This window comes from Mesoplodon densirostris, chromosome 13 (genome assembly GCF_025265405.1).
Source record: "Mesoplodon densirostris isolate mMesDen1 chromosome 13, mMesDen1 primary haplotype, whole genome shotgun sequence".
Lineage (NCBI taxonomy): Eukaryota > Metazoa > Chordata > Mammalia > Artiodactyla > Ziphiidae > Mesoplodon > Mesoplodon densirostris.
The window spans coordinates 2,137,402-2,209,490 of record NC_082673.1 but is presented as its reverse complement, the minus strand read 5'-3'; positions in this window follow the sequence as shown (position 1 = coordinate 2,209,490).

Sequence of the window (72,089 nt, the reverse complement as noted above, 5' to 3'; positions counted from 1 at the left end):
GGAAAAGAGGTGCGTGTGCTAAGTGCATGCACATGTGTGTATTGGACTGTGGATGGAACAGGAGCACAAAGCTCAGACAGTGAGGCTTGGCCCACCGAGGCTGGGAAGCCGACCCGGGCTGGCTCATCCTGCCGAGGCCCCTGGAGGCTTGAGCCAGCTGTGGGTCAGGCCCTGTGCAAACGCCACCTGAATGGAGCCTCGTAAGAGTTACTTTCTACTTGTGAAGGTGAGGAAATGGGCTCTCTCTCAAGGGTAGAGCAATTGCCCAGTGTAACACCACATTTATGTTTATGGTAAAACTGAACCCTTCCTTTGGACTCTAAATCCCTGGTCTGTCCAGACAGCACTGCAGAGCGCCCTGGACCCCTGCTTCTTCTGTGGTATGAAGGGAAGATGAGTCTGGAAGTCTGGCTCAAAATGACCCAAATCCGTCCCCTCGAGGTAGGGACCGAGCGGGCATTTGACCTCAGCTCCCCCCCACACTCCCAGGCTCCCTCATAGACGTGAGTGGAAGAAATAAGCCCCCAGATGGTGGCAGCCCACGCGATTCCAGAACCGTGAGACAGAAAACAGCAGTGGAGGAATCCCAGCAGCAGAAAGGCCAGGCCCAAAGCAACCTGGCAAGGCCGCAAGAAGAGAGAGGGAGGAAACACAAAACCCTTTTGCTCCACTGAGACTGGAAGGGAAGGAACCTGGGTTCTTACCTTACCATCTGAGGATGCAAATATGCTTTCAAAGGACCAGGTAAACCCCTTGTCTCTGGCTCTAAAGACCTGGCGATTCCTCCCAGTTCCCTGGTCTCATTCCTCCCTGATGTGAAAATACATAGAAAGACAAGGCTTGGGAGCTCACCTAGGATGATGTCTACTCGAGGATGTATCCAGTTGGCTTTTGGGGAGAGAAATGAGAGAAACCTCTTTTTTTCTTTTACATCAGAGCACTTAACTCCATTATTACAGAAAAAAACTGGCTACAGATCTAATCCATATGGTAGGTGAGAATGTTTCTTGAGAAGTGAAAGTAAATATTTCCTAACTTTATATCAGATATTTCCATGGCTCACGAGGCCAGGGCTTTTCACAGGCTCATGGGGAAATGCAGGCATGATTTATTTCCCCACAATCCTATTTAAAAGTATGTATGTATATACGAATATTTGCGTTTCCATATCTTATCCATGTAATTGAATTGAAAGCTCTTTGAAGGGCCCATAACGTCAGGCTTCTGTGTAATGAATGAAGGAAGGAATTCATATTTGCTCTAGAAAGATTCAGGAGATACAAAGATGAACAATGTGTGTTCTCGCTCTCAAGGATCCCACAGTTTAGGTTTTTTTTTTTTTTTCAATTTTGTACATAGTATGTGCCCTGTACACAGCAGGTGTGCAGAATAATTAAACACAATTTGACTTGGTAATGCAGTTGTTGTTAAACTAAAAAAAAAAAAAGATGGTTAGAATTAACTCAGTGGAAAAAGCTGCCAGGCAGATACAGATAAAATAAAAGAAGGGTTAAAAATATCAACCAAAAAATCTACTTGAAAAGACATTATTGTATGTGAAGAAATTCTGGCATATCAATATAAATAAAAGCGTACCACAATATAACACTGAAATACTAAAAAGGAAACTCGTATGAACATAAGAAAACATGGTCATTGCACACTTTGACTTTTGTCTGAATTTGAAAAACAATTAGAAAATAAGCCTAAAGTAAAAATGAATATCTAATGGAAGTCAATTTCTAGCTGATATAATATGTACACAGTATGCTCAGTTCTTTATAAATCAAGGATACTTTAAGTTGTCAGGTGTGGCACACTGGAAGTACGATTCAGAGTGCAGAGCCGGGATCCTAGAGGGCAAGTCCAAGACCCCACAGGGCAGAGGCAGGAGGTCAGAGGGAGGAACCAAGGTCCCAGAAGAGAAACACAGGATCGCAGGGAGCAGTCAAGAGCCCCTTGGTTCATCCCAGGCCCTGTACCTGAACCTAATCAAGGCACCAATGAGGCACATCCCGCTGGCTTTTGGAATCGCTCTGGGCAGTGAAAACTGTGGGTCCCGGCGTCCCCTGCCCCGGAACGGGAAGGTCTGCCACGCTCTTCACCCGCACCCCCCCACACACTGGGTAATGGTCATGGAGGAGGCAAAGGTGACGGCTCTCTCTGGTGCAGAAAGTGTAGTTTGCTGGGGCTGCCGTGACAAAATTCCAGGCTGGGCGATTGACCATCAGAGATCGACTTTCTCACCGTTCTGGAGGCTGGAAGTCTGAGAGCACGGCATCGGCAGGTTTGGTTTCTCCTGAGGTCTCTCTGCTTGGCTCGCAGGCGGCCGCCTTCTCCCCGTCTTCACGTGGTCTTCCCTCTGCGTGTGTCTGTGTGTCCAAGTTTCCTCTCCTTGTAAGGACACCAGTCGGACTTTGTAAGGGCTCACCCTAATGGCCTCATTCAAACTTAATCACCTCTTTAAAGCCCATCTTCAAAACAGTCATATTCGGAGGTCCTGGGAGTTGAATTTTGAGCCGATGTCATTCAGCTCAAAACAACATCCTTCTGAACCAGACAAGGAATCAAACATGAGGAGCCTTCTATAGACCTAGATGTGAGCTGGGTGATTCAATCTTGACCTGGAGCAATAATAGGATGAAACTTTGGAGAGTTTGGGGGAGAGGCGAGTGGATTTTGTCTGTAGGAAGCATGTTGTGAATTGTGCTAGCCAGAGGGCAGAATGTGATAAACGATATCATCCAAAAATTGGCCCCGGCAACAGTTCTGTTCCCACATGCTCCTCTAGAGCCCCGCCACCAACATCCAGGGGTGTTGTTCAGACACATAAGATGTTAATAGTCCTTGAGGAGAGGACATATAATAGGAATAGGAATCCATTTCCACTCCCTTTGAAACCAGGTGTGCGTGTGGGGACAGCTCAGATAGAAGGGACACAGGGACGCTGTGTGTTTCCTTGGTGACGCCTGACAGGCAGGTGGCGTCATCCTGGTTCTCTCTCTCTCTCTCTGATCACTTGCCCTTGGAGCCCAGTCACCACGTTGTAAGGGTGCTCAGGCCACAAGCTGGTGTGTCAGACTGAGGAGTGAATGAGTGAACCTTCAGAGGGGGGCGGGGTCAGCCTTCAACTTGCCTACCTCACTGACCTCTGCTCGAATGGAAGATCTTTGAGCAAAATCAACCTTGCTGTGTTGCCTTAAGCCACTAAGCTATGTGGAATTTTTAAACACTGAGTTTTTTTGTGTGTTTTCAAAAATGGCCATATATCAAAATTCATAGGAAAATATCAGAGTATAGCACAATCAACCAACAGACTTAGAGTAAAGCAGTAAGCCCCAAAGCTAAACCTTCTCAGACAGAAGGTGAACTGCCTTTGCCATTGTCGTTTATGTGATGTCTTGTGGAAGGTTGTCACTGGAGACCAGGCCATTCTGTCAGAAAGAAGACAAGCCAGCTGCTCAACTGTTATCACTTCCTCAGGGCTTGAACGCCAGCCACCCCGATCTCTCCACTCTACTGATTGATGCCTTATTCCTGACTTTGCTAGCCTGAGAAGCATGGACATTCATCACTACTGTGAGGGTGTTAAGGCCCAGGGCTTCAACTCTATTAAGCCTACAACATAACCTGATAAAATATGTGCATCTTATATATACTGAGTAATCACTATTTTTTATTTCAAAAATCCATAGGATCATTGCTTTGTTTTTCATTATCTGATAAACTCACTATATTAACTGGATATGGTGATCACATAAGAGTCATAAATATAATTTAACCAATGATTAAAGTAATGTTTATAAATCTACAGATAAAACATAGTGAAATAAAATATTTCCTAAATCTGATATACTTTGCTATTTGTTTCCTATTTACACTTATTCATTAAAAAAAATCCAATGCAGCATTAGTATCCTGCTTAAAACAATTTTCTTGGATTTACCTTCTTTGGATTTTGCAATCCTTTGAAATTTTGTTTTTATGGTTAAAGTAAATCAATCGTGAATTGCTTTCAATCATTCTAATATTCATGTCACTGGTTATTCTTTTGGAAATATCTCAATTCACTATTCTATCCTTAAGATGTAGTTTCATAAACTTTTTGGCATAGAACTCTTGGTTCTGACACAAAGTTTTCCGTGTAGCAGCTGTTGGCTCATAAACAACTTTCTAGTTAATGCCATGTAGCCTCGTTACTCAGTGCTGATGGCATCCTTGTCTATCTTTCCCATCTCCTAGTGTAGGATTGAAAAATCTTCACTCACTGGGAGGTTAAGCTCCTGCACGTTTAACTGAGTGCGATCCCTCTGACTGGCATAAAGCCATCAGAAATTACTCCGGATTCAACCGCAAGATAGGAAAGTTTCAGTGACAAAATTCTGTGTGATTTGTGTGTTTCTTGGCTTTTCTGGTTTTGATCTCAATTTTGTTTCCTGGAAATAAAATCCCAGGCAGTTTTGCCTGAAGAGGGACTTGGGCTTAATCCAGAACCATCGTGCTGATGGATCGGTCAGAGGCTCCGGGCAGACCACTCGGCGTCTCTGGAACCCGCTGGCTTCAGCTCTGAAGGACGGATTAGACCAGAGGACATGCCGGTCCTTTTCCAGCACGGAACTACTAGGGCTCCCCAGCTCCCAGCCACCCAGCCCGTGAGCCTGTTTGGATGTGCAGGCAGGACTCCAGTCTCAGTTTCCACGATTCCTTCCATGGTGAGAGTTCGACCTCTTTACCTTTGTTCCCATGTCTCATGTGGGGTAACAAGGTCTGCTCTGCCTGTTTCTAGTTACAAATGATTGCAATGAAATGACAGGATATGGTATATTGGAAAATATTTTGTTCACACACATAAGATGTTAATAGTCCTTGAGGAGAGGAAGTATAATATAAAGGGCTCAATTATAAATATGAAAAGAGAAAATAGAGATTAAAGTAGCATATTTTATGGCAAAGTGGAAGTCTTAAACATAGTCTAGCAAGAATGTACAGATGGAGTATTAGAGCATCAGATAAAAGATTGATTCTTTTCCTTTTACAGGTTAAGCAAATATGAAAAGATGATTTTGCCTAGACCCCCTCATATAACTATGTCTGTAAGACAACATGTATACACGTGAATAAAAATTATGTCCTCTCTTCCATTGATATGTTTCTACGTGTTACAAATTGTCATGGAGTCACAAATTAACATATACTATATCTTGAAGACAGAGAAAGTCTGGGTCTTAGTAAATAGAATGGGCTCATCACCACATGAGGTACTATTCATGCACTGTCTTGTAACAGAACAACTAAAAAATGAGAATATAAATGTATCATTAAATGACAACTGAGTCAATTTTGTTTATAAGTATTGAGTTAATCCATATAAAATTGCTGATACTGAAAAATCTGGGGCTGAGAAAAATGGCAATTTTGTGTGTTTCAACCTTATAAAATGGCACTCTAATTAATAGTTTTTAGCTTTATTTAAAAAAACACACATACACAAAAATACAGAGAAGAATATGTAAACTATCCAGCTATAGATTGTTAAGTGCTTAAAACCAGTGTTTTCTAAATTCTAATGATGTGGACAAGGCCAAAATACAGATCCATTACATACGCAATGAGAATTCTATTGTGTTTCTACATAAGACATACACAGACTGAATAGTTTTGCCCGAATTTAAGACAATGGGAAATTATGTGACTAGTTTTAATTCTCATAGGCACTTCTCAAATATTTTGAATGAGCCCACAGGGAAAAAAAATACAACACACAGGATCGATGCTAACATCTCTAAACACATCTTGAAAGAAGTGCAGAGCACGAGTTTCAGAAGGTAAATGAATTAGGACATTGAAGGATGTCCTGGGAGGTATGGTCAGAGTGCAGTGTGTCCACAGCTGGACGACACATCAGCTGAATGTGAATCTCATCTTGCCCCTGTGGGTTGCACCATTTTCCCTAGTTTTTAATGACTTATATGGAGAAATAGAAAGAAATAAGGATAGAGAAATATAGTGCAAAATACCTGTTTTATATTTTATGTTTAATTTCTATGGAAATTTGTTTTCCCCACTTGTATGGAAAGTCTGTGAGAGCTCAGAGTTCATTTCCAGTTTTGTAAGAGCAGATCAGTAGTGAGAAGATGGGGAAAAACATTTGTTTTTGCATCAATAACAAGCAACATAAGCCTTCTCTTGCTATAATTGATTACTACCAGGTTTAGGTCTATCTAGCCAAAACAAGTAAGATAAGTTTACATAAACATCACCATGAGTGAGCATTTGTTTTTTCAAAGTTATTTTTAACTCATCTGGATTGACGTTCTTCTCTAGTAACATGTGTTTCCTTGGTTTCTCTTTCAACTTGTATGGCTTCAGTTTTGTTTGGGGAACATAGATAACAGATTTCAGGCAACCTAGAAGGTGACGAGATGGAGCCAATCGACGTACTGAAAGGTTTGGAGCCAAAACACCTCTTTCTAAATATATTTCTGGTTTGTCTACCTTAGCAAAACAGTTCTTTCTACCTATTGATTTACACGTTAAGAACTATTTTTTTGCAATGCACAGAGTAAATTAGTTTCTGGTCAACTATGAAAATGTCTTGTCTTTACAATATAGTATAGAAACAAGCAGGACAATTATTGTTCACGTAAAGCATACTGATGTTTTCTTCTATTGAACGTGTGTGTGTGAGATCAACAAGATAAATACTGCGTGTTTTCACAGTTGTCTTTAGATGTTTAGTTTATCTTCCAGTAGGTGGCAGTCTGTGATGTTAAAAGGGTACATGGTATTATTCTGGAAGCTTTTAAATTACTTCATGTAGAACTGAAATGAGCAGAAGAAAAAAAAATGCCTTTTATAGCAGCCTATTTATTCTGTGAACAAAAACGAGTTATGTATTTATTGTCGTTCTGCATGTAATCGCTACTGTACAAATAGTGATTATGCCATTTTGTGGTCCAGACTCTAAGGGTAGTTTGGATGAAGGGAAGTTGAAAATCACAGTATTTGGGAGAGTACGTTTCATCTGAGAATACAGAAATGGTATTCATGCAAAACTTATTTTTTGGAAAATGGTCAATTATTTTACTATTTTCTAGCATAGCTAAGAATGAATGAAAAGGTAACTTTATTCATATTTAGCCTATTATAATTGTACAACGACAATTATCTTGTTATATATCGAGGGTTATTCAGACTCTCAATATCAATTGCCATTATGAGGCAAAAATGACAATTGTCACCTCCAAACTGGTACCCCTAATGCTTGAGCCCAACCCTACTGACATTCATTTTCCTGTAATACAGTAAATCCCATTCATGTGGGGACAGAATTAAATGATTAAGCTGCTCTACTATCGTGTTTTCTCTCCAATTGTGTGCTTTCTTCCTTCCCTCCAGTCACAGTTTATTCTCTGCTGTGAATCTTGTTCTTTGTGTCACTCCTCACCTAAATTCATTTTCTGCATCTATCAGCTTTCACTATTTCACTATTCACTCTTCAAAAGGAACAACTGTTCCTTATGCTAGGTGACTTCAGGAGAACTCAGAAAATCTGGCTAAGTGAACAATGCCTTTTTCCATTCTCTTGCCCCATATTGTCTATGGCCATAGTGCTTCCTGGGGACTACCTGTTGCCCGCTCATGGCAATTCCTTTTTACCCGTATAGAACGAAGATTCCCTGGTTTTCCCCTACATAAAACAGACATGTCTTCTTCACTTCTTCTCTACCCCATTGCCCATTTTATTTTACAGCAAATATCACCACCTGTTTTACTACTAGCTTATGTGTTTGTCATCAATCTGTCCTCACTTGTGTGTAAGTTCCCAGCCACAGTGCTTTTCCCTTGTTCTCTGTCCAACCTCAGCCTCTGCAGTGAAGCCTTCCACATGGGATGTGTCCAACCAATGTTGGTTTAATGTCTGAGCTCTTCCCTGGATACATGTGGGTGGTTTAGGAAGAGAGGAGATGGAGAGTGACCGTGAGAGACAATCAAATCTGATCCTACAACACAGGGGTCTACTAAGAAAGCAGGACTATAATACACAGGGGAAATATCCCACAAGCAACAGATATGTTCTTGAACATTTTTGTTTAATAGTGAGAACACCTCTGATACATTGAAACATTAGGGATTGTGAATTCTTAAAATCATATTTTCCAGTATTATGGTTCACTATTAAATTTGTAAATATGGATTTTCCTATATCTGTTTGATGTGTGTGTGTGTGTGTAGTTATTACCACTGGCCAAATTGTTCCATATAACACTTAATTAATTAATAATAGGCACTATTTACCTATATTTTTTAGCGCCTGCTGTGGTCAAGCAAGTTAGAGACAGCAGTGCCTAAACAAGATCTAAAAGGCTTTTTACCAGAGTTCTCAGAGCCTCGATGTATTTTATTCCCCAAGAGGCAACTATATATGCAGCTTTTTCAAACTTATTAGTACCCTTTAAAAATGATATTCTACTCCTACTGGAAACTTTACCTTGGATATCTAATAGCATTTCCAATTCAACCTATCAAAAAATTAACAACTGATCTTACCCCAAAACAGGTTACGCTCACGGCCTTACTCATCTCCGGGTATAAAACTCCATCCTTCCTGATTCTCGGGGCTAAAGCCGTGGCTTTGTCCGTGACTCTTCTCTCTCACTCATACTTCACCTCCAATCCATGGAACAATACTACTGACTCTACTTTGAAAACACATCCATAAGCTAACCTCCTCTTCCCACCACCTTCTCTGCTCTCCCCTGATGAGGAGTCATCACCATGTTCACCAGGGTGACTGTAAAAGCCCCTACTGGTCTTCAAGACTGGACTTCACCACCCTGGACCAACTCCTCCAGCCAGAGGAAGTTGCAAAAATGTTTTGGTCTGACCGGGCAACCCTCAGCTCAAGCCCAGCGAGGGTTCCCCTCACGCCATGGCCAGCCAGCACCCTCGTAGCAGACGCCGAGTCCCTAGATGACCCCCAGCATTACGGGACGCCCTCCCCACATCACCTCTGCCTTCCTCTCTCCTCAGTGCTCCATCTTGTTCCCTCCCTCCACCCATGCTGCTTCCTCCCGGAGTGGTTCAGACACCCCAGCAATGAACTCACTCGAGGGCCTTGGTGTGGCTCTTCCCAGAACAGAAAATGTTCTTCATCCACATTGGTAACCCTCACTTTCTACACGTATTTGTTTAAATGTGGGCACCAGGAGACCTACACTGACCTTTTTGTTTGAAAGTGTAACCCGCGTGTCCCCATTCGGCACTTCCCATCCTTCCAGCCCTCATGATGCTGATCAACATTCAATCTTCTCTGTAACAGTTAACATGATCTAATGTACTACATTTCCTTTTATTATTACAGATATAATTTGTTTTCTGTCTTTCCTGAGTATGAACCCAAGAGAGTCGAATTATTTTTCTGTTTTAGTCATTGATGTCTCTCAGCACTTAGAACAGTGCCTGGCATAGAGTATGTACCATGTAAGTGCTTGGATGAAGCAATGACCAGGCAGGTGTTTTTTGCAGAGCTTCTATCAGAACTTGTGTTCTTCAGAAACCATTTGAACCATGTCGAATTAAGTGTTTGCATGAGGCTCTTACTGTGAAACTATATAATTATATTCTGAAAGTGGCTTTTATTTCCCTCAAAGCCCTTATAACATACCATGACTCCCTAAGAATTATTCCTTAAAAATATGCTAAACTATTCTAAACTTCAGCATGCTAATCATCTTCCATGTTGATGCAAATTCTATGTCATTCCAAGATAAATTTGAGATGCTTTATCAGTTTTTATTACGGAAAATCTGAATAAACATTTTAATTTTTAAAATATGTAGAATTACAAGTTGTATAGTCTAAATGATATGTAGTCTCTATAATCACTTCACCAGTCAAGCCTCAAGGCTCTTGCCTTGGTGTCTGAGGCAGGCACCTGCAGTCCACAGAGTAGGCAGTGGGAGGGGCAGATGGAAAGATGGACAGGAAGCAGGAACAAGTGGCACCTGCACATGAGCTGGACTCACAGGAAGCACTGAAACATGTGCCAGTTCTTATCGTATGTGAGCTTGATGGGACGAGGGCCTTGTAGAAGCGGGGGCTCTTTGTTATGGAGCTAAGTACACCCAAGCTGAAGGTGGGTCCGGGGAAGATGGAGTTACAGCTCATCCATCACATGCAGGAGCCGCACAACAGCCGTTGCCTCACCCCTATCCATCAACCTCCCACAGGAGGGCTCCTGTGGCCGCCCCTACCCCCCAGGCAGAAACATGAAGGAAGGAGTGTTCTGGGCAGTGCAACGCGGCCTTGCCTCACCCACGGAACGTTTGAGAGAGACACTGCGATGAGCAACTCACTGACAAATGGAAAACATTATAACCAAGTACGCACATCATCTACCTTAACTGAAACCAAGCTGCTCACACAGAGAATCCTAGATACAGAACGTTCAGGGTCCAAATGTTTAGGAAGTAAACTCTTGTACGAATATACTCCCTGATAAAGCGTGGTTGAATCATCCTGATGAAAGAAAATTGAATTATACCTTAAATTTTTTAGCCTGAAATTTAATTCTTGGAAAGTAATCTGTGTAGGTAAAAAATAAACCCTTGTAACTATAATCAAGTAACAAAAACAGCTCAAAAATTTAGAGCTGATTAAAATGATGTCACTGCTATTCATTATCAAAAAGTCTCTCAGACTTTGAGATTTTAAGTGGATGTCGAAAGAAGATATTTGTTAGTGATTTTAAAAAGAAGTGGAAAAAAAGCCACTGTGAATTTCATAAAAGCACAAAAACTTTCTGAGCTCTGGGTAAACATGAGAAATATAGTACATTAAAATGGAAAGTTATACTGTTTGTAGTTCTTCGGTAAATGTCACTATCATTTTTCTTCCAGTTTGTTGGCATAATAATGGATCTTCAGAAAGGATTAGGGATGGAGTATCAAAAGCTGACATATTTTTAATAATACTTTCCATTTCTCACATGCCTGTGTAATCTCTTCCCCTAGTCGTGTTTGCCAGGGATGATGTGACTTCAGTTCATCACCCAAACCCAGCGCTCACTATTGATGGGAATTTGGTACATAGTGTCTCATGTTTCCCCACAGAAAAAATAAGCAGGTTCATCTGTTTTTCTGACTCTGAGTGTTTCTAAGTGTCAATAACAGAGGCAGCAAGAGCATATTTAGAGTAAATTTCACCGTATTCCAAGTACGCCCAAAGGCACTGCAAAACAGCCAAGCAGTGATTGTCTCATAACTCACAGGGCAGGGCTGCGATTTCCCTGTCTTTATAGAATGTCTCCTCACCAGACACCAGGGCATAACGGCTCTGCCTTTCTACATCTCCCTTCTCTTTGACTCGCAGAATCAACATGCACTAAGCCTAGTGATTCTAGCTCATGTATGTGTGCATTCAAGATTGAGTTAAGATGCACACTGACCTGTTATTATGCCCCAAACGCTGCGCAAAGTACTAAGCGTGAAGCCCAGAACACAGGACGTGATTCCTTCCCTCACTGAGCTTATAGGATGGAGGACTCTTGAATCCATCTCAACTCACTTCTTTCACAGACCATGCAAATCCCAGTTCCTCGGGCTTTAACAGCCTAGTTACAGGACCGCTCTGCACCCCAACCTTAATAGGCTTTTGATGTTTAATTCACAAGGTAACTGTTACTTATTAAAGTAACTTTCCTTTTTATATTTCTTGATCCTTCTTAATATTTTTAGTCTAGGATAGGACTGAGAGCTTTGACAATATATGTTCTCATCAGATTGCGTGTATTATATCTGTGTGGCCCCATTGAGACACCTACTGACCCCAACAAGCTACAGGGCAAATGTAAAATTCCTAACTTGGCATTCCAGCCCTTCTAAAGTCTGGCTTTGATTTTTTTTCTGACAATGTTTTCACACAGAACTCTTGATTTGGAAGAAATGGACTGATTGGGCTTTGCCATCTTGTTTCTGTCACCCTGAACTTAACCCTATTACTAATTTATGTTTACAAAAATCTTCCTGTCTTTAAAGATGACCCCAAAATGCCCATGTTCCATGGGCTTTTACAAAAAGCACTGTCATCAGCCTCTTCTGCTTACAGAGTAAACGTGTGTGTCTTTTACATAACTTACACTTTCTGCCCTATACCAAAATCATTTGTGTGCATCTCATTTCTTAACTTAGGAATCCTTGAAGGTGACAACTATATACGTATGGTTATTTTTCTTTTCTTTTTCCTGCTTCAAATTATGTTTATGTGAGCTATTATACATGGTAAAATACTGAAAGTTTGCACATACTTAGTATACAGATTCACAGCACAGGGCTACGCACATAAATGTAACTACTCTACTGTACGATCACCATGGAGCATACTCAAACGTAATTTTTTCTGTACATAATTTTTTTTTGTTTTTAAAAAAACTTTATTTCGAGTAAATTTTAGATTGACATGCAGTTGTAAGAATTAGCACAGAGAGATCCAGTGTACCCTTTATACAGTTTCCCCCAATGGTAGCACCTTGGAAAACTAGTGCAATATCCCAACAAGAATTATGCCATCGGTACAATCCACCAATTTAATTCAAATTTTCTCAGCTCTATTTGCACCAATGTGTTTCTGTTGGATTTCATTGCATTATTATCATTATTAATGTTATTTCATGTGTAGGTCCACGTATCCACAACCACAGAGAAGAGAGGGAAGAGTTCCAGGGCCCGAGGAGCCTCCCAATTCCCTTCCACATTCATCCAATTTCCCTCCCACCCCCAGCTCCGCCTCCCTGGTAACAACTGGAGGCCACTGATGTTCTCAGTTTCTGTAATTTTGTCACTTCAAAAATGGTATATAAAAAGAATCATATAGTATGTAACCTTTTGAAATGGACTTTATTCACTCAGCATAATTCCCTTGGGATTCTCCTGTGTTTCAGTATTTCTTTTCTTCTCACTGCTAACTTACTCTATGGCATGTAAGTACCTTTGTTTGTTTAACCCTTCATCCACTAAAGGACATCTAGGTAGCGTCCAATCTGACTATTACAAATAAAGAAAGCTGCTATGAACAATTATTAAGTTTTTTATGTGACTATAACTCTCCATTTCTCTGGGATAAATGCCATTTGGGGGTTGTATGAGTTGTACATTTAGTTTTATGAGAAACTGACAAATTGTTTTCCCAAATGACTGTACCATTTCCATTTCCATCATCGACATATACGTGATCTGCTTTTCTGCATCTTCACTGGCATTTGATGTTGTCACTAATTTTTAGTTTTAACCATTCTGATAGGTGTGTAGTAAAATGTCACTGTGGTTTTAAATTGCATTCCCCACTGACTGATGACAGTGGACGTCTCTGCAGTGCTTACTTTCATCTGTATATCCTCTCTAGTGAAGCGTCTCTTCAGACCTCTTACCCATTTTAGATGTGGATTTTTTTGTATATAACAGTTAAGTTTAATAAGAGTTTTAATGTATTCCAGATGTTACATTATCCTTTGCAAATATTTGTCCCCAGCCTGCAGTTTGTCATTTCATCCTCTTAGGTATTTTGCACACTGAATGTTTTGAAGTTTTATGAATTCTTCCTTTTATGGATCATGCTTTTGTTGTTTGGAATAAGAATTCTTGGCCCAGTTCTAGATCTCAAAGACACTCTCTTTTTATTTTTCTTTTAAGTGTTATAGCTTTCCATTTTATGTTTAAATCTGTGATTGATTTTGAGTTAATTTTTGTATAAGGTGTGAGGTATAGCCCGTTTTTCCTTATCTGTATCTAATTGCTGAAATATTAGTTGATGAAAAGTTTATTCTACCTCCAAAAAATTGTTTTCACACGTTTTTCAAAATTAGTTGGGCATATATATGTATCTATTCCTGGGTTTTCTACTGCACTGTGTTCCACTGGTGTGTGTACCTCTCCCTCTGTCTGGATTATTGTGGCTACATAGTAAGGCTTGATTTGGGGTAGAGTGATTCTTCCCACGTTATTCTCCCTTTTAGTTCAAGATTATTTTTGGCTACTCTAGCCCACCAGTATGTATATTCTAAATGATCTCATCTTTTCAATAAAAAATTGCTGGGATTTTGATAGGCATCACATTAAATCTCTAGGTCCCTCTGGGTGAAAACTGACCTCGTTACTCAGAATACCATGACTCATAGAATCCATGGCTTCTTGAACACAGTACGTCTCTCCATGTATTTAAGTCCTCCTTGATTTCATTCAGTAACATTTTGTGATTTTCAGCATACGGATCCTATACATGTTTTGTTATTTTTACCAATGTATTTCATTTTGCGGGGAGGTTTTAAATGGTATTGTGTTTTTAATTTTTGTTTCATGTTTATTGTTAGTATAACAAAATGCATATGACTTTTTCATGTTGGTCTTATATCCAGTAACCTTGCTAAAGTGACATATTGTTTCTAGGAGTTTTCTGCAGATTTATTGTGATTTTCTACATAGTCAGTTATGTCATTGGAAAATCGGCGTAGTTTTATTTCTTCATTTCCAATATGTATGGCATTTACATCCTCATACTGTGTTGACTAAGAGTGATGAAAATGGACGTTCTTGCCTTGTTCATGATGTTAGGGGAAGCATTCATTCTATCACTGTAACTACGATTTATGTTACAGTGTTGCTGTATCTTTCTGTAGATGTTCTCTATCAGTTAAGTTTCCATTTATTCCTAAATTATTGACAGTATTTTCATAAGTGAGTGTTGGACTTTATCAAGTACGTTTTCGACACCAGTCTAATTCTATTATGGTCTTATAGCAGACATTGTACGATTTCTAGTCTTAAATGTTAAGGTAGGTTTTGGCTGAGGAGAGAGGCTAGGAAAGAGGCATGGAAAAGATTTTTCTTCACAACCTCAGAAGGAACCAGTCAACTCTACTAACACCTTGACTTTGGACTTCTAGTCTTCACAATTGTGGAGACTATAAATGTCTGTTTCTTAAGCCACCCAGTCTGTGGTACCATGTTAGGACAGCTCTAGGCAATACACATGATGACAGTGAAGGTTAGAAAGTGCTACAATATCCTTCAGAAGTTAGTTCAAAACAATAGAAAGGTGACATATTTATAAAATGAATTAGAGAGAGAGAAGCTTTTAGACGTAAGGAAATCAGCTGAGTGGTAAGAATAATAATCACAGCTAAAGGTAACAAATGCCTATGCTCCATTCTAAAAATAAAAGTCTGACATTGAAATTATAAATGACCCTGATGAGAAAGAAAACTACAGGTTTCTAAAAACTAATTGTGGATGCAGAGATAGCTCTCTGCTCTATGATGAGCTCAGATCTAAAAAGGTCAATTAAAAAGGACAGAAGGTTCATTGAATAAGCTATAGCAAATAAAGCCTCATGGATGAATAACATCAGAACGGCTACAATGCAGATTGGAGTGAATTGAATGAAAATGACTAGAAGACGACAAAAATGTTTGGAGTAAAATAAGTGAGAATGAAAGAGATCCCCAATCCCTAGCAGTGGAAGTCTTGCAGAATAGAAATGCCTAGTTTGTTAGTCCTTGGCTTCCGTTTCCATTCAGCTCTTCTTAGTCTTGACATCGCCAAGAGGAAACCCAGGTCTGAAGTTGGAGAATAAGTGAGAAATTAACTGGGGATTTCTGTGCTAATTACAAACCAAGCTGTAGAGGGAAACTTGAGGATAAGATTCTCGACTTTCAGTGATCTCTGAGTTTCTAGGAAGGGTGCCTACAGGAAGGTGATTCTGCAAAATAAGCGGCACCACCTGTCATCGAGCCCCCCACCAGGGAGTGTTTTCTTTGCTAGGAGATGCTTTGTGTTGGCTGTGAATACAGGCTTTGAGTTTCATGTTTCTCCCAGCACCCACTTTTAATGACTTCATAAGCCCAGGCAGCTTATTTAACTACACTGTGTCATATTTTTATTTTTAAAATAAGAATAGACTTTGCAAAACAATGAACACATATATGGCACATGGTAAGTACCAAATAAAAGAGCCGCTGCTAATATCATGCCAGCATCACCACTATCTATCTTCATTTCCAGAAATTCACCTTTTTATTCTTTATTTGCTCTTTTAACCCAAATTGAGTGGTGGCTGTGTTTTGTGTACCCTATTTTTGCACTGGGCTGTGGAAATACCTAGCTCTAAATAAATAGAAAAAATTATTCATTTCAGAGAGTATAAACTCATTACAAGGAGGAGACGAGCCAGAGAGATTGTGGAGAATTTACTGTTGTCAAGGCTGGGGTGGGAATTAGGATAAAGCGTCACAGAGGAATTGACAATGTGACAGAGTCCAGCAGCACGAGAGGGAAGTTACGAAGGTGTCACGCGGAGAAAAAGCTTTTGGGAAAAGGAAATCGATGTTTGGAAATGCAGAGGTATATAAGGGCACATTCGCCCTTGAGGGAGTTGGGTTTACGATGGCGGGACTGGAGAAAAGTCGAAAGTTGATTCTTAACGGAGGCATTGGGGGAAGACTCATCAGTTTTATTTGACAGCAAGTCAGGTGGGCTGTAGAGAGTGTGTTACAGGTGGACTCACGTCCCCCCCACCAAATTCGTATGTTGAAGTGCTAAAAACCAGTACCTCAGAATGTGACCTTCTTTGGAGAGACGGTCTTAATAAAGGTGGTCAAGTTTAAATGAGGTCATTAGGATGGGCCCTGACCCACCACAACTGGTGTCATAAAAAGGCGTGATTTGGATACAGAGGCAGACTTGAAGAGGTGGAGGGAAGCTGTGAAGTAAGGAGACACAGGGAGAAGAAGGTCTTCTACAGGTCGGGAGAGGCCCGGACAGAAGAGGCCAGACCTGCCCACACCTTAATCTTGCCCTTTCAGCCTCCAGACTGTGAGACAATCGATTTCTGTTGCTGGAGCCCCCAGCTGGTGATACTTTGTAACTGCAGCCCTAGCAAACTAACGCAGAGGGTGGAGAATAAGGGTGTCATTTTCTGCTTCAGCTTTCAGTGGTCACATAATCTCCACTAACCCAATCTTAATAGCGTCATGTTTAATGCATCCAATGTCAGGTGTATATTATTTCTGTGCATGAACCATTTTAATATATTTTAGTAAGGCATAGTTCATGGTTTTTGATGTCTTTCTTTAATTACTTAGTTGTTAAGCCTTTCAGCAGGCTATTACGTTGGCCCTGGTTTTTGAGATTACAATTACATACAATTACATAACATTTCTCCCAATTTCAGGATAAGTGACTTAGACCACTGATGTAATACTTAGTAGTTTGAACATTTTTCACAGTTTGCACCGTTCATTCACATGCGTTCTGTCCTGCTTCACATCAACCAGGAGAGGAGGCTCCTGCACCCCTCTGGTCACACTCTGACAGGTGAGGAACCTGAGCTCTGGTGGGTCACAGAGCACCCAAGGGTACCATGACTACAGGACCCCCGCTGCCACACTGCCTTCATTTGTTTAACCATCAAGCTCAAAAGACACCAGAGTCTATGGTCTGAACACCCCGATCACTGCTCTCAGGAGTGTGAGGTCTCAGGCAGGGCTCTGAACTCACCTCACTACGGTGGGCTGACTCTCTAGGGCGTCTGGGAAAGGGAAACAGTCTGGTTAACCCACAAGATGAAAACCGTTCACTGCTTGGTCTGCAGGCCCTGGGAACACTCCTAGGTACTTTGGGAGTCATGGATTCTCTAATCCAGCCAGGAAGACATAAACAATTTTATTGGAAGGAGAGAGAGAGAGAGAGAGAGAGAAATCCACTTTTTAAAAACTATCAAGAATTAATACTAAGCAGTAATACCAGTAAAATAAGTCATTAAAATGAATGAGCGTAATTAGAATGACTCTGGGATGTAACAGAAGGAACATGTTAGAAAATGCCTGACCCTATCACCTGCCGTCCATTTCACCTTTTTGCATAAGCACCTCAACTTCTCCAAGGCTACTTTTTAAATAAAATTTGAGGTAATTGTACACGCCTTGTTTAATGAACTAGCAGCGATCAGAAGAACCCTCCCCTCTCCTCGCCTTCACATCCAGGTTCACCCACTTCTGTTCACCCTTATTTTCAACAACTCTTAGACACACGGGTCACAGCTCAATCCAGGTGTGATGCTGGAAGGGGGCGGGATCCCGAGCCTGCGTCTCCATCACCACAGTGAGATTTTTCAGTAGTATTTGCCCCTGGACCTCAGGACCCTCTGGGAACAATCTTTGCTCAGATGACTTGAGACCGTGTCAGCGTTGCCCTGCTGTTTCCTGAGTTCCTGCTGTACACCCTGTGGTACATCCATTCTGATAATGAAGCTTGTTGCATAATTTAGAGTCTTGGTCACCATCCAGCCCCACCCTCCCCTGCTGGTCTGCAAGCTTTGACATTAGCTCGTGTTTCTCAGCGTCCTCATTGGCAGCTGTTACTGCAACTTCCTTGAGGATTGTGGCCCTACCTTACGCTTCTCTTCCCAAGAAGTAAACTTTGTCCTCCTAACCCCAGAGCAGTACTCAAGGCCGCAAAGGGACTTCTCAGACACAGTGTGCCTGTCCACGTAAATCCCCTGTCCCGTCTCCAGCCCCTACACGTTTACAGGAATATCACAGAGCCTCATCTTGGTCACTGCTGCAGGCCAGAAGCTAAAATTCATGGAAGATTATCTTCCACCAAGAGCATCGTTTCTCCTCCATCACCTGAAACCCTGCTGTCACCTCACTGAACCCCATCCAGTCTGAACTGGTGTCTCCCAAATCATAACTCTGGTGCCCAGCTGTTCCCTCTCACAATGTCAGCCCTCCTTCCTATATTTTTGGCCTTAATGTAACACAAGGATTCACATGAATCTAAAACCAGAAGTTAGAAAAATTAAAAAAAAATCCCTAAGGTCTGTTGAAACATTTTGTAAAATAAAAGCCCTGGACAAATGCACAACTTTATCTTTTAAATCATTAAGTTTATCATAACATTTTTACCCCACTACTAGTCCTCATCCACACCTACATGACACAGTCTTTTTGTTTATCTTAACTTCCCAATAATAGAGGAATTTATCCTATGCCCTCGTGAATTTCTGGATGGCTTTTAGAGTGGACACTTTTTGACTCTACAAAGAATTAATTCCATTAAAGCTACCTTTCTTCTACTTACTATCCTTATTGTTAGAAAAAAAGTAAGACAGAGAGATACACACACATCATTCCCTTGAGATAAAAAGAATATGAATCCAGAGTATGAATCTCTCACAAGTAAAAAAGAGTTTTATGAAAAAAATTGGTAAAAATAATCAAAATTATTTATGCCTAAAATTGTGTTATAAACTATTTTACTTGTGGGTAAGGGAATGAGTCAAAGACCTAAAGAAGAACCTCTATTGCTCAGCCATCAGCTGAGACAACTTTGAATACTAAACCTAATTCTGTTCCATCAGCAGCAGAAGTACCTTCACTGCTTGTCCCCAGCTTTCTCTTCTCCCCACAGATGAGGGTGCTCTTGGTATGAAATATAAAATATAAAATTTTAAGGAAAGTTTAGTTTGTTAAATGAACTCACAAAGTGAAAACAGGGCAAAAGTTTAATGATGATTCATAAAAGTTAAATTATTTCAGATATAACTAAAGGAACCTCAATGGAATTTTAATTATTTTAACTACGTAAACCTCATTTATTCAGCAAACATTATTGAAAAGAGAAGTGTGACTTTGGGTATTTGAAAAAATCAGTTCAGGCTGTCATCACCTTCTGCTGAAAATAAAAACACAAAGCCAGCAGGATAAAATAAAAATGCTCTGGAAGATGTAAAATAAGCAATATGCAAAGGCTTGTTTGTACTTCAAAAGCATGGATTCGTCATTCCCTCTGACTGCTGTTCACTTGCTTTCTTCAGCATGAGACATCTGGGCACCATCTGCTGCAGAAGTCAGCCAGGCACATGTATGATGGTCTCTTCAAGTCCTAAGAGGTCCTTCAGTTTGCTTTTCTATTAACCCTGGTCAACTCTCTCAGTTTTAACTGTTCCTCCAACTATTCCCCCAACTTTCCACCCATTAGCAGAAGCCAAAATAGTATAATTACTCTCAAATTATAATACTTTATAATTGCAAGATGTAATGGAAGTCAAAGGGTGTTCTTATATCAGAAGGGGGAATTGGAGGTTTCTACCTGATGCTGTTTTAACTATTCAAAATACTATCACATTAAATGACTGAGATCAAAGTCTGGTCAAGATATTGATGGATTTCCCAATCTTCAACACTTTTCCTACCCCTGAAATAAAATAGAACAGAGCAAGTCGGGTAAGACAAACAAGGAAATGAGAAAAGGAAAACAAAACAAAACTATGGACAAAATCTAGAACAATATTGACAAAGTATCCCACAAACCCCAAATATTTGCAAGGGAGCCTAACCACACACAGCAGCAGTCCTGGGTGGTGCCAGCAGCTCTGCAGGCGGAGAGGAGCAGAGGAAAAGAAACTCTTCTGATGGCTCTGAGAGCAGGAGAAATTGAATTGCCAAGTGGTCCTCGCCTGACAGCTTAGCATCCTCACTCAGCGGGAAAGCTTAGCAGGCTAATTGTAGCTCAGCAGCCAAAGACGGGCTTTACAAGCTCTGGTTCATAAGTCAGCCCTGATGACACAGACTATGTCTTCATTTTAAGTAGCCATGGAACAACTGGCAAACATTTTCTGTTTCTTGTCTTAAAAACCATCGCAATAATTTCCCCAAAATACAAAGAATGTAACAACACAATTTGAATGTAGGTACAATAAATTAGATAAAATTAGCACAAATGCAAAACAAAAAAAAGTATAACTTGACAGCTTTAGATTAAATAAAAATTCAAAATGAAAATGACAGAATTACTTTAAAACAATGATATGATTTCATAATATTTCAGACTCTGGAAAACAGCTAAAGGAATTCTAAGAAAGAAATTTATGACATAAGGAATTGAAGCCCTTGGAGATAAAAACAAAGAAATGAATTAAAAATTCTGCTGAATTAAAAACAAGTAAAATAAGATGAAAACAAAGAGCAGAAGAATGGAATTAGTAATTACAAATCAAAAAGGAGTTAAAAAATGAACACTTCCAGAATTAGAACTAATATATAAATGCAAATATTGATTCATTAATGAAATCAATAAAACAACAAAACTCCTAACCAACTTAAAGGATTAAAAAGATAGAGAGAGACAAAGCACAACTAAATAAAATTGGAGCCTGAAACAGGGAATAAGGGCTTCCTTGGTGGCACAGTGGTTAAGAATCCGCCTGCCAATGCAGGGAACATGGGTTCAAGCCCTGTTCTGGGAAGATCCCACATGCTGCGGAGCAACTAAGCCCGGGCGCCACAACTTCTGAGCCTGTGCTCTAGAGCCCGCGAGTCATAACTACTGAGCCCACATGCTGCAACTACTGAGGCCCACGCGCCTAGAGCCCGTGCTCCATAACAAGAGAAGCCACCGCAATGAGAAGCCCGTGCACTGCAAGGAAGAGTAGCCCCCGCTCGCCGCAACTAGAGAAAGCCCATGCAGTGACGAAGACCCAACACAGCCAAAAATAAATAAAATAAATAAATTTAAAATGGGGAATAATTATAGAGAGGAAAATTCAAAAGCCTAAGACACTGCTTTACAAAACTCTTCATAAATACATTTTAAAATCCAGATGGAGTGAATTTTTTTCTAAAGAGAACATATCCTATTGTAATAGAACTGAGTACTATGCAGAAACTAAACAGAATCAGTATCATAGAAGAAATGAAGAAAGAAGTAGTTGAAGAGTTTCCCGATGAACAGCAATAAGTTCCTGTGCTGTTCGGAACCAGGATTTTTCCACGTGGGAGCAAGACGATGCAGATGCAGAGCCAAAGAGTCTAAGCCACAACTCCACGACTTTAACAGGAGTAGAAGCATGATCCCCTGACGCGACTCATCCTTCTACGAAGAGGCCTAGAGAGCCTGAGTGTGTGAGTAGCGCTGAGTACTCACACTGCCCAGAGTTTGGTCTCTAAACATTTTTTTAAAGGCTTAGCTAATTCCAGGGCAAGTAATATATAAACCTGAGGAATCTTGTTATAGTAGAAGGCAAAACAACATCAAACACTGCTGAAGATGCATTATACGGACACAGAAAACAATTTAAGTCGAGCTTTTAGCATCAATAAGAATATTTAGTGATGAAATAAATGTGTTTAAAATATGAATTTAAAGAGTTGCTATAAAACTCCTTTGCCTCCTTGAAGGATGCTTTGGGGGAAATATTGATATTTCGAAAACTTGTAAGTAAAAAAAAGTAATGTAGCTTTGTCCTTTGTCATTGTCTTTTACATACAATGTAAAAGCTTCTCTGATAAAATGGAAGTTTTCCATTACAAATGTATTCTAGGTAACAAATTAAGATCATTTCCAAAATTCTAATTGAATAACAGATCTAGTCAATGATCACTGGTGATGGCTGGCTTCATAAAAAGAGAGAAAATCAAACATGGAGCTTCTGATCGATGTATATAACATCACCAATTAAGTATTCTTGACAAATTAATGGATCTTGAATCTCATCAAGCTCATTTGATGAGATTTTTCAGGAAATATATAGGGAGCATAGGAACATAAATATATTAAATTACTTCACAGTAATGCAATTGAAAACAATCAGTCTCTCAGAATCACTATCAGATAGAGGTCCTGATTATTTCAAGAGAAAATAGCAAGAAAAACAATTTTTAAAGGGTCTTAACTGTATGATCTTTAATTTATGATCTTTATTTGGCTCCTGATTTGAATAAAGTATTACAAAGTGTTATGAAACACCTGGGGAAAATTTAAGCACTAAATACTTGTTTATACTAAAGCATTACTTTTGATAATAATGTATTGCACTTGTGATTCTGAAAAAGTGTTTTATTTTTTAGATACGCTTACTAAATTACTTAAAAAGGAAGTTTTATGATGTCTAGGATTTGTGTCGAAATAGACAAAGCAAGTAGAGGGAAGTGGATGGAGGATGTAGAAGAAAGGACACTGGTCCTGCTTTGCCAGCTGCTAAAACTGTTGGGAGACCAACACGTGCGGTTGTTATGCTACTTCACATCTGCATATATTTGATATCTTCAAAATTTTATAATTAAAAATAGATATTCTAATGTTGAACATACCTTTCTCCCCTATAATAAACCCAGTGAGGTAATGATCATTCAGTACAAGATACATGAGTTCTGAGAGCTTAAGGACAGCATGGTAACAATACTCAGCAAGACGGTATCATGTACATGAGAGTCGCTAAGAGGATAGATCGCAAATGTTCTCACTACAAAAAAATAGTACTTAGGGCTTCCCTGGTGGTGCAGTGGTTGAGAGTCTGCCTGCCACTGCAGGGGACACGGGTTCGAGCCCTGGTCTGGGAAGATCCCACATGCCGCGGAGCAACTGGGACCGTGAGCCACAACTACTGAGCCTGCGCATCTGGAGCCTGTGCTCCGCAACAAGAGAGGCCGCGATAGTGAGAGGCCCGTGCACCGCGATGAAGAGTGGCCCCTGCTCGCCGCAACTGGAGAAAGCCCTCACACAGAAACGAAGACCCAACGCAGCCAAAAAAAAAAAATAGTACTTATGTGAGGTTAGGAAAGCATTAACTAACCTATGTGGTAATCAATTCACGATGTATATATATATATATATATATATATATATATATATATATATATATATATATATAAAATCATCACATTGTACATCTTAATCTTACACAACATTACATTTCAAAGATGTCTCAATAAAGCTAGAAAAAAAAAAGACTGAAATGATTTATTTCCTGAATAATCAGCAAAATTACAAATTAAGCTATTTTGCCACAGGGAGACATTTAATGTTTCTTTTCCTTTAAAGTGTACAATTTAGTGGTTTTCAGTGTAGTCATAAGTTTATATACCTATCACCAGTATCTGATTCCAGAAAATGTTTGTTACCCCCCAGAAAAAGCCTGTACCCATCAGCAGTCCTTCTTCATCCCTATCCTTGTTAATATCTCTTTGAATTCCTTAATATTAAGCTTCTTTGTCTTGTTTGGAATTGGCCCTAAAATTATTTCTAGGACTTTTTCAATTTTATATAAATTTTCAAATTTATTGGTATTAAGTGTCTGCTTCTGATGACACAATTTCTGAAGCCCCTGTTGACTGTTTATTGTTTCTGCAATTTTCATTCACATTTTCTTATCTCCTCCTCCTGTTGGCCATCAATGTTGACTGCATGCAAAACATTGTATTTGAAAAGGGTATTTACAGAAATAATTTAAAGTCTAGGATGATATCTGCCTCCAGAGAGGATGATCATTTGCTTCTGTTTGCATCTGAAGACACTAGCACTCCAGGAACAGACTAATTTGGCATTGGAGATTGCTTGAGGCTGAGCGCATTCCCTGGTGAGGAACTGTCCACTTCAGGGTTATTCTGTTAATGTGTGGCTTTTCAAGGTCCTAACATCCGGCAAGCCCTAGCTTCAAACTGCTGTCCCCACAGTGCCACAGAGCTGTCAAATTCCTCCCAAACTGGAAAATGCAGAGGAAAAGTGGGCCACGCACATAGCATGCATTGCTGCTCTGCTCTCCTCTCCCAGATCTTTCCTATATCATTAGTTCTCCCTTGCTGCCTCTGACTGTATGTTCTTACAATTGGTCAGCCGTGTGTGTGTGTGTGTGTGTGTGTGTGTGTGTGTCGTGGGGAGGAATAGCAGAAGTAGAAGGCCTTGTATTACATGCTGTTCATGGCTTTGTATTAATCTTTTGTTTTTCTATCTTTTCAGCACTTCAGTGTTGTTGACCCTCTCTATTGTCTTGGGTTTCCATTTTAATTATCATTTTCATAATTTCTTTCTTTATATTGCATCTTTCTTAGCACTCAAATTAATTCTCAGTCTTGCATTTTCCCCAGTAAATGCATTAAAGGCTATACATTTCTCTCTGTCCTACAAATTTTTATATTTAATAATTTCTATATTACAACATTGTATGTATTTGTATACATTTCCATTATGTTTTCTTCTTTGAACGATGAAGTACTTAGAAGACAATTTTAATTTCTAAACGTCTTAATTTCAAAATATATGGGGATTTTAATGATTTTATTTTGTCACTGATTGTTAATTGTGCTAACTTAATTGTGCTATAGCCAGAGGATGCAGTCTATGTGATACCAATACTTGTTTTTATGGATTTGATTCGGAAGAAATACATTTTCTCCACAAGCCCAGCCCAGTTCTATATACAACCTATTCTGCACAACATGTGTTCCTGTAAAGCAAATTCATTCATAAATGATTCATTCATAGAGTAATTATTTTGGAATAGAAGAAAAATTGTATTTGTTCATCCACAATCTATCCCAGGCAAGAGTAGGCAGAATGACGGTAGAATTATGACCTCTGTTTGGAAATGGAAGTCTTCAACGTTACTGCTACTCTGGCAGGAAAAGCACTGCAGCATCCCCCTTGAGATGCTAGGAACCAGGCTCCATCCTAGGAACCAGCCCGCAGGGCTCCATCCCTGAGAAGTGCCGTCCCGCTCGTGCTGCACTTGGCGCTCGCTGCACTGCTCACCTCCCGCGGTCTCCCTGACGGAGCACACTGGACAACTGGGGGAAACAGCCCCCTTTCAAACCAGGTCCATAGAGCAGCACAGTTAAGGGATGGCATCTGGCTTGTCTCTGTACCCACCAGCCATGGTCCAGATAAAGCTGAGCCATCATTTCCATTCTATTGTTTTGGCACATTTTTAGTCATCACTGTGCCAGCATCTGTTCACACTCATACACCCGCACGGGCAGTCCAAGGACACCCTCGAGTCCCAATTACTCCTTTTTGTTTGCTGCTCTTGTTACAAAGCGATATAGGTTTTGTCCCCCCCCAACTCGCCTTTTCTCAGAAGACTTGCTGTTTTTTCTGCATATTTTTGCAGAACAAAATGATGTTCAAGATGTACATAATGTTTTAGAAAAGACATATCTCTATGTCCTTTGGTTTTACTTTATAATTTGTGTGGTTCAAATCTTTCATACACTTACTATCAATTTTGTAGACAAGTGTATTAAAATCTCCCCAAAGATCTGTAGATATGTCAATTTCTTCTTGTAGTTCTTTCACTTTTGGCTTTACACATTTTTAATTTATCCTACTAGGTTCATAAAAATTTAGAATTGTTCGTTTCTCCTACTTGGATCAAATTTCCTGTTTGATCTCTAGAAAGGCTTCTGTTCAGAAGCTCTATTTTGTCTTATGTTAATAAAATTACACTTCCCTTGTATCATCTGCCTTTCATATTCTGATTATTTTATCTGGAAACTCTGCCACGTTGGTCCTGGAGTTCGTTGCTTCTGTTATACTTGCTCCTTATGCCTTGTAAGCTCAGGTTTCATGTGATTTTAAGGATTGTGAGATTATGATCAATGACATTTAGTCTACAGGATTTTTGAGGCTCTGATTTAAGGAGGAATCCCATTATTCATTCTGTCAGGTACCTGGGAGGGTCATCAACTGGGACCTTCTTAAAGTAAATTCCAGCCTTATGTCTTTGGGGGTCCCAGCAGTGGAGTTGATTCTGGGGTAAAGTATAGCTTGGACCAGACTGTCATTGAAGACTCCTTGCTAAAGCTGCTGTCCCTCCACATAAGCAGTAAGGTCCACCCTCTGCCTTACCCTTTGAGGGCTTTACATTACCAGCCCTTTCCTTGAGAAAAGCACCTTTTGGAGCCTGTTTTAGTGAGGGATTCCCATGATGATTTTCCATCTTGTGCAGGATGGAAGCTTTGTCTCCTTCCTTCCTTCCTCATGAACCTCATTAAAATGGAGAGATTCAGGTCATGCAGGATCAAGACTGCTCTCAGGGCAGCCCAGCTTTGGTGCTTTATTACGCTTCCAATTTGTTGTTTCCATCTCTAAGGATTTCTGCCACTTTCTTGCCAACTCAACTCCCACACACAGAGAGCATACTTGTATTAATTTTTAATACACTGTATTGTAAAGTTTATTTAGGTAATTAGTTTGCCACATTGCTGGAATATGAACTCTGATTGTGGTTCTATTTTATCCTCTGTGCTCCAGTATCTTTAAAATTCCCATAACTAAAACACATTATTATGATGATAAAGTATTATTTTAAGCATAATGGCATTTGTTTAATTGAAACCTTCACTGTGGTTCCCTCTACTAGAAAGAAAGCATAGGAACTATGTAGTCAATGTACTTCATATGTTCTTATACCTCTGAAGATGAATAGCTTTTTTTTCCTTAATAATATGTAACATAGGTAGTAGTGAGCATTAAATAGGTATGAATATATAACAACTAGTAATGAGTATTCTTATATACTTAAATCTAATGCAGTCAAATATGAATGAATTCTTTTTTCTGTGAACTTAAAACATTTTTTTTCTTAAACATCTAGGCTGGTTGAAGGGTGTTCAGAAGCCAAGCACAGCAAGCAATGCTATACATTCTTTCATGCCTTTAATCCTATAATTTCCTACAACCTTCCTTAAACTCTTTATATGCCATAGGGATTGCTAGTAAGTATGCTGTTCCTGTGGTTCAACAGAAAACATTGTTCTCATTTTATAAAACAGCTTTTGTATTAGGAGTCTGAGTTTTAACTATTATGAGAAAATGAGAAAATCCAAATAACCAAAAGTCATTAGTTCATGATGAAATAATATCTCAGAAGTTGAAACACATATGAAGCTCTCCTATCTCAAAGTGTGAGGTGATGTGGTATTTTTGTTGTGTTTGATTTTATTCTTGGAGGAGAATTAATAATAATAAAGTTAAGGAAAGGAATCAAAGTCCCCAGACTGAGCTGATGTACCCTCTTTTTTCCAAGGCCCAGAATGAATTCAGCCTCCAGTCTTTTCCTCATCTTCAGATGCACCTGCTCTCCCTCAGCTGTTGATGTGGTAACAGCACAGAACTGGAAATCAGAACAAGTGTGCATCGCTTCCCTGTCACCATCAGGGTCTTTTGGAAGCCAGGTAATCCTTCTCAGTCTCAGAATTTGTAGAGTTGTCATGATAGGAATATTTTTATTAAATGTGAAAACAATGCTTTGTAGAATATAAAAGGCTATTTAATGTAATAGGTGTTAATATCGTTAAGTCTTTCCTAGATACTAGGGTTAAATCATAAATAGAGTTGGCTTTGTGTGCTTCCACTCAACTTTTTTCTATCAGATCTACTGTTGGCCCCTTTTCATTATATGGAATGAGATAAGAACATTACTACATAATCACCACCTCTTACAAAGGTGCTGAATAGCAATATAAATGGGCAACTGGATTTTACTGCCAAGATGGGGAGTAATATTGTAAAAACTGATTTTGACATACAGTAGATATAAATGTAGATGTAAAATTCTCTGGACTATCTTCCCAGTAACTGAAAGGAGGTCTACTACTTTACTAATGCAACTCTCATCACAGGCTAATGTGACTTTTATTAGACTTTCCTATATACGATTATACATCAGCAATATGAAATGAGTTACAATATCAATATACTAGCACTACTTAGTTTAGTTAACATTTAAATGTGTGAACATTCACACCATGACGAAGTTTTACTTTTACTAAATTAATATATCTAGACCAAGTTGAATTACAGGCATTGGCAAATTTATTCCATTAATACTAAAAAGCCTTAAAAATACTTTGTGTTTACCCTTGAACTGTTTTTCCCCAAAACTTAATAAATAAGTCTCATATTTCTGTTAAGTACTAACAGGAAGACATTTGGTGTGTTGACCAATCTCTGTCCCAACACACCTTGCAGGAGTGGCATTCCAAATGCTATACTGGGTCTGGAGATCGAGATGGCAGAGTAGCAGGACTCAGAACTCACCTCCCCACCATGAACACATAAAAAATACACCTACATCTGCAACAACTCTCACTGAAAACTAACTGAAGACTAGTGGAAAGACTCCTGCACAACCAAGGCTGCCCCAGGGAGTCGGCTAGGAAGGAAAGAGAAACGGTTGGGTTGGGACCTGTGCTCTTGGCACAGGGAGATTACACAGGTCAGAGCCCTCCCTGGAGAGTGAGAACTTCAAGCCACATCTTAGGCGCCCAGCTGTACGGTCCGCCAAAGGGAAGATGAGCCCCGTGTCTGGTTGGAGGGCTGAGGGAAGCCAGACTCTGCTGGTGAGGAGTGATGAACACTGGCTTTCTCCCAAAGCTGGGTGGGGAGGCTGGACTGAGGACACACTGGTGGCAGACTTGTTTCTTGCAAATGCCCCGCCTCCCATGACGTGCCCTAGCCTGAGACAAGTGAACACTCCAGCGCCGTTTGCCACAGCTACACACTGGTGCATAGGTGGCCACAGCTGAAGAAGAGGCTCAGCCGTGAGAAGCTGTGGCAGCTTAAACCCTAAGCAGCATCTGAACTGGGAGGGAGCAGCCATTACTGACCGTTCCAAGGTGGCTCATCAGAGTCAGATCTCCGAAGACAGTCAGACCACTAAACCCCATCCCCTGACTCTCATGAATATGCACACCAGTCCCTCTGGCTCCAGCACAGGTCCCATCTGGGGCTGAGGATGCCAGTACTGGGAGGGAAAGCACACTCACTTAAAGGGAACTGACCCAGTTTGGACCCGAACCTCAGGGCTTCTGCTCCAGCAACTTGGGACCACACCCTGTCCAATAGGGCAGTGTCAGCAACTGAGCAGAGGGGAAGCCCCACCTCACACCTGGCTCTGGCCCTGCCCCTACTTCTCCAGCCCCACCTACCAAGGTGATGGCTGCCAGCACACCTTGAGGAAAGACATAAATTCTGTTCATCTCAAATCCAGCTCTCCCTTCAAAGCAACAATGGAAAATAGTATGCAGGTTCCTAAAAAAAACTAAAAACAGAACTACCATAGGATCCAGCAATTCCACTGCTAGTTAGACATTTGAAGAAAATGAAAACACTAATTTGGAAAGATATATGCACCCTGATGTTCATAGCAGCCTTATTTACAATAGTCAAGATATGGAAGTAACCTAAGTGCCCATTGACAGATGAATGGATTAAGAAGATGTGAGATAGATAGATATATATATATATATATATATATATATATATAATGGAATATTACTCAGCCATAAAAAATGAAATTCTGCCATTTGCAGCAATGTGAATGGACCTGGAGAGTATTATGTTTAGTAAAATAGGTCAGAGATAGATAAATACTCTGTTATCACTTATATGTGGAACCTAAAAAATAAAAGAAATGAATATATATAACAAAACAGAAACAGACTCACAGATATAGAGAACACACGAGTGGTTACCAGTGGGGAGGGGGAGGGGGAGAGGGAAGACAGTGTTATGTGATCAAGAGATATAAACTACTATATAAAATAAATATTCATCAAGGATATATTGCACAGCACAGAGAAATATAGCCATTATTTTGTAATAACTTTAAATGGAGCATAATCTATAAAAACATTGAATCACTATGTTGTATACCTGAAACTAGTATTTGTAAATCAACTATATTTCAATAAAAATAAATAAATAAAATAATTTAAATTGAAAAATGTTATTCTGGCATGTATTTTGGGGTGAATACATCTAATTTTTCAAAAATTATTCACTAACCTACTTTTTCAGTTAATTGTTGACACAAAATTGTAGCAACTCTCCTCTACTTATTAAAATAATCCTAAGACACTATGCATTTCATCTTCTAATTCTACGTTCAAATATGATTCATGCATATACATTTTTGTACTGTCAAAAAAGTTGTAATTATTGCATCCTAGGCCTAGAAAAAATTCCTTGATTCACGTGGTCTAGTATACACTATTTCCGACAAAATCTTAAACAAATTTTTCTAAGTAATTTACAATAAACATGTCATAGATTACTATCTCTTTCCTCCAAGTCTATCACCACTCTTTAAAGTGTAAATTTATTGAATTTCTTTATTTTCTTTTCACCAGGTTCTCATAAAAACCTAATATATGATTACTGACAAAATAAGACATATCTCTCCTTCAGTAAGGCACTGTCTTATTGCAAAAATGAGTTCCATATTTGAAAAGCAGTTGAAAAAAATGATATATAAAACTATCATCAGGGCTTCCCTGGTGGCGCAGTGGTTGAGAGTCCACCTGCCAATGCAGGGGACGCGGGTTCATGCCCCGGTCCGGGAAGATCCCACATGCCGTGGAGTGGCTGGGCCCGTGAGCCATGGCCTCTGAGCCTGCGTGTCCGGAGCCTGTGCTCCGCAACGGGAGAGGCCACAACAGTGAGAGGCCTGCGTACTGCAAAAACAAACAAACAAACAAAAGCCATCATCAAAAAATCTACAAACAATAAATGCTGGAGAGGGTGTGGAGAAAAGGGAACCCTCTTGCACTGTTGGTGGGAATGTAAATTGATACAGCCACTATGGAGAACAGTATGGAGATTCCTTAAAAAACTAAAAATAGAACTACCATACGACCCAGCAATCCCAGTACTGGGCATAAACCCTGAGAAAACCATAATTCAAAGAGTCATGTACCAAAATGTTCACTGCAGCTCTATTTACAATAGCCAGGACATAGAAGAAACCTAAGTGTCCATCGATGGATGAATGGATAAAGAAAATGTGGTACATATATACAATGTAATATTACTCAGCCATAAAAAGAAATGAAATTGAGACCTATGTAGTGAGGTGGATGGACCGAGAGTCTGTCATACAGAGTGAAGTAAGTCAGAAAGAGAAAAACAAATACCATATGCTAACACTTATATATGGAATCTAAAAAAAAAAAAAAAAAAGGTTATGAAGAACCTAGGGGCAGAACAGGAATATAGACGTAGATGTGGAGAATGGACTTGAGGACACGGGGAGGGGGAAGGGTAAGCTGGGACGAAGTGAGAGAGTGGCATGGACATATATACACTACCAAATGTAAAATCGATAGCTAGTGGGAAGCAGCCACATAGCACAGGGAGATCAGCTTGGTGCTTTGTAACCACCTAAAGGGGTGGGATAGGGAGGGTGGGAGGGAGACGCAAGAGGGAGAAGACACAGGGATATAAGTATATGTATCGCTGATTCACTTTGTCATAAAGCATAAACTAATGCACCATTGTAAAGCAATTATACTCCAATAAAGGTGTTAAAAATAAAGAAAGAAAGGGGGAAAAAAACTGATGACTAATATAACTTTGCAACTAAACTGGATATTACTCATAAGAACTTCTTTGTGCTGATTATTACCACTCTGTGGCAAATACTATATGAACAGTCACCCAGGAAAATGTAATTAAACTCACAATCTCCTCCTAAAAATTCTCCAGAATGTTTGAACACTATTGGATTTTGAGTCTAAGAAGATATGTCTTTGCCTATTGACTCTCTTGAATGAGAAGGCTTAGACTCAATCAGTTATTTGGATTACAATTTTTTATCTGGATAACACTTTTCAAATTGGTTTTAAAAACAGATCTATCCTTGATCTCCTATTTTATGAATCTCATTGATCCTCATCATTGTCACCTTGAACATCAACTATAAAATTTTAGGATATCAACATTTAAACTTTGCCAGTTATGAATGATGACACATTCAAGCAGGAATATAGTCATAACAACCCTAATCCTTAGTTAAATAATATAATATGATAATGAATTGCCATCTTTAGGTACAAGCTTTTGTTCTTCTTACTGACCATTTCATAACATGACACATTTAATTATCTTGCTCTCAAGTGTCAATGCAGATAAAAATGAAAAATAATGAGCCTTGTTCAGATGGCGATATGTCACATAATGCCCTTTATATGGCTTATTTTGATTTAATTATAGTGGCAAATTAAAGCATATAGAGGAAAGGAAAAAATTATTTCTCTCTGTGTCCCTTGTCCATCCTTCAGCCAGTGGTATCCAATATTAAAATGTTTCCTATATTGATATACATATGTAAAACATACACATAGCTTCATCTTTCACAGAAACATTGAAGTATCTTGCAATATGGCCCTGTTCATTATAATAAAACATGAAAATGCCCATTCATCTGTAACATGCGGTAATATTTGAGAGCTATAGTAAAGTATCAGTTTTATTTTTATTTATTTTTTTTAAATTAATTTTTATTGGAGTATGGTTGCTTTACAATGTTGTGTTAGCCTCCACTGCACAGCAAAATGACTCAGCCATACACGTACCGATCTCCCCTCCCTTTCGGACTTCCCTCCCATTTAGGTTACCACAGAGCACTAGGTGAGTTAGTTCCCTGTGCTATACAGCATGTTCCCATCAGTTGTCATTTTATACATAGTATCAATAGTGTATATGTGTCCATCCCAGTCTCCCTATTCCTTCCCCCCCACCCCTTTCCCCCTTGGTATCCATACATTTGTTCTCTACATCTGTGTCTCTATTTCTGCTTCGCAAATAAGATCATCTATAAAAGGATCGATTATAAAAAAAAAGTATTTAGTTAAATAGAGCCCAATGTATCTGTCAAGTTCTGTATCTAACATTATTTTTAAATGTTAAGCAAAAAAGTGAATACAATATATTAATTTTTATATAAAAATTATACCTGCAAATCTCCTGAAGAATACCATCCTCCAAAATTCTAGGATGATTATTCTGTTTTTCTCTTTTGATGTGCACGTGTTGTGTTTTAGTTGAGACAAGCCTGGTTGGTCCTGCCTTGAAACACAGGTCCCCGCAGACAGGGGCCCCCAGCAAGTGGTGCAGGAAGAGACATCTGGTGGGCGGGGCATAGACAGAGCACTTCCAACGACCGCACTCTAACTGCTGTGAATGGGAGGCAGACGCAGGTGTGGTTTGGTTTGTCTGTGTTCCCTCCAGCATCACAGCCGCTGGAAGCGCCACGGGTGAAGTTGGACAGGGTCTCCCTGAGACGCACAGGAGGCTGTGAGTCGGACAGTGATCTCCCCTCGCTCCTGCGATGTCACTTTCCTACTGTCCCTCAGCTTTGTCAGGAAACCACCTGACTCCTGACTTGTTTACGTCACTATTATCCATTTGCTTTGCGCTTCTCATTCTATGTTCTAAGTGTCAAAGCCTAGGGTGGACAAGTGAAAAAGGTTTCCTGGCCCCAAATCAAGCTGTTAGTAGAGATATAGATTAATATTGAATCGGGTCAGGCCACTTTCATTGCACAAATAACACCGAGGAAATCCTCAGGAGCAGAAAACACAACAGTAGAAGGCGGCACAGGAGACGCACTCTTGACCCCTATCTTCCTGGTCCCTACAAATACAAAACTCACGCATTCCTCCACTCTCAAACAACCCAGTTCAAAGCAATCTCAGTTACAGCAGAATTGTGCATTCATGTGTTTATGGGTGTACCATGAATCCTTCTCTTAATCAGCATATATCATATATATGATATATTTATGCCAATTCTTTTTTTTTTTTTTTTTGCAGTACACGGGCCTCTCACTGTTGTGGCCTCTCCTGCCGTAGAGCACAGGCTCCGGACTCACAGGCTCAGTGGCCATGGCTCATGGGCCCAGCCGCTCCGCAGCATGTGGGATCTTCCCAGACGGGGGCACGAACCTGCGTCCCCTGCAGCGGCAGGCAGACTCTCAACCACTGCACCAACAGGGAAGCCCTATGCCAATTCTTGCATACATTTTTCTTGTAAATAATTAGAGAACTATTTTATAGTATTGAATACGTCTTTGCTTTCATGGTATGTTAATGGTGCTCCGTTAACTTCCAGTTATAATGTAGTTTCCATGAGGAATATATAATCTGCCCTATGATGATCTTTACAAAATTGTGAAAAAAAACACAAACAAAGCAATCTCAGTTTTTCTGGTCTATGTAAAAATAAAGAGAAGGTAAAATTTGGGCTTTTCTAATGCTGTAACTGAAAATGAAATCATATTTCATTCTTGCAAAAGTTCAATGTCAAAACACTTTAGATTATTTTCAGATCAACTCATAAATATTTATACTGATGCCAAAAATCATTCCTGGAATGTCACCCCAAAAGTGGTATGTGGTGTGCCATAGCCTACATAATTTATAAGTGATTTCATCCGTACTCCTTCCATTCCCTTTGGGTTTGTTTTGCCGCTCAATACTCAATCATAAGAAAATAATTCCATAAAACAGGCCCGTTTGAAAGAAATGCTTACACAGAATTCTTCATTGAGAAATCCCTGTTCGTTTGTTAAGCTGTTCACACACACACACATGTGCACGCAGGATGGTCTATTCCCTTCCAGAAACGTCTACTGCACGTCTCCTTTGCGCGAGGAGACCCTTGGTCCTGCTGCATACGTAAAGATGCTCAGGCTCTGCACCTCGACAAGGAAGGTGCCCCACGTGCACCCCACAAAGACACAGTGCAATGTGTGGTAGGGCTACACAACCAGCACAGGCAATAAACTGTAAGTAGTTTAAAGGAGAGAAGATGTTTCCAGATGGCGGTGATGGGGCGAGGCATTGCTGGGAAGTTCACCGTTGTGCAGGCAGCCTGGTCCGGGCTGGAGCCACATGACATGTTCTCTGACAGAACGGTTCAGAGAACGTTCCGACTAAAATTTCTATTCAGATTGGTCAGCTTGATCTTAAAACACACACAGCAGCTCAAAGGAAGTCAAGGGTGCTTTTGAATTCCTGACCTGCTCCATTCCACAGCGTGCACAGAATTTGAATTATTCTACTACTCCGTGCAGCAACAACACGGCAGAGATGTGAGTTAACCATCTCGTACCACTGTGGTACCTTATAATGGAAAAACAAAGTACTTACCATTTTTCTTACGGTGAAGTATTAGCTTTTTGTCCTCATTTGTCTCTCCCACTTGCCCATGAATTCTTGGAGAGGAGGGCTATGTATATTTATTCCTATATCACACACCACTTATGTGCTCAGAGAATGTTTGCCAATGAATGCCCAATGGGTATGGAGTGATTATGTTACAGCCTCCATGGAATCCTGCAGCCCAACACTAAGTTCTAATCGTTCTATAGAGACATATTTCTCCTACAAGTGAATTTCATTACTCAGGTTGAATAGAATCCCTATCATTCATTAAGGGATATAATCTGCATATCTTTACTGATGGTTAAAATGGTCCCTTGTCTGGAACCTACCGGAAGAGAAGTGTTGCCCAGGCAACAGAGCTGCTTTGTTTGGATGGCTTTCTTTATTATCACAATGGAATTTAAAAGATAGAATGTTCTAGAAATTATTGAGTTTGTATAAAGAAGTGTGGTGATGAAGAGAATGAGAAAAAAAACTACCACTTGTAAGTGAAAGATAACATTTCTGGACTCTTTCATAGCTGTTTGGATAGTATAATCCATTTATATTCATTAAAAATTATCAAAATCCCTGAAGAAATTCAGGAGTTTATCACAGTACACATATCCAGTCTGACATTTATTTTTTATTTGTTAATTTTCCGTGTGTCCTTTTGAAATGTGAGCATCTTGAGAGAAGGCTTGATCTTGTTCACAGAGGTTAACTCATATTCTAGGAATTCAAGAGACAGAATGACAGGAAAATAAATTTTGAAACTGGGTGTCTGACACTATGTCACATGTAGATCTTTCTGCCCCATTAAAACAAAATAATTTTGTATTTGCAACTGCAGCATTTTGTATAAAACTAAAACACTTTTTAAAAATATTTGTTACCTCCCTTTTAAAAAGAATTGGAGGGCTTCCCTGGTGCCGCAGTGGTTGAGAGTCTGCCTGCCGATGCAGGGGACAGGGGTTCATGCCCCGGTCCTGGAGGATCCCACATGCCGTGGAGAGGCTGGGCCCGTGGGCCATGGACGCTGAGCCTGCGCATCCGGAGCCTGTGCTCTGCAACGGGAGAGGCCCCAACAGTGAGAGGCCCGAGTACCGCAAAAAAAAAAAAAAAGAATTGGAAGTGGAATCTCACCACTGATTCGTTGATAATTATTTCATTTTTCTTAGAATTGTCTTAATTGAGAAGTATTAACACAGAACAGTTCTGAAATCAAACTGCTTGGCTTGGGGACTTCCCTGGTGGTCCAGTGAGTAAGACTCTGTGCTCCCAATGCAGGGGGCCCGGGTTCAGTCCCTGGTAGGCGAACTAGATCCTACATGCATGCCGCAACTAAGAGGTGTACATGCCGCAACTAAGACTCAGCACAGCCTATATAAATAAATAAATATTTTTTAAAAAAACTGCTTGGCTTGGAATTCTAGCTCTGAGTCTGATGGCTTTGTCACCTGACTGGTGCAATGGAGTACAAGACCTCTGGCTACATAGTGATGCTGTCAGGATGAAAAGAGAAAACACGTCAAGGGTTAGCACAGGGCACAGCACAAAGGAGGAAATGAAATATAATATTTCTTGGATAATAAAGGTCTTATCAAAATCAGTTCAAATATCAGCAGTAATAGTTTCCATAATTGTGGAGTATGCATATGGTACAGAGTAAAAATGCATTATTTAAACATTTTCTTATTGAGTCAAATAGATTTCTTATATCCCCCCTGGTGTTATATCCTCCTTAGATATGAAATTTATCTGAATATCACCATGTCATAATAATTTGTAAAAATCCACTGTGCATAGCCTAAGACAAAGTACTTTGTCCTGATTGCATTACATTACATGTTTGGGGTCTGATTTTGTTCATACCCTATTTCCGCACTCATTGTTAAACAACATTGATTCTAAAATACTAGACTTTTAGAAAGAAGCAATCATACAGCATCAATGCATGGATTTCAGTCATCACAGGGGTCTTTACATGGCACATAGTGTCTGGAAAGATCCATGACTTGGCTAAGAGAAAAGCTAATTAGTGACTAAGTACAATTAGGACTAGCTTCTAATCTGGTTCATTCTTATCCTGCTGCTTCCAAGAATTAAAGTATGTGAAACTAATCCTTTTTAAGCAATTGTTGGGATTATTACAATGCTCCTTTGAGTTACTGAAGAAATCCTTGAGTGTCACAAGCCAAATTGTGGGAAACACCCTTTTATTTTATCATGGCCAACTCTGTTTAGCAACGAAGCAGGCTATCGTTACCTTATTTTTATTTGGTTTTCAGGTTAGACTGATTTTCAACAGATTTATTTTCACATTTATGTCATTCTTAAGGTAATCTTTGCAGGGATGTACTTGCAGTTTAGTTGTAAGATATCTAGGCCAGAAAAAAATTGGCTGGCAGGGAAAAGGCAGTAAAACACTGTCAGGATAATCCACTGTGAGCACAATTTATGCCCAGATAATCCAGGATTGACGTTATTCATTTCAGTGCCACATTTGTTGGACAACAAAAAGATGTCTAGTAAGATCTAGGTATAGTGGGGATAATTTAAAATAGAAAGAAATTAAAAGCTCTTCACTTGAAGAAAGTAAATCTTACTTGCAGATGTACTTAGAGGTTCTCAACATAGATGGCTGGGCTATCAGCCACCCAAACTTGAGGGAATTAAACATCCTGTTCTTGGTCTAATACATTAGTAAATTGTTAAGTTTAGATTAAATTCTGTGTCTATGTACAAAAATGTATCCACTACAATTTTTTTCAGGGAAAATCAGTATGTATTTTTCATAACCTTATAAAACTGAAAGGTCTCTAAGGCAGGGATGCCCTTTACTGAGCTAATCAATAAGAACAGACTTATTAAGTTTAAATATTATGTATTTGCTACAAGAATTGCATTGACATTGCCTACCTACGTTCAGTCATTCTATATTCCTTTTATAATTTATTTTTTAAACTTGAAGTATTATATCATTCTTCATTACAAATATAAGCAGATTTTATTACAAACACATGTGCTTTTTAAAATCCACCAAAGTGCATGAGAAAGTAGTACAGTGAAATTTTGCATTAACCCTATAATGACCCTCTCTTTCTGGTCCTAAGAACCATTAGGAATGTCCAAGCAAAAGGTATGTATTTCAATCTTTACTGCATGACTTCCTGCACACAGAGTCAAACCATATATTAAACAGCCTAAACATTCCTACTTAAAAAACAGGCTCCTGGTTTCAGCTCTGATGAGCAAAGAGCTTAGAAGTTGTCCATTCCACATTGGCAACAAGAAAATGCCTGAACCACTTTCATTAAATGATCAGAGAACTGAGGTCTCATAACAAATTGCCATGCTGATATCTAGAGAGATGATGTGTACAGAGAAAGCTGAGATCAGCTTACCTGGAGGAGAGGCTGGCTGCTGGAGCTTTCCCCTGGATTACCCTGGAAAAAGTCAGCAGCGTGCAAGAACAGAAACACAAACTCTCACAAAGACTCAAGAGGAAATGCTAGAACCAAAGCCCTAAAACAGAAATGAAGAGTGCTTTTGGGGGGGGGGGGTGCTCCTCAGAAGCCTAGACACGGCCAAGGAGAGAATTAGTGAGCTTGAAAAGATGTCGATAGAAACTTCCCGAACTGAAATACAAAGGAAAAAAATAATAAGAACAAACAACAGCAAGGAGAAGAACGATATGCCAGAGCCGTGGGGGAAATTCCAGAGAAATGACACGTGCAGCGCGGATACTGGGAAAAAGAGAGGGTGACGAAGAAGAGGCACTGCAAGTCATAACAGCGAAGACTTTCCAAAACTACGATGCACCAAACTACAGGTCCAGAATGCACGTGTACTCTTAATGAAAGCCAGGGAAGCAGAAAAAGGGGGAAGAAAAAAGAACAGGTCAATGAATAGTAAACAGTTAACACACAGTAGATATTAATCCATATGTCAATAATCACTTTGAATCTAAAACTGGATTTTTTAATTGGCATATTTGAAAGATCTAAATATGCCAGTTTAAAAAATAAACAGAGGCAGATCAGGGGAATGCAAATTGAAACAATAATGAGGTGCTACTACACAGCTATTAGACTGGCCCAAACCAACAACATTGACCTTACAAATGTTGGTGAGAATGTGGAGCAACGGGAACTTTCATTTGCAGCTGGTGGGAATGCTTTAAAGGTGCAGCCACTTTGGAAGACAATCTGGTGGTTTCTTACAAAGTTAAACACACTCTTATCATAAGACCAGCAGTTGTGCTCATTGGTATTTACTCAAAGGAGATGAGAAATTAATCATAATTAACGTTGAGAAATAGGTTTATGCACGTGTGTATGCACACATATATTTCTTTGGCCTGCTGGCTGAGTGTGCCTACACGAAAGGTCATCCAAGGACCAGTGAGGACACAGAGCAGCCAGATCTTGGTTTCTAGAACCATTTTCCAATAAAAGGAACCAAGGCTCCTTGGAGAAATGGCTGATTCCAGAATTTGGGGAGGAAATAGACAAGCTGATCCCGGAGCATTTTGTAGAGCTAGAACGTGTATGTGCTCCCAAAACAAAACAAAACAAACAAATCAAAAGCTCACTATCATGGGGGTGTGTTACAGAAGCACAGGAGCCATCTATCTGAAAAGAGATCCCAGGGCCAAAGGTGAAGCAACAAAAGGTGAACTACAAATAAATAAAGTAGTGTTGGATGAAAACCCAAAGTACAAAATAAAAATCCATGAGTCCATACTGACGTAAAGAAATGATCTAATAACTTAGCAAATGGGAAAGAAGAGACCATCTCTTTGCAGAAAAACTCCAAAGAAGTTTTGTAGCTGCTCTGCCCTACATAAAAGGGAGGGTAAGTCCCCACTCCCAAGCTGTGGGCTGCCCCTGTCCCTAGTAATTTCCTTCCAAAGAGCACAGTAAGAAAGGCAGGGGTGGAGGTGGGGTGACGACTTTTGCCAGGAGATCAAGGTCAGGTCAAGGCATAGAGCAGGTTGACAGTATGTGCCCTTCGCATGATGCAGTGAAAATGGCACTTCCATTTGTCATCTTCCTCCAAGAACCCAGTCTAATCAGGAGAACAACATCAGAGGAACCCCATTTGAGAGACATTCTATAAAATATCCCACCAGTACTCTTCAAAACTGCCAAGGCATCAAAAACAAGGGAACTTGAGACAGTCAGAGCCCAGAGAAGCCTCAGGAGACAGGAGGACTAAATATAACAGGGCATACTCGATGAGATCCTGGAACAGAAAAAGGATGCTAGGTAACAGCTAATGAAATCTGCATGGACCTGGGGCTTCAGTGAAAATCATGTATTTTTTACTGGTACATTAGTTGTAACAAATGCATCATGCTCATATAAGATATTAACAATAAGAAGAGATTGGGTGAGGGGTACATGGGAGCTCTGTACTACCTTCTCAATTTTTCTGTAAATATAAACCTGTTCTAAATATGAAAGGCTATTTAAAAGTCCTTTGCTGGGCATTCCCTGGGTGTCCAGTAGTTAGGACTTGGCACTTTCATTGCCAACCCGGATCCACCCAGGTTCGATCTCTGGTTGGGGAACTAAGATCCCACAAGCCGCAGGGTGTGGCAAAGAAGAAAAGTCCATGACTATATTAAAAACGGGATAAATGGACATCATGGATGATCCCCCTGTGAGCTCCCCACTTTCCTGCTGCCTTGTGAACAGTGGTCCATTTCATAAGGGCATGGTTGGAAATGAACTCAGCTAAACTGTACCCATTCTTTAGAGCCCTTCAAGATGAAGTGAAACATTCAACCCAGTGAATCACAATACAAGTATTAGAAATGTACAAGAAAAAAAGAAGAAACTATAACCTGAGTGACACTCAGCTTTCCCCCAAATTCAGTCATACCAATCATTCTAGATTCTATTTACTACTACAATCCATTTGTTTTCAATTTTCTTTGAAGATAAAAGAAATGAAAAAGATAAATTTCAGCTAATTAATTATAGCAAAATATCACATAAATTTTTGGGAATGATACAGAAAGGAGAAAACTTTAGACTCCAATATTTATTGTCTGACATTGAGTTTATGCCTTTAAGGTATAGATGCAACTCTTTTAAACCTCTAGTTTCTCTCTCGAGAAGGAGTTGATATATTGTTTCCAGATACCTTTCTCCGGGAAGTATCTAATCAGTGTACCTCATTGTAGCCCTTTGGTGTTGGAGAAAGTTCTAAGGCTTAAGATGAAAAGTCAAGCAGATAATGAATGAGAAAGCTGCTTATAAATGCACACCCATCCTCTGCTTCAGGGGAAACAATAATGTGTTCCATCCTGTGTTCACAGTGCTGCCCCGTGAAGAATACAGTACACATATTTACTTATACAAGAGTGATGACCCTCTGGTATTTGGGGGTTGTGTGTGTTTTGTTTTCCTTCGCCCAAGTTGCCTTAAATATCATCTACACAAAGTCTATATTTAACACTTCAGGAATCAGTCCTCTTTCTTCCTAAGAGACCCATCTAGTCTTCATTGCTCGCAATCTTGCCGGTCTCTTTCAACAATTGAGGTCTTCTTGCCCAGTGCTTTCAATACCCGTGACTCTCGTGTTTTTGAAACTCCGAATGGACTCTGACACTTGAGTAAGGGAATACCTGGCTTAGGAGGCATATGGTTCAAAAATGCCTGATGAAACAGGCCAGATTTCAAGAGAGAGCAGAGAACCACAACTGTTCCTCTTACTATTCAGGAAGTTTCTCCTTGCTACATTCCCCAAGTTTTAGCCCAAGTCTAGGGACTGAGCCTCATGCATTAATGCTGCAAATTAAAGAACCAAAGTGTTCTTCTATGATCCCTTACTTTCCCCACAGCCCAAGTTATTATGACCTTGGATTTTCTGGTGTCATAGTCATGAGGCGGTTCAGATCTGTTAGCAGAGGATTAACAGTTAGCTTAGTGATTAAGTGAAGGGATTTCAAAGCTAAACTGCCTGAGTTAATGTCCATTTCCCACACTCAGTCATTGGGACCCTGGACAAATTACTTTCATTTGTGGTGAACTGGATTTCTCACTGTAAACTGGAGCTATTAATGGGACTTGTTTTCAGGGTGGCTTGAGGACTCAGTCACTCAGGGTATTAAAGTGCTAGTCCAGTGTCTGTCATGTAGCAAGTCTAGTAAAGTCCAGGAGTCCATACCAGTTTATTTGCCATTTGCCCTTCTAAAACAACCATATGGACAAGTGAGTTCAGTACCTATGTCATTCAGATCTCCAGAAGCAAGATCGTATTACTGGGGGAGTGATAAACCAAAAAGAAAGAGTTGAATTAATTATCTCTCACCGTATTATTCACCCAATCTCTCTTGCTAAAATCCACACCCGAAAAGCAGATTCCCCTAATTGTGTTTCTTTATCCAGGTAATTCAGTTCAGAATCAAAGTTCCCCACTTGATCAAAGTCATCAAGTGACTGATGAAATTTAAATCCCATACAAGGAGTGCAGGAACTCTGTGTAGCTTTGCATCCCTGCTGTAACTGTCACAGGCACCCTGGAAGAGGAGTGAGATGGGCTTTGAGTAGACCAGCCCCTATATTCACCATGGGTTCCAGATAGGACCACGCACGAGCTGGACAGCTGCTGAACTGCATTCATCATTGTCGTAGTTTCTCAGGATCTGCAACCACAAATGGGGTTTGGTCTTCTTGGGCCCAAATCCCCCAAAGGTTGCTAAACCACAATTGTGGGCTTAACTCTGATTTAGTTGACTTGCTTTTCTGGGAGCACATTAGAAGTTGGGTCCTAATCCATTTTGTTTCAACAGTTTTGTCTAACTAAATAAGTAAAAATAAAAATTTTAAACACGGAAAGGGAAGAAATACTCCTAAAGAATGGAAGAAAGTCTCTCCCCAAGAAAGTGCATTCCACACCTAAGCATGACTAAGTCTCCCTGGATGTGACTTCTCACGTAAGATGACCCTAACCATAATCTACAAGCAAATTCTCTACTAAGCATTTCATGTGAAATTTTCAACAAAAATGAAAATAACTTGCCCCCAGGGTCCCAATGACTGAGTGTTGGAAACAGACATTAACTCAGGCAGTTTAGCTTTGAAATCCCTTCACTTTTCTACCTTATTGTTTACTTTCTGCTGACAGATCTGAACCTCCTCATGACTATGATACCAGAAAATCCAAGGTCATAATAACTTGGGCTGTGGGGAAAGTAAGGGATCATAGAAGAACACTTTGATTCTCTGAATTGCAGCATTAATAGCTGTTTTTGCTGTCTTCTCAAACTATTCAATAAAAGTTCTAGAAGCTTCACATTGTTAGTTAAAAGAAAATATGACATAAAGGAAGAAATGGATGCTTTACTATACTTTGCTGATGATATTAATATTTCTGGTGATAATTGTCGCATTTTCTATTATAAACACTTCCTTAACATCTATCATCTGTCACAAAAGTAAACTAGCAGGGCTGGGACTGCACCAGATTTACCTTATGAAACACTGAAGTAAGAAGGATGCAGGGGCCTGCAGAACCAGAGTGGGCTGTGCAGCTGCCTGAAGATTACATTGAGGATGCAGAAGGTCTCTAATTCAGTTCTACTTGTTCTGTACTGTCTTGTAAAATTACTGGCCATCCCATTTCCAGAGAAATAATCAGTAGCAGCTCAGGACACGGAAAAACAACTGCTGGTAGGACAAGCTACCCAACTGCATGATTTCCCCTCCCCACCTGCAGAGCCCGCAGGGTTAACCTGGAGATGCTGTTTCTTTCTAATAGTCTGAAGTCAGTTACTGACACGAGGACTTGCCTGGTGCAGGGGCAGCAAACAGGAGAGCTGACCACCGTGCCGTGTGGGGTGTGCTGCCACCTGACGCAGGGCTCACCCTGAACAGAAAACAAGTGCATAGAAACACTGCAAAATCAAAGAAATAAACACAGTGGTGCTGGTATGGCTCTGGACACCAAAGGAACGCAATAAGGAGATTTAAGATGGACCAATTTATGAGTTGCGACTAAATATATAAATCAAGATGCCACCAAAATCAATCAGAAAAACTTATTGTAGAGCAGATAATATTAGGAAAAGTTCTACAACTACGGGAAAAAACACCATGTCCCCACATAACTTTATGTTCAAAGTTTTAAATGAGATGTATTGAAAACCTTAATATGAGAGAAAAAGCAATAAAGATAATAGGACATAGTGAAGTAGAATTTTTTTTTCTCCACAGTAATAGTTTGGTTCACCATTCTGGAGAGTTATCTGGCAATACAAAATCTAATTATGTATATGCAAACCTTAAGATAAAGGAAATGGGATCCTAGGTAAAAATTCTAAAGATATTCTCATACAGGGGATAAAAATTCTTGGATTTGGAATTTTTCTTTTTCACTTATTATGATTTATGTTACAGGTACAATGCATATAATTTATTGAAAGTACATATCTAAGTTTCTCTAAATGATAAAAACACACTGACATTGAATTTGAAGTAAATTAAATACTATATGTCTTCCACATTTTTTCCATAGTATTGGAAGAGTCAGAAAAGTAATTCAGTTACAATGACTTGCATCATCAAATTATGGTTAGAAAACAATGTTCCCTGCATCACCCATTCGCCTCTCATGGTTCCACTGAATAGACAGCTGTTATCCACATGCTTCCTGCAGATTTTAAATTATCACATTATTAAATTTCAAAAATCCATACTAGAAAAGGTGTAATGAAAAGATGTAAATCAGATAATAAACCCAATGATAACCAAAAGCATATGTAGAGGAAGTGAGTAGATTCTTCCTAAAAGCTCAGAATTTACCAACAACAAACGTTATTAAAACAACAATTTTAACGAAAAGTGTGGTTCACTTACATCTTGAGATAAAATTTTAATATCAGTAATTTTCGTACAGATCTTTATCCACCAAAATATATGAAGGTGATTAACTGGAGTTCATTTCAGGAGTTCCATGAGCTCAATACAAAAAATTCTCTTGTTTATTCTAATGTCCTTATTATTTCTGATGCTGTAGTTGGTGGACTGTACTAGTAAATTACTTCTATAAAATCTTAGAACACCTCACCTGACTTGACCAATATCCACAAGAGTCTTTGACCAAGTGTCAAAGAAAAAGTACTGAGATAGTAGTCAGAAGGCCAGGATAGAAACTTCATTTGCTGTTTTGCTGGATATCTAGTTGTTTATCTATACAATGTTCTTAGAATTACTGAGGGTATGAGGTCCTTATGAAAAATGAATGACAGTTTTTTATAGAACAGTTTATAAAAACTGAAATGCACGATGTTAAAGAACAAACTTGTCATGATTGGTAACGGGCCAATTTAGAACATTTCTAGAAGGAACCTTCAAGCTATCTTTTCCTCTTATCTGAGCTGTCTCTATTCGCTGCCTTATCCAAGTCTGGCTGGTTGAAGAATGTAACCTTTATCTGTTTTCAATTATTTGGACGAAAATGTCTTCAGCTTTTTTATTCAATGTAGAAGAGCACAAAGAGGAAAGAGAAAAGTTTCGGGGGCGTTATATCTGGCAAGTAGATGTGAAAATGCTTGATGCATATATAAGTGGCAGACAGAGACAGAGATTCTACTGTGCTACTAAGTTTATTTTCTTAAAGAATAGAAATTGACAGAAAGCCTACTTTAGAAAAAAGCTTGTTATTTATATATAACTATATATAGTACACACTATATATACAACCATATATATAAACACATGTACATATATGTAAAACACACATGTACCTATAACCATATACATACATATGACTTATCTATCTCTACATATATCAAGATCTACCTCTTGCTATCTATCTATTCATCTATATCTACTTATCTATCATCTATCTCTATATCATATCTATCTATTTATCTATCTCTATATCTATTTTCTATACATCTATCTCCATCTAGTTATTACTCAATATGCTAACGCATTTTTAATTACAGCTAATTGCAATTACCTTGTGGAAAATCACCAACTCACAAAGGGAGGCATCATAAGAAGAAAAAAAAGGAACAATTTATACTACAAAATATTCTGAAAATAATTAATAAAATGGCATTAGTAAGTCCTTACACAACAGTAATTACATCACTAATGATCAGATAAATGCAAATCACAACCACAATGAGATATCACCTCACACCTGTTGGAACTGCTATTATAAAAAAGACAAGAGATAACCAGTGTGTGCGAGAGTACAGAGACAGGGGAATCCTTGTTGATTATTGGTGGGAATGTAAATTAGTTCAGTCACTATGGAAAATAAATGGAGGGTAAAAATTAAAAATGTTAATTTTTAAATAAAAATTGAACTACAATATGATCCAGCAATCCCACTTTGAGGTGTGTATCCAAATGAAATGTAAACAGGATAACAGGATACCCCATATTTATTGAAGCATTATGCACAATAGCCATGATAGGGAAACCTCCTAAGTTTCCCAAACCATAAATGGATGAATAAAGAAGATTTTTTATATACGCAATGAACTATTATTAAGCCACGAGAAATAGGGAAAGCCACTATTTGCAACAACATGGATGGTCCATGAGGTCATTATGCTGTGAGGTAAGTCAGAGAAAGAAATGCTGTATGTTATCACTTATACATGGAATCTGAAAAAGCCAAACTCATACAGACAGAGAGTGGAATGGTGGTTACCAGGGGCTGGGGGTTGTGGGAATTGAGGAAGTGTTGATCAAAGTTTAGAAGATGACTAAACTCTTGGGGTCTAATTAATGTATACTACTGTGTTTATAGTTAGCAGTACTGTACAATATACTTCAAAGTTGCAAGAGAGTAGATCTTAAAAGTTCTCACCACAAAAAAGAAATAATTAAGTGATGTGATGGATATGAGCTTACCCTACATTGGTGACCATATATAAATCTATCAAATCATCACCTTATTCACCTTAAACTTACACAATGTTTATGTCAATTAAAAACATTCTTCCACTAGAAAAAGAAATTAACCAGAAGAGTAAATTGTAAAAATGTCACTTCATACTAAGGTGGTAGCTCTGGATGGATATTCTAGAGAGAAACCTATTCAAGTTGAGACATCTTTCACTCTTCAGAGCTTTCTTAAAAACAAAGCAAACAAGAAAGAAACACAAAAGAGATATAATGCTCTCCTCAGGATGCAAGCATTTACTTCCCCTCACCTCAGAGTAACTTATACAGCAGGCAACTGAGGCTGTGATTAAAGCAAGGAAAACACAGGTGTGTAAGTACCTGTTCTCACTTAGGGCGCTCTGCTTATTCAAATGCAAATATGGACCAAATACCCCTGGAGAGTCTCCGTTCCCTGAGAACCACATTAACACTATCTTAAAACAAAGCCATGAGTAGACACTGAGCTTAGAAAAAATTGCCTTTTTACATATGCAATTAAATTCTCTCTAGAACCTAAAGCTATTATTTCTGGAGGGAAGCAGTTATTCCAATTCTACACATATATTTATATAACCAAGATCCTCTTCAGATACATTTCTGCGGATTTTTCTCCTCATTTCTGAGAGCATTTATAGAATATCAATAATACTGCAATTTATTTGTATTAATTGACATCCAATATTTAATTATATTTTTAGATCCTTCTGGATGTTATTACCTTTGTTCAAATAGTAAAAGGTCTATACATACCACAGTGCCTCAGGGAAACTTAAAAGCATTATAGCAAGTTCTCTGGTGAAGAAAGCATTCAACTGCTAAGTTATTTATTTATTTATTTATTTATTTATTTATTTATTTATTTATTTATTTATAACATCTTTATTGGAGTATAATTGCTTTACAATGGTGTGTTAGTTTCTGCTTTATAACAAAGTGAATCAGTTATATATATACATATGTCCCCATATCTCTTCCCTCTTGCATCTCCCTCCCTCCCACCCTCCTTATCCCACCCCTCTAGGTGGTCACAAAGCACCGAGTTGATCTCCCTGTGCTATGCAGCTGCTTCCCACTAGCTATCTGTTTTTCGTTTGGTAGCGTATATATGTCCATGCCACTCTCTCACTTTGTCACAGCTTACCCTTCCCCCTCCCCGTATGCTCAAGTCCATTCTCTAGTAGGTTTGTGAGTTTATTCGCGTCTTGCCCCTAGGTTCTTCATGACCATTTTTTTTTGTTTTTTAGATTCCATATATATGTGTTAGCATATGGCATTTGTTTTTCTCTTTCTGACTTACTCTAGGTCCATCCACCTCACTACAAATAACTCAATTTTTTTTCTCTTTATGGCTGAGCAATATTCCATTGTATATATGTGCCACATCTTCTTTATCCATTCATCTGTTGATGGACACTTAGGTTGCTTCCATGTCCTGGCTATTGTAAATAGAGCTGCAATTAGCATTGTGGTACATGACTCTTTTTGAATTATGGTTTTCTCAGGGTATATGCCCAGTAGTGGGATTGCTGAGTCATATGGTAGTTCTATTTTTAGTTTTTTAAGGAACCTCCATACTATTCTCCATAGTGGCTGTATCAATTCACATTCCCATCAACAGTGCAAGAGGGTTCCCTTTTCTCCACACCCTCTCCAGCATTTATTGTTTGTAGATTTTTTGATGATGGCCATTGTGACTGGTGTGAGATGATATCTCATTGTAGTTTTGATCTGCATTTCTCTAATGATTAATGATGTTGAGCATTCTTTCATGTGTTTGTTGGCAATCTGTATATCTTCTTTGGAGAAATGTCTATTTAGGTCTTCTGCCCATTTTTGGATTGGGTTGCTTGTTTTTTTGATATTGAGCTGCATGAGCTGCTTGTAAATTTTGGAGATTAATCCTTTGTCAGTTGCTTCATTTGCAAATATTTTCTCCCATTCTGAGGGTTGTCTTTTCATCTTGTTTATGGTTTCCTTTGCTGTGCAAAAGCTTTTAAGTTTCATTAGGTCCCATTTGTTTATTTTTGTTTTTATTTCCATTTCTCTAGGAGGTGGGTCAAAAAGGATCTTGCTGTGATTTATGTCATAGAGTGTCCTGCCTATGTTTTCCCCTAAGAGTTTGATAGTTTCTGGCCTTACATTTAGGTCTTTAATCCATTTTGAGTTTATTTTATTTATTTTTAAAATTCTGATTTATATCATTCTGCTATTTATTAAACTGTTAATTGTTAGAGCAGTTCATACCCACTTGCAGTTTGTATAAAACAATATCATTTATTTTAATTTATTTGCCCTCAGTCTATTTATTTCTTATCTTCTTTATATCTGTTCTCCTTCTTGATGTAGAAATAATATTATAATATAATAATGAAAATATAATATAAGATAGAAAAAAAGCATGACTAAACATGACCTTTTCATAAAACATTAAGACAGATTTTATTTGCAGGCAAAACTTTCTACAATAATTAATGTATGAATCTATAGATTTCTTTTCTCTTTTTTCTTCCTCTTCCCAATGCTCAAGATTCTTTCAGTAAACCACTTATTTAATATAAAAGATTTTTTCATGTCTGCCCTGCTCAATGTGCTCAAAATAATTAATGATCAACAGTCTCTCTCACTGAAGTTACTGAGTTATGAGCAGGAAAAGCTATAGCCCTAAAATGAGAAAAGTTAAGTTAATTAAACAAGGGAGCCATCAGACTGAGGTGGCTTTAGTGCCTTACTAGCCTACATAAGCAAACCAAAACCTCAGCCTGAAATGCGTCAAGGTTAAGAAATCAAAACCTAAGGGTAACCCATCAGAAACAGCCATAGGCTTTTCTAAACCAGGCAACGGCTTATACAGCTGATCTCATAATTTCCTCACTCCACTTTTGCTGCTTCTTTCCCAGCCCCTGTGGGTGGGGGGCTCCTAACCACTTCAGGTTTGGTGCTGCCTGAACGGAATCAATTGTTTGATTATATAAATTCTTAAAATATTTAATATGTCTCAGCTCATTTTTTAACTGTAGCAAATAGAATATCCTTCCTTGAAGTTGTCAAGTCACACCCCAATGCGACTAGGAAGCTCACACCACACTCATCTGCTCCTGCCCTCCAATCTCGTTTAAATAATTCTAAGTACACAGGCATGGACACACACACGTGCGCACACACACACACACACGCAGTATTACAGGTTTTATGCTGGACGACGCCCATCCTAGATCTGAACAAGGACATGACCTTGTATTAACACAGAAACATTCTTACAATTTGATGTTTGTTTGCAGTCATTTAAATGACACTCTGAGGTGCTAAAGATCAATGAGAAAACAGAATTCTGAAGAAAACCGTAAACAATGCTAACACACTACAAGGGAGTTAACATTTTACTAAATATATGTAAATACTCTTAAAAAACGATCAGACCATTTCCCTGAAGTAGGTGAGATCTGACCCTGTTCTGAAATAAAGTTTTTATGGAATTTAGATTTTTCAAGAATATGATTAAAAAATACCTGCTCCAGATTCAATGTATTCTGGATGCACAAGTGTGATTCCGAAGGTTCATCTAGCAGCATGACAAATCTCAGAGGACGTGGGTCACCAGGGTGCTGTGGTGACTTTCCCCTACCTTCTGGCCTTGGTGAATGTGTTGGGTGGCCATGACATTATTCATCAGACCATAGGAGACCAGGGTATTGCATTGTCACCATCCATCTCTCTAAACCCCTTTTCATTTTTTCAAATAACTAAATTTACTTTTCCTCAGTATCTCGCTATCACTACTAAATTTTCTCCATCCTCCAGCTTCCAGTGTTACCCCTTGTTACTTTTATTCTTTTAAATATAGTAGAGTGAGAAAAGAGAGGGACTGCTTGGATTCAAAATTACAGCAGCATGCATTTACAAAGGCAAAAACGCTCAGCCAACAAAAGCATCTTAGATTCTGCACACACACAATGGCTCCAAGGATAAGTAGCTGCAGTAAGTAGAGATAAGACAGGCTCCCCAAAAAGATGCTGAGGAGGTCACAGCCATGATCCTGGTAGAGGGAACTGTCATTATTACCATCAAAAATGATGACTGTCATGATTAGAAACCCTGCAAGAGTCTTAACTTTCTAGAAGTGGGTCCTCTTGTTTGACCAGGAGGGTTGGCAATGTCAAGGCTAGGTGATGGCTTTAGAGTGTGTGTTTTCTGAAGACCCTGAAAATAACTTTACCTTCTGAACTAGTCTGAAATCTGTTGGTCTAAACTCCAAAATTATTAGAGCTGAAAACATTTTCAAAGTTATGCAACGAAAGAGATCCCCCTACAACTAAACATTTCTGTGCTATTTCTCACACTTTGCTGTTTGTTGTTGTGTTCCTTGAACAGTTGCTGTGTCTGCAGCTCTCTGTAATCCTGGGGGCACCTCTAGGGTCTCTCAGAACACTTCCTATATCAGACTCCTGCACTGTAATGAATTCTCTTTATCTTTCTTACTTATGTGGTTTTAAGTGGTTTAAATTAATTTATTCCTTCTTATCTAATTGACTCAAAGAGAGAGGTCCAGAGTGAATAACTCAAACAAATAGGATCAGAAACAGCATTGAGAAATTTAGATGAGACACCAGCCCTGGCCAACACCTAGGATGACACCTCGAGAACACCCTGCAGAGGGCCCAGCAGGCTGCGCTCAGATTCCTGACCCACAGTCACTTGGAGAAAATAAATACAAGTTATTGTAAGATGTTAAGTTTGTGCTAGCTTAATACACAGCAATAGGTAACTAAAACAAAGTCCAAAAATAAAATTATAGACAAATTTTGCTGCCATGACAGCAGACAAAACTTTCTGTTAATAAGAGGGTTATATAAATTAATAAAGAAACTCAAGTCAAAGATACACATACACTTACATTTCTTTGTCTTTGCATGCTGAATCCAATTTTTTCTAAAATCTAAACTAAAATGTATCCACTTTGGTACACCATCTTTCATATCTGGAAGAACTTATCAAATTGGAATCTGATGCACATTTTATAAATAAATAATATTTTAAAATCAAAAGCATCAAGTTTTTCACCATTGAAAACAAATAACATTTTATTTTAATCACATAAATAATAGTCACGACACAGCTTTTGGTTCATCAATTCATGCAACGAATTTAACATTAAAAGGTATGCAATGAAACATTTTAAGGGCAAGAGTAAAAGTGGAACATAATGCGGTGATTCTCTAAAAACAGACTTTAAATATATTGTCAAAATTTAAAACAACAAGTTGGTCACTGGCACCCTTTCTTTGCTGAGAGATTCTAACAAATTTTGGCTCATGGAGCGAAATATGTTTCCACCTCAACATAAACTATAGGTATGTCTTCTAACTCCTTGATGTACAGTGGATACTTGTAACCATTCATAATTAGGGCAGTGACTGGAAATGGAGTTTCTAGTGGTTATTCTAAAGTAACATACTTTGTTATGCTTTATAATTCTCTTAAGCCATTTCTAGATTTAATTAAATGTAGAATGCATAAAATTTCATTTGAAAGCAAACCTTGTTCATTTGCAGGACTGGGGTCTGTTCACAATAATGTCATATAAGCTTTTCTTAGCCTTTCATTTGTGCCACCTTGTTCATCTTTAAATCATCAAATGAATACCAGGTGTAAAGCGATTAGTAGAGGGCCTCCACAAAAGATACTCATTAAATTGTAATAATTCATTTTTCTTGTTACCAAGGACAACACTAAACCCTTATCTTATGGATTCAGCTCTTAAGAGTTTTGTGATGTACTTTATAAAGAGGATAACTACCCCTTTCTGAAAACAGCACTGAAATCAGAATAGCTATTTTAAATAAATTATACTGATGTATGTTTCTACCAAGGAATTTGTATCTTTATATTAATATAGGAAGATAGAGTACTCAAAGGCTTTAACAAGGTACCTAAAATAATGTAAGCATCCTGGTTGTATCTGAGAAGAAGTTAAGCTTTCAAATGACAAAAGGTGAATCTAAGCCACAAGGAAAGTCTTCTAAGTAGAATCACATTTTAGTATTTTTTTCAATGTTAAAAAGGAAGCTTTGCTTTAAAATTAATGGACAAATACTACAATCATTGCTTACTTTACCTGTTTATAGGTATTTGAAATATCGTACAGATTTAGCTCTTTTGTTAGTATGATAAATAAAGCAAATGAGCACACTGTAAGAGAAAGGCATGATTAACTTTGTATTTTTCAAATATATTTGTATTCTCAAAAATAATCCTATGCCTATGCCTGTAGGCTTGCCACCTTAATCCTTAGGGAAAGTGTGACTAGAATGTCACAGTGGATTGGGGCTAAGCTCCTTACTGTACAGGTGTAATAACTGAGGCCCAAAAACAGAAGTCCATTTCCCAATCAGAGAACAGGAGAGCTGAGCCAGAGGTCCCCACCTCCCAGGCCAGTAGAATCTGAGGACAACAAACTGCTTCTGGTTTTGTTCTTATTTTTTTTTTTATTTTTTTTATTTTTTTATTTTACAAATTTAATCAGTTATACATATACATATGTTCCCATATCCCCTCCCTTTTGCGTCTCCCTCCCACCCTCCCTATTCCACCCCTCCAGGCGGTCACAAAGAACCGAGCTGATCTCCCTGTGCTATGCGGCTGCTTCCCACTAGCTATCTACTTTACGTTTGGTAGTGTATATATGTCCATGCCGCTCTTTCACTTTGTCACAGCAAACTGCTTCTGGTTTTGTTCTTAAAAAAAAAAAAAACTAATCAGACACAAAAACCTTTCTTTGCTATTTTCTGCTCTGTTCAGAGTGAGTGCCAGGCAGCCCGGCACTTTCACCAGGACATCCATGGCCGGCCTGGGCCGCCCGCTCTCAGCAATCCGGCCACACTTAGCCATGTCCATGGTCTCAGACTCCACGGGGTCTGGTAAGCACTGGGAGGTAAGTGGGCGCAGCGGGATGTGGAGACCCCGCCCTTTACTGTCCAGTCATCATATACGAATTTATTGAGGACACACGTTTAACAGTAATTGGTGTCACTGGTCTCACCTCCAGAATGGGTTCCCCTCATAGTTCTGTGTTAAATGCATGGGGTTTTCAAAACAATTTGCAGTTAATTAGCCAAAGACAGCAAAGTAAGTGATTTGCCAAACTCTTCCAAATTGCACTCTGGGGAATGAACTGAACAATGGCCCGTTCACCTGGCACATGGGAACAACCAGGGCCAAGAGCTCGATGTCTCAAGATGAATAAAAATCTGCAAAGCGTGGCTCTCCCTTGTCGTACAATGTTGATTCAGATGAAACAAAATGAGAATAAATACAATTTTTAGAGTAGAATTTTGGTCTTCTTCCCATCGCCAAACAGCTACATTTAATGCAGGCAGTTTGACACCTCTCTGAGCCTTTTGTTTCTTGGAAAATCACAGCCTAATATTAAAAAAAAAACAGCCTAATGTTTTTGACAAAAAGTCCCATAAACCTTCCAGCTTTAAAAAAGAATGAGTATTTATGACATATGGCAAGACAGATGAAAACAGAAAACTTTTGAACTAGTAAAATCTGGAAAAAGAGCAGTAAAAGAAAAAAATAACAAACTGCTTATCTAGAAAGTACTCTAACCCAGCATGGCTTGTGGGCAATGAAAAGCCGTTTGTAATGTAATTGCACTATTCTACCTAAGCACAAATCACTCTCATTATCGTGTCACTCCACCTTTTTCCTACAGACACTCCGGCCACCTTGCTTCCTCTGCTGCAGAAGTGAACAGGTGGCAGCCCCTCACTTGGCCTGGGATGCTGACTTGCTAACAGCTCTTGCCCCAAAGGACCAGCCTGATGATCTATGACATGGGCAGGCTCTGCCATCTGGGTCGCTAGGATGTGTTAACATGCTTACACATCTGCAAGAGGGTGCAGAAGATGTATTGAAAGAACACACCTTTAAGATAAAGACACTGGCAAATGTTAGGGGAAAAAATAAGAAGAGAACCTGCTGTGACCATACCTTTCTGAGGTTTTCAAACAGAAGAGAACGTCCATTTGAATTATGACATATTACTTAGGTATAGCCAAGTCTTTATGTCTTTCCTCAAGAGAAACAGTTCCACTGGCGCTATGCATTTCCAACAGACTGGGAACAGGCATCCCCTGACTGATGCTACCAAAGTTGTCAACAGAGACTTAAATCAGCACGTACTTAGTTTTCATTGCACACAACAATTGTCCCTTAATTTAGTAGAGCAGGTTGGTTGCTTCAGCAGCCATCTGATTTTGTGACACAGAAATATATCTTTTGGAGATAATCCAAAATATTCCTTTATTATTTAATATGACACACTGAATAAAACTCAATCTGAATTGTAATTTGAAGAGCAGAAAACATCAAACATGAGTTTTACTAGTTTTGTTCTGACTGACCTCCTCAGTCAAGGAAGGTGATGACTACAAAGCACAGTTGACAGCTGAATTTTGCACTACACACATCATCTTATGCAGTGAAATATAAAATTGTTCTAAGAAGAATCAGAAGCAGAAAGCATGGCCTTCCCCTGTAAAGACCCAGTTACAAATCACTGGACTGTGGGCTGCACAGAGGCAGATTTATATCTTAACCATATCCATGGTGTGTAGCGGGTACTCAATACATGCTTGTTGAATTGATGAACGAATGTATGAAAGCTGTCAAATAACTGTTACGGATAATTTAATCTTAAAAATAGAAAATGCTCACAACGTAACCAAATGCTGCCCATTGTTCACAGAATAATCTTCACTCAAATGTTCTCTAGAGGAGAATCAGCCTAGATTAGAACTTAACTCAGGAAAGAATTTAGAATTAAGAGTCAAAGAACCTCAGTTCTTAGGTCTGCTACTGACATCAATTTGAAATCTTTTCTCTTTTTATTTTTATGCTTTTTTGTAAAGATACTGTCTTTTGTGCATAGAATATTCAATATTCATACTAAAATTGAATCTCTCCTGAAATGTATTGAGCGTTCGGCTCTGCTGTGAAAATATCACACGCAGGAGTTCGGGCAGAGGGTCTTAGAGCACCTAGTAGCCTGGAGTGTGACTGCTGCCAGCTCCCCTTACCCACAGAACAAACTCAGGAAGAAGCAGAGAGGTATCAGTTGACAAATTGCAGCACGGTCAACTTATACCATGCTTTGCAACGTAAGTCACCCGCCTCAGTCTCTAGTGGTTCTCAAAGTGTGCTCCCTGCTTCAGCAGCACCAGGGAACTTTGAGAAATGCGAATTCTCAGGCTCCAGCTCACTCTTACTGAATCAGAAACTCTGGGCCAGGGGCCCAGAAACCTGAGTTGTGACCAGCCATCCGGGTGATTCTAGTGTGTGTTCTATTTTGAGAAACACTGATTGATCTATGACATCTAAGGGTATTTTAGAGAACACAATAAAGCCATAGGCTAACAGTGAGCAAGTGTTTCCATTCTATTAATTTCACCCGTAAATCCATCTTACCCTGTTGGATTCAATATGTTCCTCCCAAGTTTCTAGGGTCCAGGTGGGTGGAGACTGTCAACAGTCCCTTTCACAGTAAAGGACAGGTTGTTGTTTCCGGCCCCTCGTACTATTTCTGCTGGGCCGTCTTTGGGTTCTGGAATGAATATGTACCTAATGTGGGTAGAAAGCTGCTAGTATTGAGTTGGACTCAGAAGCAGAGCAAGCTCAGCACCAGCTCCAGGAGGTCAGGCTGGCTGCTCCGTCAGTGCCACGTTATGTGACAGATCAGCCAGCGCTTGTAGCCCTGGCACAGACACGGACGCTGTGTGTAGCACCGTTCTTACAGATGAAATTTCGCATCATTTCCTTACCTTTAACATTTTTATACACATATTAGCAACCACATTAAAAAAGAAATAAAGTGTAAAAAGGAATAAGAAAGCTATTAACCATTGTCCATTGTACTAGCGTTATTTTCGTCTTTAAATACTCAAGATGGTGACTTGTTGAAGCAGTGATGTTGTAAATACCAGTTCAGCTCAATTCAGTTAAACACATAATGAGCATGTACACTGTGTAAATAGTGCCTTAACGTACATGCTGAGTGCCCTCTGCCGATCTGTGGAGCTGGAACAGGAAAATGCTAGCCAGGTGGTGGTTCTTGGAGCTTTAGTTTGTGCAAAGGCAGATGATAGAATTATATTGAGATAACTAAAAGGACCAGGGGTCACATTTATGTTAAAGTCCATTAGGAAAATCAAACACAAGGATCAGGTTCAAAGAACCGGACGCAATATCTCAGGGGTGCAAGGTGCAAAGAAATGGGTGTGGAGACTGGAGAAGGTATAGGGACATAGGTCTGAGCCAGGTTAAGTTCACTGGACACCTGGTCCAGGGTGGTCACCGCCAGCAGCGTTAGCCTGGAGACCCAGGGCTCAGACATCAAATAACTAGGACTGAACAAGGACTATCAGAAATAAAGCAAATGCAAGCTTCTCTCTCTAAGATTTCACACTCTGGTAGGGAAAACGGACAAACATAATCTAAAATGTTATCGTGTAAGGGAATAGAAAAATGTACTTAATTAGGATTAGGACACCTGAAAACTTTGTGCAAGATGGGGGGATTTGTGTTTGGGTCTTACATGGTAAGAAGGCTTTTAACAGAGGGAAGAGGATTCCCTTGAATAATTAGTACCACACAGAGTTCACAGCATTGAGGAAAGATGAGATTTAAGGGTGAAGCAAAACTAGATCCAGATAGCAGCAATAAAAACAAACCCCAGAAAATGGGTGAAATGAGAGAAAAGTGGTGGTTATAGACTTTATGAACTGGAATTTCAAGAAGTAAGAAGTGTCCAGTGGTATGGTTGCACTTTGCAGAGAAGTGGAGGACAATGTGGAATAAACATTGACAAAGTATATACTATGATCTGAAGAGGCTCCGTATTGTATCTGTTCATTTGTGCGTTCATTTGTCTTGTTTGAAACTGCATTTTCCAATTTATTAACTCCAAAACTTACACGTTAGGCAACCACCTAAAATTTCCTTAAGGTTCTCAGCGTGTGTGTGTGTGTGTGTGTGTGTGTGTGTGGAAAGAGAGAGAGGAAGGAGGGGGCAGGTGGTAAAGGAGAAGAAACAAGAAATCTCACTCAGTTCCTCCCACGGCTTCTTAGACTTTCCCTCATAGGACTGGCATAAATTATAACTTCTTAAATTTTCAGTTTTTAACTCTTTAATGTCAGTGTCCCCTACCAAGTATTGCTCATAATGTGTATTTGCCTGGGAGAGTGTTAATACACTTTTATTTTGGAAGAAAACATCTCTACTTACTCCGAGAGTATATTTTAAAGTGTCTTGTAAATGTTTGGGTTCCTAATTTTACAAAGATACTATAAAAGTTTAATATTAAAAATAAACAAAAACTGTCACAGCGGACGCTACCAGTTGCTGGCGAGGATACAGAACATCAGGCATCCCCCTCACTGTTGGCAGGAACTGGACGACAGCTTTACAGCTTCTTACAAAACTGTCTATATTCTTACCATGGATGCAGCTGTTGCACTAGCAGGTATTCAGCCAAATGGTTCAAAAATGTATTAGACCTGCACCTGAATGTTTATAATAGTTTTCTTCATAATTTCCTTCTTAGGTGAGTGAATAAACAAACAGACAAAGGAATAAACGTACATCTGTAGAGTGGCATATGACTCAGCTTTAAAAAATCACCTATCAAGCCACAAAAAGACATGATGCATCTTAAATACATATTGTTCAGTGAAAGAAGCCAGGTGAAAAGGCTTAAACACTGGACATTTGGGAAAAGGTAAAACTGCAGAAATGATTAAAAATCAGTGGTTTCCAGAAGGTTAGAAGGAGGAGAGCAGAGCTGAGGAGGTAAAGCACAGGGAATATTTCCAGGTGGTGAAAGTCCTCTCTCTGATACTATAGTGGTGACTTCCTGACACGGTGCATTTGTCAAATCCTGTGGAACTTGGCAGCACAGAGGGAACCGTAATGCAGATTAAACCAGTGGCAGCCGCGCTGTTGGTGCCTGTGAGTGCACGGTGGTTCCCCCTCCCATGAAGCCAGCCCTGTCCCTGTTTCAAGGTCAGTGTTTGCCCAGTGAGCTTGGACCCCTGCACTTCGGCTTGGTAGCAGCATCTCTGAGTCTGCTCAGGAAACCAACGAGGCTGGACCAGCTGGACTTTGATGACTCCTGCTCTGTGGGAATGGCAAAGGCCGTGCTACTGATAGGCCCTTGTACACAGCGGAGGGGAGCCCTCGGGGACGTTAGGAGACAAGGCACCGACTGCAGCAGAGGCTTTATTGCCTGGGCACAGGGTGGCCATCCCCAGGACTACTCCAGCCTGCAAGCAAGGAAGGCAGCTGCAGTGCAGAAAGTAGGAGGGCCGAGTGGAGGTGGGAGAACTCGGTCCACACTCACAGGAGAGCATCACAGCCTCGTCAGTTTAGCTGCCACAGTCCAGGGTTCCTCCCGCTCTGTCCTGCAGCTATGATACCACACTCAGCATTTAAAGTGATAACATGTATGAGACTTTATTTTAGAAATTTTCGTTGTTTCCTTTATCACCAAAGGTATCTCACGGTGACCTTAAGACTTTCCTGTGAATCTTCTTCACAGCCAGACACAGATGGATAAACATACTGTGTTTTAAGCCCTGAGAGGCTGCCAATAGGTCTTCAGCGGCCAGAATTATCCAACTTTCTCTTGACTGAATTTTCCAGATAAGGGAGAGATGGGATTATCAAGACTAAAGCAGCCTAGATTAAAATCTGTCCATTTAGGAAAGCAATGCCAGGAGCTTCTAGAAATCCACCCATACTGACTGGGAGCTGGAAAGGAGAGTAATCAGAGGAATTTACCCTAATGTAGCAGACTTTTATCTACAGGAGGATGTCTTTGAAATACACAGAATGCAACTCCAGAAACACTCTCATCAACTTATTATTTTTTCTGAAATATTTATTGGGACCCTGTACATGTTGGCATGATAGTAGATCCTGGAGTCACAAAGAGAAACTAGAGTGTTTTCCTTCAAACTCTCATGGAAATAACAATAAGCAAAAACTGTAATGGAAGTCAGCATCCTCATTTCCACACCAGAGATCAGGGTCCCCAGACACCAGGGCTGGAGCCACACCTCCCACTGGCTGCAGAGTCATCAGATCCCCTTGTAAGCAAGGCTGGTGCAGTGCAGATCAGAGTTAGAATGCATGAAGAAAGTTGCTTGAGTATGAAGTCAGTCTTGGACTCAAGACTAAGCGCCTTTGCATTTGACAATTGTGTCATTTTTTCCATGATAGACAATACAGTCAGCACAACTAGAAGTGGAGATGTTCTACTAGTGAAGCCAGTGGTTCTAACATCACAAATATGCCTGAAAGGACTGGGAATCTGAATCACAAGTCTGGAGGCAAGTGGGCCAACGGAAGTTACTTCCTGGGAGCAGATGTGACATTTATAACACAAAGAGGGGGCAGAGCAGGGACAGATGAATCCAAGTACAAGGTCAAAGGTCTCATACATCTTCACGGCACAGAAAAGCAGCAATAGCTTCAAACTTACCAGTTCAGATATTACGGATTTGTATTATTATAACCTTGTTTTGGCAATCAGAAGGAAAGTGCCCAGGAAGGCTGAGACCCCCTTAGCCTGGTGGGTAGGGCAGCAAGCGCCCTCCAGGGGCAGGGGCCCCAGCTGGAGGGGCAGCTTGCACAGTGGCTGTCCAGTGTGCTCTTGCTCACGGGGCTATTTTCCATTCAAACGGGAAGCCAGTCTAGCTCTAAATGTGGACAAACAAGTGGGAGGCACAAGTGAAATTCTGCAGGTCAGGGCAGAGACTATAAGAAATCCATCAGCAGTGCATGCTGGTTTGTAAGTACTCCATGTGAGAGCAGGCGATGCGGGTAGAGCGTGTCATAGACCAAGTGTAGCATTTGTCCCCCTCATTTAACCTCTCCTGTGATTGCAGAAGGTGTGTCGAGGCTAGGAATAGCCACCCTAAATGAAGTTGCATCACCCCCTTTACAACCGCCTTTGCCCCTCTCGTCATTTATAACATCTGACCTGTCCTGGGCTGCAGTCGGGGTTTGCAGGGTACGATACTTTGAAATCCTGTAGAATGGGCTTTGCATGATGTGAAGTGAACACATACAATACCTGATGTTGGGACATTCTAAGTAGGTAATAAATAACATTCTCTGGCAGAGCAATAACTTTACTCACAATGACTTATTGAAAAGTAACGGTCTTACTTGAATTTCAGTGGAGTAATATTTTCCTTCTGTGGAGGTCACTTCTCTGGCAATCTCAACATTCTGGAGGGTAGTCTAGATGCAGAAAGCAAAAATAAAGGCCTGTGAGCATTCAAAAGAGAAAGAGTGAAATCTATACACTGAAATTTACTCACTTTATCCATAAGGAACACATGCATCCCATTCACACTTATATCACATATAATTTTACGACATTTTCTTGTCAGTTTCTCTCAAAGCCTTGTGAATCATCAAGAGGAGAAATAATAATACAACAAAGGAGGCAAAAATATGCAATGGGGAAAGACAGCCTCTTCAATAAATGGTATAGGGAAAACCAGACAGCTACATGCGAAAGCATCAAACTGGACTACTTTCCCACTCCATATACACAAGTAAACTCAAAATGGATTAAAGACTTAAATGTAAGACTTGAAACCAAAAAATTTCTAGAAGAAAACATAAGCATTATGTTCATAACATTAGTTATAAACATTAGTCTTGACATTAGTCAAACATTACTCTGACATTAGTCTTGTTAATATTTTTTGGATACGTGTCCTCAGGCAATGGAAACAAAAGCAAAAATAAACAAAACAGACCATATATCAGACTGAAAAGCTTTTGCACAATGAAAGAAACTAACAACAGAAGAAAAAGGCTGCCTACTGAATGGGAGAAGATATTTGCAAATGATATATTTAATAATGGTTTTATATCCAAAATATACAAAGAACTCATATAACTTAATATGGGGAAAAAAGCAACCAGTGTAAAAAATGGGCAAAGAATATGAACAGACATTTTTCCAAAGACATACAGATGGTCAACAGGCACATGAAAAGATGCTCAGCAACACTGATCACCATGGAATGCAAATCAAAACATCAATGAGATACCACCTCACACCTGTCAGAATGACTAACAAATAGACAACAAATAACAAAAATCAAAGAAACAAGAAATAACAAATCAAAAGACAACAAATAACAAGTGTTGGTGAGGATGTGGGAAAAAAGGAACCCTAGTATACTACTGGTTGGAATGTAAATTGGTGCAGCCTCTAAAGAAAACAGTATGGAGGGTCCTCAAAAAATGAAAAATATTCAATCTAGGCATCAAAAGATCCAGCAAATTGACTTCTGAGTATTTTTCCAAAGAAAACAAAAACACTAATTAGAAAAGATATATTCACTCCTGGGTTCATTGAAGCGTTATTAATAATGGCCAATATATGAAAGCAACATAAGTGCCCATCAATGGATGAATGGATACAGAAGCTGTGGTAGAGATATACAATGGAATACTACTCAGCCACAGAAAAGCGTGGAATCTTGCCATTTGCAGTTACAACATGGATGCACCTAGACAGTATCATGCTGATTGACATTAGTCAGACAGAGAAAGACAAATGATGTATATCATTTATATGCAGAATCTAAAATAAAAAACAAAACAAGTGAACAAAGATAACAAAACAGAAGCAGAGTTATGGATACAAAGAACAAATAGGTGACTACCAGAAGAGAGAGGCTAGAGGATAAGTGAAATAGGTGAGGGAGATTAAGAGGTACAAACTTCCAGTTACAAACCAAATGAGTCACAGAGATGAAGGTACTGTGTGGGGCATATAGTCAGTAATACTGTAATGGCTTTGTATGGGGACAGATGGCAACTAGACTTATGGTGGTGGCCAATTTGTAATGTATAAAAATATTGAATCACTATGTTGTACACCTGAAACTAATATAATATTTTAAGTCAATTATATGTCAATGAAAATAATCCAAAAACCAAAAAAAGAAGCAATAAGGTAGTAACTATATCCCAAATAGCTAATGTCATAAGATTAATTTCTGTAGAACAGATTTTAGGGCAGTTGGCTTTAAAAGAAGTACAAAAGTATATTTGGTAATCTGCCCCAAATTGTGTCTGCCAGTAGCTGGCATTTAGATCTAAACTGCCAATGTTGCAGCCTTTAGAATTAGATTCCCAGTTTAAATCATTGATAATATTTAAGAGCATTCCTTGTGAGGAAAACCTATTGATTTGATGCCAAGAGGTGATTACTATTTTTAATGAGACATAGCTATTAACTCAATTTTGTAATGTGGGAGAGGGGCTGGCCTCTATAAATCAAGACCTCAGCAACAGATTGCTAATTCTCAAGGCTAGAATGATGTTGCTGCCTCGGCCTCTTAATTTTTAATGATCCCATTTATGTTATCTGTCCTCTCATGAACCCAATTGTAGTTTGGAAAATAATACTTTAGTAAAGTATTAGTAAAGTAAAGATTTAGTAAAGATAGCCAGGTGAGATGTTGTACTGAATAGAGCAGTGATTCTCAGGGGAAGATCCAGGGAGGGACATGCAGCCGGCTGCACAGGAGTTGCTGGTATAGTTCAACAAAGACATATCTGATTCACTAGATACATTCAGATTCTGTATCTGATTCAGATTTAAACAGAAACCTATAAATACGGCTACCTAGTAAACTTCCCGGAGAAAGCTGAACCTTGGCCAAGTCAGGAACCCTAAACTAGAGTATAAACTCACGGGCTGTGGCGGGAATAATTCTGGAACAGCTCCTAGTTCCTGCCTTGGTGCACGCTCTGGATGATGCCCTCCCTGTGACTGTGGGCTGAGCTCGTGGCCTTGATGTATTGATATCTTACTCATGCGATGAGGTTCCATTAGATGACAGAGGTGAAGGGATTTTGCAGCTGTAATATCCCAAGTCAGTTAATTTTGAGTTAAGAAATTTGAGAAGGATTATCCTAGGCAGCCAGTCTTGGTCAGGTAGGAACTCTGACAAAGGGTCAGAGATTCACACTCTTCTTCCAGCTTTGCAGAAGGGAGCTGCCTGGCTGGGAGATGCCCACAATCCCTATAAACTCAGAGCAACCAGTAGCTGACACACACACAGGGAATGGGGAAATTGGTCCTACACACAGGGAAATGGATTTTGCCAATGACTCAAACACACTTGGAGAAAGACCCCAAACTCAGGAGGATAACACAGCCTAGCTGACACTGTGATTGTAGTTCTTTTTAAACCTCTGAGTGTGTGGAAGTGAAAAATATTGTGACTACTCTATGGTTTGGTGCCACTACCTTGGTTCATGCTAAGGCACTAGTTTTACTCGCCATTGCCTTTGCATCTGGTGCAAATGTAAACACAGTCCAACAGGGATATAAAAACTTAGTGTTATCATGAATATAGTTTTGACCTCTCAGACTTGCTAAGAGGGTCTCACTCCCCCTGACCCCAACACACACACAACGTCCTGTGGACACCACTTTGGACTTCCATGTCATTTATTACTTTCTGATGTACAGCATATATAAGATTCTTCTCTTCTACTTAACTATAAGCTCATTTCTGTCTGAATTCACTTTAGCAATATTTGTCAAAGTGCTCTGGGCATCCAGGGGCAGGTGAAAGTATTTTCCTTTTAGTAGGATCCCAAGAAAACATTCTTAGAGGAGCTAATGTTTTACAAATTTGGAGAAGCATAAGACCTAAAATGGTAAAACTCCTACAAGAAAATACAGGAAAAAAAGCTCCTTGAACTTGGTCATGGCAATGATTTTTGGATTTTTGACACCAATAGCACAGGTAACAAAAGCAAAAATAAACAAGTGAACAAGCAGGGCTACATCAAACTAAAAAGCTTATGCACAGTGAAAGAAATAATTTAAAAAATGAAATGGCAACCTATAGAATGAAAGGAAATATTTTCAAACCTTCTATCTGATAATGGGTTAACATCCAAAATATATAAGGAACTCATACAACGCAATAGAAAAAAAATCGTATGATCTGATTTTAAAATAGCCAAAGGCCCTGTCTAGATATATTTCCAAAGAGGACGTACAAATGGCCAACAGTCACATAAATATGTGCTCACCCTTGCACACTGTTGAATGTAAATTGGTACAGTAACTATGGAAAACAGTATGAAATTTCATCCAAAAATTAAAAATAGAACTACCATTTGATCCAGCAATCCCACTTCTGAATGCATATCTAAAGGAAGTAAAATCACTATCTCAAAGAGATACCTGCATTGCCATGTTCACTGCAGCATTATCTACAACATCTAAGCCAGGGAAAAAAACATAAGTCTGTTGACAGATAAATGGATAAAGAAAACGTTGTATATACATATAATGAAATATTATTCAACCATAAAAAATATGGAAATTCTGCCATTTGTGACAATATGGATGAACCCTGTGGACAGTATGCTAAGTGAGAGACATGGAATATAGTAAACAGCTCTAATTATGACCAAACCGGACACCAAGAATTCCAGAGACAAAGATAAATGGAAAATGAGAACACAGTCAAAAGCATAAACAAATGGTAAAGGACATCATTTGTGAAGAAGTATTAGCATAAACAAAGCAATCTGCAGATACTAATAACATTGGAACACATACAGAATCAGAATTGTAAACCACTGAAACTATCATTGGCAACTATGAAACACAAAATGACTAGGTAGAATATGTTTAAAAAATTGAAAGGTGAATTAGAAAAAGAAGCTGTAAGAATAGACTCTCAAAATTTATCAGATAGGTTTGAAAAAGAATAAGATGATCTTATAAAAATGGCATACATAATAACCAAGGATTAATGAAGAGTTAAACAGTAAAACCAGTGAAATCAGTGAATCAGGCAGATCTGAAGCAAATACTCTGCAAGTGGAATAAAAACAACCCAGATGTGGAGGTTATGAGAGGTTAGACACTAACATGCATCTACTCTGAGTTCTGAAAGGTGAGAATAGACAGCCTGGCCAGAAGCCATCTCTGAAAGGATAATAACGAAATTTTCTAGAACAATGAGGAAGATTAAGTCAGTTTCAAGGTCATCATATCTCAAAAATGTAACAGTGGAGAGACACTATTTAAAGACAAAATGGTTAACAATTTTCCAAAATTGTTGAAATAACTAACCCTTCAGATTCAGGAAAATTAAAATAATAGAAATAATTAAGAAGACAACCACACCTAAAATATCACATTGAAACTTTATAATAGTATAAACAAAAAGAAATATTAAATTAGCCACAGGGAAGAACCAGATTACCAACATCACAGCTTTATTCCCAACGGAAAGTATGGAAGGCATAAAAAGGGAATTAAACCATCAGAGCACTGAAAGAAAACAGCTTTTAACAAGGACAAAAACAAGCAAGATTTTTTATGCCAGCAATATTTTAAAAACTGTGTTGGCAAGTGACCCTTATTAAAAGATGTCGTAAGTGGTCATGTGGAATTTTAATACAAATAAAATAAAACTCTATTCTGCTTTGGCTTAGGAGGTAGAAATCTACACACACACACACACACACACACACACACATGCACATACATGCTCAAGATGAACAACCACAGGGAGTCTGGCTGATGGAGGGTGCATCACCTATAGCATGTCTTCACCCTCAGAGGAAACTGTGACCATGGTACACCTGGGACACGCAATCCCCAGTGTGAGCATCCTGTTCCCCTCCAAACACCCTTCTTCCTCACCACCACCACACCTGCTGAGTGAGCTAGCTGACGCCTTTTTCAGGGTTGGGGTTCTCACACTTCCTGATTTCTAGCATCACACTGAACAAAGATTTGCCTCATAGATGCTTATTGACTGACTGACAATCCCAATCATCTCAACAGGGATGGGGACCTTACAGAACAATATATTATCTTAATGCCATGACAAATTGTGTGACATTTTACTCTGGCGCCAAAAGTGATAGCTTTCATTACAATATACCACAAAGCCACAAGGTTTTCTGTTACATGTGCAAATCTTCAGACATCATTAACTGAATTTGGATCCAACTGAATGAAATTACTGAACTACTTGAGTTCACTCATCACTAAGAATCACTGTGAATCTTCCTGCAAATGGTCTCATCTCCTTTAAACTCCAGGGACTCACTCTTGGCTCTGGTGCTTTGCAACCTTGGCAGGTATCTGGGGGATGTGCACAGTGGGCACATGAAAGATACTTAGCCGTTTCTTCAAATAGTACCACTGTAAAGGAAATTCATCCCTCAGTCCTATAAATGGAGAGGGCTCTTTCTTTTCTCCCCTGCTGAACTCTCCAAGAGCAGACCATATCATGACACATCTTGTGAACCTGCTCTTGCTTTTTAGGTTTTCACTAACGGACTCTCAAGAAAATTGTTTGGAGTAATTGTAGCATATCTTTGGGAATTTTAACGGAGTCACATGTTGGCAGACATGACACAGGCATTCTGTTTTCCAGGTCAATAACATTTCATATATTGCGGCCCTTCTGGGAGGGCCATTCAGCAGTAGGTATTAAAGCTTAAATCATTTACATCCTTTTGCCTAAGTAGGGCTTAAGGAAATAAGTCATATCAATAGATATCCATGCATAGGAATGTGTACGACAATGTTATGTTGAAAACAAAAACAGATTACATGTCCAAATACGAATCATTGGTTAAAAAACTGTGTTACGTACATTCAGAATAATATTTTGTTGCCATTTAAAACTCTTTAAAAGCTTTTTGATGACATAATTTCCCCATGCTGTGTGTCTGCTATGGACTGAATCGTGGCCTCCCAAACTTCACATGTGGAATATCCCACCCCAAGGTGACCGTAGTTGAGACAAGCTGTGCCCAGATCCCTGACCACTGGACAGTGGGAGCAGCAGGTGCACCTCGCCTTGAGCCTGTGGTCCCAGACGGGACTGCAATAGAAAGTAAGATGACGATGACCATCTCCTCTCTCTCTGGGCATGCGGCTTCCTCTGCCTTTCAGATCGCTCCCTTCTCTCATCTCTTTCCTCACCAGTGATACTTCTTGGTTCTTCTGTTGGTTCCAACTGATTTCTCCTGCAATCCATACATTTTGGAAGGCACGGAGCCTCAGGCTTCAGAGCACTTTTCCCCATACGGTCTCTTCCAAGGTGGCGCTGTCCAGCCTCAGTCTCAAATGCCATCCCGGCGTCAATGCTGCCCCAGAGCAGGATGCAGAGCCCTGCCGGGCCTCTCCTGGGACCTCTTCGCACAGCTTCTCGTGGTTTGCTCCCTGCCACTTCCTCCAGGCCCCTACAGCTGCGACATCTCCCCAAGTGCTTTCCCCCCCAGGTGCACCGGCACCGACCGCTCCACCCTTCACCCTGCTGTCTTCATTCTCAATACTGCTAGCTGCAATCTAGTGCGCTATTTATTTACACGTTTGCTTACTTAGTGACTGTCCTCTCCACGAGAAGATAAACCCCTACTACGGTCTTTGTTTTGTTTACTTCCACGTTTCCACACCTACACTGGCGCATGGAACACAGAAACCACAACTCCAACATCCGCTGAATGAATGAGGAGAATCCACTGTAGGCAGGGGTCGGGGGGAGAGGCAGCGGTTGTGATGCTGAGACATCAGTGCTGTGAGGCGGGGGCCTCAGATCTTGTCATTTACACTAGGATGGAGGTGACCGGGCAGAGCAAAAACAGTGTCTTAGCCCGTGCTCCCCTCCTAGTCTCTTATACTGACACAGCAGCTCTCAAATTCATCTCCCCACCTTCAGCCTCACCGTAACCCCCTCCTCCTCCGCGCTGCCTGGGAGGACTTTAAACCCAGGAAACTCAGACTGTATAGGAGGGTCCTCCATGCTGACTACTGTGCTGAAGTCATTCCGAAGCAGTTATTTTTTCCCCAAATGTGTTGCATTTGAGGTTGCTCTTCACAAATCCCTTTCCAAAGCCCTAAATGCTCTGTGCCCGCTTCTTCCTGGTGAAAACCTACTCTCATTCAACAGACGGTTCAAAGGTGTCAGTTCTAAGGATGCCCCTGACCTCTTCCTCACTCAGATGTGCTGGCCACCAATTCCTCTATGCTCCCAAAGCCAAACCCTGCATGCACTTCTGGTGGTCACCGTGGGTCTATTGGTTTATTGGTCTGTTTATCATAACCGATTTGAGCACAGGGATAAATCCCATTCATCTCTGAGCCTCTCTCAGCCCAGACCTAAAGTAATATTTAACTAACATCAAACCAATGCTCCAGTAAGCAAATGGAAATGTGGATGTGGAGTGTAACGAGGAAGAAGAGAAGGAAAATTCGAGAGGAGGGAGGGAGATGAGTGGAAATTGTGTGAAGTTTATGAAGTCGTCCTCACAGACTATGTAGGTTACAAAGGAGGTTAAAATAACCCAAGTCCTGAGCTTGGAAGAGCAGGTAAAGAAGGAGGTGTCAAGTAGTGATAAACAAACAAACGAAAAAAACCTTAGGAAAGACTGACCAAAGTGGTGGCATCTATGTTTCAAGATTTCATTTTTTATCAAGTGATTTAAAGAGAAAAACTATTCCTATAATTGAAATATCTGGAAATTAGTTACTGCTTTTCACAATTAACGATGATTAGTGATTTTGAAATAGTTCTAATTTTAATAGAATATAAAGGATCTCTTTTCCTAGTATTCCATATTTTGTTTTATATATGTTCTTTTGTCTAGACAGGAACACTATAAAGAAAACCAAAGAAAATTCTGAAAGACTATGTGAAGTATAACTAATGAGAAAACATCATAAATGCATAAACAGACACATGAAAAACAATAAATAGTTCTTTCTTCCCATTTATCTTTTTAATATCTGCTTCATATAATGGCAGCTATGAACAAACTTCTCTATTGGTAAACACACAAATAGAACCAATATATCAATTCAAATGATGAAAAATGCCTACAAAAATGAAAATAAAAATCAAGGAAGACTAGAGTTCTTCAGCTGTATTCTTCTGTGTGATATTTAAATTTTTGATTGATTTATTTATTATCATATGATAGAATGTTATTTAAGAACTGCCAGGGTTTTAATATAAAATAGAATTCAGTTATTAATGCACATAGGATAAAATAAAACCAGACTTCTTTCAGAAAGCTTTAAGGACAGAGTCTTGGTAAGGGGAGTGAATAACCGTGAATAAGATTGCCACTTTGAGACTGTTTCTTGTTGACTGGGCTTGCGCTTTGCAAGAGATTAGCTTTTCCCATCCCTCAGCGGAGCAAGCCTGAGAGCCAGAGAAAAGTTCACTTCCAGGCCGGCTCCCGGGTTGATGCAGTTGGACCCGAGGAGGTGTTTCTCATTGAGATCACAGGGAACGACTAATTCGAGATCAGATCTATGCCATGGCTTCTGTTTCTTGGATCTTTTTTCATTGAAAAGAACATGAAAGAGGCCTGAAATTACTCTGACGACCACTGAGAGAATATCATCAAAGCTGGACCCTTCTTTTATAGTGATTTTGGATAATTCTAGTCTCCTGTCCAAAGTGAGCCCCGCCATCTCTGCCCTGAATCTCAACTCTCTCAAAAACCATACCCCATAAGTTACTCATGAATTCCCTCTCTTTGTTATCTTTCATGTAACCTTTCAACAGTTTTTTCTCCTTAAGTACACCTACCTCAGTGTACTGTATCTCAATTTTTAAAATTAAAAAAAGAGTGCACTCCACTCACTCAGGCCCCCTGGCTATCATTTTATCTCTCCTTCCCACCACAGCAAGAATATCTGAAACTGTTCTCTACCTTCACTGATTGCATTTCCCCCACATTCCACTGAAACATCTTGCTCATAGGTCACGAAGAGCCTGTTTACCAAACCCAGGGGATACGTGCGTGTCCTTCTCTTGCCTTATCTCTCTGTTCATGTCATGACCCACCATGTCCTTGGTCAACACTGCCATCCCCTCTTACATTCTAAGCCCCACTGGAAAGTTCCTCTTCCTGTGTCTTTTCCATGTTGCTGGTGACTTCAAGAGTTCTGTTCTTCCTCTTCTCTTATTAGCTCTGCATATCTGACTAACCTGGGTGACTTATTCAGTTCCACTGGTTCAACTATAACCTGTGTCATAATAACTGCCATAAAGACATCACACATTCTCATCAATTCAAGGATCTCATCTTCTCTGAAAGATGTCCTGATATTTATCCACTACCATCAGCACAGGTTGCATTTCACACATTTTATGCAATTGACTGAACCTTGGTAAAACATCCGTTTTCTTTATATTGGCCTAAGTAACTCCTATTCAACAATGTAGACTATTTAAGCCCCACCTCCTCGCAGACAGACTTCCCAAGCACCCCAGATTGGAATGGCAGTCCCTTTTCTTTGCTCTCATAACATCCTCTGT